This window comes from Psittacula echo (genome assembly GCF_963264785.1).
Source record: "Psittacula echo genome assembly, chromosome: 22".
NCBI lineage: Eukaryota > Metazoa > Chordata > Aves > Psittaciformes > Psittacidae > Psittacula > Psittacula echo.
Window position 1 is genome coordinate 6,168,460 of NC_137758.1, and position 60,157 is coordinate 6,228,616.

A 60,157-nucleotide genomic window follows, 5' to 3' on the forward strand; every position below is an offset into this window, starting at 1 on the left:
AAGCCCATCACAGCCACAACCAACTGCTGATTGAAAATGCATTTAACTGCAGTTAGGTGCTGAAGCCCATATCTGGGGGCTGGGTAAGGCTGAGACTCCTCAGTCCTCATTTCTTCCAAGCTTTTCATGTCAGGGGTGGCTTTGGAGACCTCTTGCTCCATCCATCAGCCCTTTACTCCTGCAAGCCTTTCCTATACATTTTAGGGCTTTCCCATGCTTTTTAGGGGGTTAACACCCTGTGCATGGTCACCACTTGTCACTGAGCTGCGGGAACGAACACCCATGTCCCCATGGGGCTGGGGTAAGTGGGGCTTGGGGGGCACTGGATGGGTCTCTTGGGGAGCACAAATGCAGCTCGGCAGAGCTGGAGGAGGTAAATGGGACCGATGGGGCTGCCGTAGGGTTTGGGAGGGTGTAAGGGCCGATGGGTGGGTGCTGTGGAGGGATGCTTGGGGGTAGAGAGCTGTCATGGGTGTGTGGATCTGGCTATGAAAGGCATTGGAGGTGCTGTGGGGTCTCAGGGGTGCTGGGGGGGGTGTCTGAAGGTGCTGATTCAGGTCTGAGGATACTGAGGACTCAGCTTTTGGAGGGGGTCTGTTGGTAATGGGGGGGTCACACAGGTGCTGGGGGGGTCTCAAGCTGATCACGGGCTCAGGTGGATGCAGGGGGGGTCTTGGGGTTCCTGGGGAGGGCTCAGGGTGGTCAGGCTGGTGCTGGGGGTTCAGGTGTGTGTGTGGGGGGGTGTCTGATGGTGTTGGGGGTTCAGGCAGGGGCTGGGAGGTGTTGAGGGTACCCATGGACTCCGGTGGTTGCTGGACCGGGTGTGTTAGGGTGCTGGGGCTCAGGTGGGTGTTGGGAGGTGTCTGTGGGTAATGGGAGGGGGTCAGGGTGGTGCTGGAGGAGTTAAGGGTGACCTTGGGCTCAGGTAAGTGCTGGGGGGTTCCCGTAGGGATACGGGGCCGGGGGTCCCCGTGTTCTGGGCTTAAACGGGAGCTGGGAATTGCAGGGGCACTCTGGGCTCCGGTAGGTCTCGGGGGGGTGTGTTAGGCCCACCGGGGAGGGGGTATCTGGATGCTGGGGGGGGTGTTCAGTGCCACCGGCGGTTGTCCCGGCTGCGGGCGCCCTGGGGGCGCTGGGCCGGGCCATGGCGGAAGCAGGAAGCGGCGGCCCGCCCCCGCGTCCCGCCTCCATCGCGGGCGGGAGGAGCCCGGAGCCGGGCGGCGGAGCGGGGAAGCCGCCGGGCGGTGCCGGGGTGAGGCCGGGGGCGGCTGAGGGGGGGGACGGGGCGGGGGTCCGGGAGGGGGGATGCCCGGAGCAGCGGGCAGGGCTGGGCCTCGGCCCCTTACTGCGCGCCCGGGCCTGGGGGGCTCCCGGGCCTCAGCGAGGCCCTCCGCAGGCTCCCAGCGGTGGGGGTGGGCGCTGGTTTTTGCTCCAGTTTATTGACTTTTAAAGCAATATAATCATCCCGGCTGGAGCTGCCGCTTGAGAGAAGCCAGGGTGTTCTCGGGCCGGTCTCTTTCCGCAGGGTTTGAGGCTGGGACCTGAACCCCCGAGCAGGGCTGAGGGAGGCCGCGCAAGCGGTGCTAAAGCAGGGACTGGATTGTATTTGTATCGCTGTTTCAGGTTCAGCAGCAAGGCGAGCACCTTTACGTTCTAACGACTTCTTCGACAGCGCTTCTCTCTAAATATTCAGCTTTCCAAAGCCTGGCTCTGAACACCGACCACACACCGGGGCCAAGAGCTGGGCCCTTGGGTGGAAACCCTTCAGGCTGAGAGCTGCTGCTGCCTGTGTGCGTGGAGAGCTGCTTATTCCTCCCAGGGTGGTGGAGTCCATAAAGAAATAGAATAGCAGATGGGTGCCCTAGTTTAAACGGCCTGGCTCTGAGGGGCTGCTGTTTGCAAGGAATAAGGCTCGCTCAGTATGTGTGTGTGATGGTGAAGAGGGTACAGTAGTCTGTTGTTATTATTTTGTCGGCTGTATTGTGGCGATAGGAAGGGAAATAATAGGTTATTATTTGGTTTTTAAGGCCTCATCTGTTCTCAAAACAATGTGGGAGCGTAATGCTTGGTTTCCTAGCTGAAGACGTGGGTTACTTTTGAGTTTGGCAAGGGGCTGTGTTGGGTTTTTAGCGTCTGTGACTTGCAGGGCTTGAATACAAAGGTGTTGCTCAGGGTTGAATACAAATGTAGAGGTGGGAGAACTGGGATGTATCTCAGCATTTCATCACTGTAGGATGTTTCTGCTGTTTAGAAAGGGGGAAGTCACCGTGATTGGCACCATTTCTGTATGGGATGATTGTTTTAAGAGCAGGCAGACCTTGCATGCCTGGAAGCTTGTGAAATCTGCTGGAATTCCACACGGGAGAGCTTCACAGGCGAAAGCTTTGGCACACGGCAGCCAGAGGAAGCTAGATAACCCCTCAGACCAGTTAGCACACCACTTGCAGTGTCAAGGCAACTAGAGTAATGGCAAAAGCTGGGGGGAAGAAGATGTTTAATATCCTGCAGATGTGCTGGCCCCTGCTTGTTGTGTGAATCACGGCATTACATGAACGAAGGAGAAAAGTCTGTTTTACAGAGTCAAGTGCATGCCAGGTGCTTTACAGACAAGAAGAAAAGGTCCCTGCCTCGGAGAACTTAGGATCGAACCTGCTTTGGGGCAGCTTTGGTAGCCCATGGGGCTGCGCAGGTGGGAAGATCTGGGACAAATATTTGTGTGGAACGCAAGGAATGTCGGTAGCTCATTAACCTGGCAAAGCAGTGCAGCGTGTTCTCCTTGCCTGCTTGGGGTTAGGTTTTAATTTGGCATTTTACTCTTCTGGCCTTTCTAAGGCTGTGGCTAGAAATCTGGCACTAATGTTAATATAACATCTGATGCGAACGGCTTGAGTTGGGTGCTCAGGCAGCTGCTGGCCGAACAAATGGGTTATTTTTCAGGCACATAATTTTTCTCATCTGATTCACCATGGGATCATATAAACAAATGTGCAGGAGCAGAACAGGGAGTTGATCCTGGTGGGGGGGAAGAGCCGTTGCTGAAGCTGTTGAAAAGTGGGTTTGATTTTTAGTGATAGTACCTAGCATCTGTTTCGCAGAGAAAAAGGTATTAAAAATGCCATTGTTTGAGTTCTGTATGACTATTGAGTATTGAGTTCATGTAGGAGCCCATGGTTTAGGGGGGAAGCTGGCCTCCAGTTCTTTAAAGGCAAATAATATTTCAAGTTTGGTTGCCAAACAAAAGAATCTCAGTTCTTGATATGTATACATACATACATTTGTGGCTGGTTTGTGCTGTGGGAGCAGTCAGAGCGAGTTACAGCAGAGCAAATTGAAGTTTAGGTAGCACGTTATGCAGCACTTGTCAGCTTGTTCTCAAGTGAGCCAAATGGATCTGTGCTTTTGAAACGCTGTGCTGTGAGGTGTGTGCAGAGCAGACCCATGTAGATAGTTATACAGTTCCCATGGTGCAGTAACAGGCTTCGCTGAGCAAGTTGGTGAATTGGGTGAAAATGCACAATGTGTTAATGAGCTGGCTCCTGGTGTGAGGTAGTATTTAGAGTAAAAGGGGAACAGGGGCCTGATTTCCATTTTCAGCAGTGAGCTGGGTGTATGAGTCATGTATATCATCAGATCTAAGGAAGAAGTTGTTCCCTGTGAGGGTGCTGAGGCGCTGGCACAGGGTGCCCAGAGAAGCTGTGGCTGCCCCATCCCTGGCAGTGTTCAAGGCCAGGTTGGACACGGGCTTGGAGCAAGCTGCTCCAGTGGAAGGTGTCCCTGCCCGTGGCAGTGGGTTGGAACTGGATGAACTTAAGGTTCCTTCATCCCGAACCAGTCTGGGATTCTATGCTGCTTGTGTTTTTTACATGCTGGTCCTCAGCCTGAGCTTTGAGGGCAATGCCTTGCTAAACTCTGCTCCCCAGAAAGTTTCTGTTGTCTCAGTTTGATCAGGTTCAGGTTTTCCCAGCTCAGAAACAAGAGGCAAAACAAGACCTCACAGATGCTCCTTTCCCCAGCAGTGTTTTTCCAAGGCAAAATATCTCTCTAACAATGGGATTCTCACGTTGGCAGCTATTAGCTTGTCCAGCAGTTTCTTTGCATCTTTTCTTCAGCCCATCTGCTGCTCTTGGTGCCACGAGGCTCTGCCTTTGTGGCAGATGAGGAAGGGAGTGGTAGAGAAACACATTTGTTTTTTTGGCATCTTAATATTGATTGCTCATAGATGTGTTCTTACAAGCTTCATGGTGGGAAATAACTTGCTGTCAAATGAAGTTTTGTCTCTGTCTTGGGTTCACAATGCAATTCCTGCTGCATTTCTGCATGTGAACGTCCTGCAGGCAAACTCAGAGGAACCCAAGAGCTTTCGCTGCCTGCAAAGCATGCTGCTATCATGTTACGGTTACTCAATAATCAGTTGGCTTGGACATAAGGTTGCAAAAATGGAGACAAATTTTAAATTGTTGAACTTTGCCCCATACATATTGTTTATTTTCCTGTCCTGGTCCTATTGCTGACAGAGGATTTAATGAAAACAAATCTGTGTCAAACTAAGCGACTAACATTGCGCTGCAGGAGAGCTTAGCTTGGCTGCTGTGTGTGACGATCAGCTTTGTATTGCTGGCTTTTGTACTTGGTGAGCAATCACTTTATAGGATGGATTCATTTGGAATAGATGAATAACTGCAGTTTCATTCATTTCTGGGAAGCTTTGTTCATTTACATAAGCTGCGAATCTCAGGCAGTTCTCCTCTTGTCAGGAAATTTCATGGCTTCTTTAGGTCCCTAGGAGATACAGGACCAGCAGAGATTGTTGGGACTGCAGCTAAATGGTGTGCGTTTAGCTGTGAAGAGGTTTTGCCTTCCTCTTGCTTAGGCATTGGGATGTTCCTGTGATTTCTCTGCACATGCTGATGCTGAGCTGTGCAGCTGGAGTGTGTTTGCTGTTAACGTACTGGATCTCTCCCCAGGGATTTTTTCATCGGAGGCCATGGAGCTTTTGTCCAACGAGCTCAGCATTTATGACAAGCTCTCAGAGACGATTGATCTAGTGAGGCAGACTGGCCACCAGTGTGGGATGTCAGAAAAAGCCATTGAGAAATTCATCAGGCAGCTCTTGGAAAGGAATGAACCCCAAAGGGGACCTCCGCGGTATCCTGTCTTAGTGGCTCTCTACAAGGTAAGATGGAGAGGGACTCTTCATTAGAGACCATAGAGATAGGACAAGGGGTGATGGGTTTAAACTGAAAAAGGGGAAGTTCAGGTTAGATACAGGGCAGCTCTTCCCTGTGAGGGTGCTGAGGCACTGGCACAGGGTGCCCAGAGAAGTGGTAAATGCTCCATTCCTGGCAGTGTTCAAGGCCAGGTTGGACAGAGCCTTGGGTGACATGGTCTAGTGTGAGGTGCCCATGGCAGGGGGGTTGGAACTCGATGATCTTAAAGTCCTTTCCTACTTAAACCATTCTATGATTCCATGTCTTTTGTGCATGCACGGACCATTTGAGGGCTGGAGTTCCCCTTTTGCACCTGAGACTTTCACTTCCCATTGCATTTTCTTGATGAATTTTCTTAAGTTCTTAATTTGAAAAGCTGCAAGGTGTAGCTTCCTGCATCCCTTGAGCTGGTTTGAAAACAGAAGGCAGCTGACTGAGCTTTGAAATTGCTCATGTGTGCTGAAAATTTAACATGTCAACACCTTCCTCTCCTGAAATTATTAAAGAATGAGACTTGCATTGATCCTTCAGGCAAAGATTCCCACTATCAGCACCCTCAGAGGAAGTGTGAGGAAGGAAGGAAGGAAATTCAGGGTTGAATAATGAAGAGATACAGATTCTGTTTCTGAGCCTATCACAAGCTTCTACCTGTCTTTATTCTCCTTCTAGCCTATAAAATAAGCCTGTTGCCATGATGCTCAATGCTAGAAAAATGTTTTGAGACCCTTAACTAAAGGATGCTGTGAAAAGCTCTGCAAAGTGGGTGAAAGGATGCTGCTGTTGGCTAGGTTTGAGCTGTTTGCTGCAAGGATGACAACCTTCCCACTGGTGTAATATCCAGTAATATTTTAGTGTTGCCTTTAAATCCACTCAATGGTTTCTAGTAAAAAAAAAATCAAGCTTTCTTCCTCACATCTTATAGAAGGCTGTAAAATAAGGCAGGAAACTGATAATTTGAACTTTCAGCTTCTGCTCTTGTTTTTGTTGTAGGTTCACTTTGACTTTGGCTGGTTGGGGGGGAGAAATGTGTCGTGTCATCTCTTTAAGGCTTATTTGGGATTCTGATATGGAGGAGGGAGTGGTGCCAACTCTGCCAAAGTGGTTTGAGGCTTGACGAATGTTTGCACAAAGCCTTGAAAACCTTGTGCAAGAGGGGTGGCAGCAGTGCAAAGAGGGGTAGCAGTAGTGCCAGCTTTGATTTGAGCAGGTTGGAGGAATGGGAACTGTTTGTAGATAATCCTCATTGCTCTGGTTCTGGATTACTTACAGTGCTAAAATCCATGAACACAGTTGTGTAGCTGGAGTTTGAAGGCTGCTTAGTTTTGTCCTTGGACAGCCCTGTCAATAAAACCAGAGTGTACATAAATAGCACTGCAGTTGAACGAGGAGCCGCAGCAAAAACTGGAGTGTTCATCTTATGGTGCACAACCACAACCCTTTGATAGCAGCCAGAGGTGTGTCCTGTTCTGAAGACGCATCAGCTGGCTGCACTGTGATTAATTCTGTGCCTGTTTTCTCTCTTAGGGCCTGCTCACCCTGGGACTGGTGTTGCTGACTGTTTATTTTGTGATCCAGCCATACAGCCCGCTGCCACCTGAAGCTCCGCTCTCCAGAGCCCATGCCTGGGGCTCCCTCATCGGTCACATCCGGCTGCTCTCTCTGCCTATTGCCAAGAAGTACATGCTTGAGAGTAAGGAAATGATTTCTCTGCTCTAACATAAGCCTCACAAGAAATACCAAGTGAAATATCAGCCATGCAAATCATTTGAGTGTCTCTCTGAGCACCAAATAACAAATGTGTTACTGGCATGGCACCATGGTTTTCTCTCTTCCTACCACTGTACTTAAAAATAGCAATCTGAATTCTAGCTAGGGCTCTTTTCCTTCCATTCACTGGGGTATATTTGATCTCTATCTTCATAATTTTGTTCTTGCACATTCTCTTTTCCCTGCTTTTTTTTACCTCAGGGTTTTTTCTTCCACAAGAGTTCCCCTTCCTCTGCAATTCTGAGAATCTGAGATAGTTATGCTGGGTAAATGTCACCGCTTCTATTTCTTTTTCTAAGTAAGCAAACAAGACCAGTTTATCAACCAGATCTTGATAGCTGTGGGCAAAGGGCAGAAACCTCAGCATGTGACCTGGGTTTAAGGAAAAGTAGTTTTTGCCAAGTGGAGTATTGAGAAAGGACTGTGGACTTGAGAGCCAGTGTTTATAGCAGTTAATGTAGGATTAAGGGTAATGCGTGTGTGTGAGGAAGGGAGATAAGCAGCTCCCTATTGAGGTGGACCCATCATGGGACAGGAACATAATAGATTTTTCTAGACTGGTGTAATAGAAATGGAAAAGTTTGAGTATTTCTTGTTCTCAGTTAATCATTTACACTGACTTAGGCTGGCAAAGGGGTGTGAGCATGGGCTCAGCCTCTCTGATAAAACACAAAGACTGTCAGTAATGATAAAGCTGTGAATTATTTTGGGCAGAGATGTGGCACAATGTTGATCATCTGTCAGCTCCCTGTAAAAACAAGCTCCTGTTTCCATGCCGTCCATGGGTTTATATTTAGCTTGGGCAGCTCATTGTGTTAGAGTTGTCTGGGCTGGCTCTGACCTTCCTGCTGGAGCTAAAAAGGGCTCCCTGAAGTGCTGACGCTGTTCTGTGCTTTCTCTTGTGTCTCCCTCTCTTCCTCTGACATGTGAGATTGCTGTTGATTTGGGTTGTAGGGGTGGGACGGGGTATCCCCCATTGTTCCTTTCCTTCCTTATACACTGGGATCTCTCACAGGGAGGAAGAAACAAAGGCAAGGAGATGGCTGATAGCCACTTGATGTTACCAGCCTGCTTATTTACTCCATGTCAGCATTGACACAAGTGAACACCCCTCCACTTCTCTATGGGGAAGCAAAGCAATGGGCACTTTAATGCTTGTATTTGTTCAATGAAGTTTTGTGGAGAAAGCTGAGAGGTTCTTCCTTCGGATGCTGCAGGGCCCCCTTGGATGGGGAGAGCCCAGGGAGGTTCCTTGGGACAGCAGGATGGATGGAGAGGAAGGATGCAAGGTTGTTTAAATGTATATAAAATCCCTCATGCCTCCATGAGTCCTGGAACTCTTCTGAAGTGATGAGCAAGAGAGTGGGCAGCAAGCCAGCCCTGGGGAAAGGAGGGGACAGGGCAGTTCCCACTCTGTTTTTCCGACAGTATTAGGTTGTAGTGGAAAACACGTGTCCCAGTTAACAGATTTGCTTGGGTTGGCTGGGGTGACTTTGATCCTGCCTCAGCAAAAGGAACTGGGCTAGTCCCTGGCTATTGGAATGGGAGAGTGCAGCACCCAGCCTGACCTTGGCTGGTTCCTGTGGGAATCCCTCATGTGCCGGCTTCTTGCAGGCAGCTGCGGCCAGCAGGGCTGTCCCAGTGTCTGGCTGTCCCAACAGCTCTGGTGTCAGCTTCACAGCTTGCATCTGGTAGGGATCTGGAAGAAGGAGCTTCATGTCATGTGGCTGAGTGGTCTCCCAAGCTCTCTTTCAGCCCTGCCTTGTACATGATGAAATATTTTGCCCTTAATTTTGGCTTTTTCTGCTGAAGGAACGGGGTAAAGTTACATCTTGCCATCCTGTTAATGTGAGCATAAGGCTGGGAAGGTATCAGGGGCTGAACCAGACCTCAATGGTCACAATCACAGGCAGGGATCACCAGACAACCCTTCCTTCATGGGAATCTCCAGAAGCAGAAGTAGACACTGGAGAGCCTGTTAGCCCCTTAACTACAGAGGATCCAGCCTTGTTAGAAAGCATGGGCACAGTCTTCAGCCTCAACTGGGTCCCAGAAACAAAGGTGTCAAAGAGGACAGGTTCTTCTGTACAGGAGAAGGCACTGTGCAAGAGACTGAGCAGCAGAGAAAACTGCTAAGAAAGGACTCGCTGTACAGACTCCTCTTCCTTTCTCTATGTAGATCCTGGTAGATGAAGATTTTGAGGGGGCTGAGGATGAAACTTGGAGCTTTCTGTGCTTGGGCACCAGTTCAAATTCAGCTTGAGCTGTTCTTGTTGAAAGCCACCTGGTAGCAGTTTGGAGGCTGCCTTGGCCCACCGGCAGTGCTGGCAGACATCCCTGGCCACTCAGTTCGGTGTGGACAGAGCCCAGCCATAGGGAGTGTGGGCACATGGGTGGTCCAGTTCACTTCCTTCAAGTGCCTGAGCAGGCAGGGGCAGTGGCCTGGGGCTGTGCTGTCCCTCTTGAGCCTGCTCAGGCTTGGAGCAGCTTTCCTGTCTCCAGGTTTGCAGGATGGAGCCGGTTCCCCTGGTAGGTGTGGGCTGAGCAGCCAGGTTTGTGTTGCAGAACAAGGGGAGCTTGGATACCTGGTTTCCTCCAGGAGGCAAAGCTCCATGTTAGAGTGGTGGTGAGGCTTTGGGAGGAGCAGGGGTGCAGGATACTGCTCCCCTCTCCCTCCAGCTCAGGGTGATCTGCCTTCACTCTCACCTTCACCCTCATCCCTTCCACCCCAAGAGCTGTGCTGTGGATGACAAGGGCTGTCTGTCTGTCGTTGGCTGTGGGTGGATCTTTGAGCGGCTGAGGTGAGAGTGCTTTGTGGATACTGCTCCTCTTGTGTTAAGTTTGTAGGATTAGGTCCAAAGTAAATTTCCTTTTTGCCTGTCTCTTTGCTCTGTTGTTTGCTGCTTTCTCCCCCGGATCAATTCCCATGTTAAATCTGATGTTCCTGCCCTTTGTTTCTTCAAAGCTGACTCTTGGACCCTTGGGTTTGGAGTTTGTGCCTCTCTTTCAGCTGTTTTCCCAGGACTAGGAATCGAGGTCCCTTTGGCTGAGGAAGAGTTTTTGTGGATAACTGGTTTGCATTTGCTCTTCCTGAGCTTGTATTTGCACAGAGCTTGTGAGAGCCCCACTGCTGGGTCCCACTGCCTGCTTCGCGCTGGGGAAGCACCTCTCGCCACTGCAGCATGCGGGGTGAGCTGGGTGGATCAGTGCTTCACATACACCCAGGGACATGAGGGGTTTGCAGATCTCAGGGCTTTACTTGCTGTAAGGAACAATGGATTTTGGGTGGGCATGTGAGTTAACTCAAGGCTTTTTAGTGCTGATGGAAAGAGAAAGTAGGCCTATGTAAGCTGGAATCTTTGCTCTGACACAGGCTGACAAATCATAGAATGATTAGGGTTGGAATGGAAAGGATTGTTAAGATTGGTGATCCTGCCCCTCTGCTCTGCTCTCGTGAGACCCTACTTACAGTACTGTGTGCACTTCTGGTGTCCCAACATAAGAAAGACATGGAGCTGTTGGAGCAAGTCCGGAGGAGGCCACAAGGATGCTCAGGGGCTGGAGCACCTCCTGTATGGAGCCAGGCTGAGAACATTGGGGCTGTTCAGCCCGGAGAAGAGAAGCTGCATGGGGACCTCAAAGCAGCTTCCAGTGTCTGAAGGGGGCTCCAAGGATGCTGGAGAGGGACTCTTCGTCAGGGACTGTAGTGACAGGACAAGGGGTGATGGGTTCAAACTGAAACAGGGGAAGTTCAGGTTAGATCTAAGGAAGAAGTTCTTTACTGGGAGGGTGGTGAGGCCCTGGAACGGGCTGCCCAAAGAAGTGATAAATGCTTCATCCATGGCAGTGCTCAAGGCCAGCTTGGACAGAGCTTTGAGTGATACAGTCTAGTGTGAGCCGTCCCTGCCCATGGCATTCCCTCTGTGTTTCAGTTCTCAGGTTCAAAGTAGGGGTACAACTACTTCCCTCTCCCCTGCAAGCATTGGGAAGAAATATGATGAGGTCCCAAAGTCTGTAGTAATCAAAGCCAAATGAAAAGGAATTTTCTCTCTTTAGTAACAGACATTTTAAAACCACACCGGTGGTCACTCTGTTCTCCAGAGGTTATTCCCTTCACAGCTTTGTGACATGCTTATAGGTTTCTCAGTCTATAAATCTGAATTTTGGTGTCAGCTGGTTGATGACTGTTCCCTGCCAGCCACACAGAGCAGTGACATTATGAGCAGACCCTGAAGTTGCTCTTACATTAACCTGTGTGTCTGCCTGTGGTAAGTTCACTCCATGCAGCTCAGCAGAGCAGGTCATGGGTGGTGAACAGGCTTTCGTCCAACAACGTTACAGTCTCCACGTGTATTGATAGAGGGGTTTGTAATGACCTTGAAGAAAATCCAGCTTTGCTTCTAATAATGAGCCCTGGTCCTGACCATGTACACCGCACTGTTCAAAATCAACTGGATCAGTAGCTGCTCAGCACACCTCAAATCAGACACAAGCACACAGTGTTGTGCAAGTTCCCCCCCAGCTTGGAGAAGATTCCTTGTACTAAATACCCCTTTTTGCCTAGACCAGTAGGGCTAAAACCGTATTTATGGGGTTTATACATCATCTATTTTGGAGAAAGGAGCTGTGGAGGAGCAGTGTTGAAGCAGCACCTTGTGAATGGTCTGTGACTGTCACATCAGGAGGCCTGGTGGGTGTGAGAGCTGTTTGTTGGGGACAGGTCACAGGAGGCTGGGTTACAGGGAGAGGACAGCAGCCTCTGCCTCTTGGCTGGCCACCTTCAGTTCAGCTGTAGGCTTGCCTTGGCCCCTGGCCAGGTCCTGTCTCCTTTCTGATCTTAACCCCTTGCAGGCAGCCACGTTTCTCTCTGCTTCTCACGCTCCTCCCCTCTTACTGCAGCCCTGCAGTGTTTATCCTTGGTGCAGCTCTGTGCAGAAAGGGAGCAGGCAGTGTGCCTGCCTTCCCCAAGGGTGGACTTTCTGCTGCTTGAGCCCAGCGAGACCTGAGCCCCCAGGTATTCAGCCACGCTTTCCCTGTGGGTTTTGCAGCCCATGCTGCATCTGAGCTGCTGGGTTCAGTGGTGCATGAGCCCAAGGAACACAGGCCTGCCTGAACAAAAGAGTTGCACAACAAGGCGGCTTGGGAGGTAAACCAGGATCTGATTTCTAGCTGCTTGCTACCTTCAGCAAACTTTCTCCCCTTGCTGACAAAGGATCTTACTGTTTGTTTCTTCTTAAGCAAAGTCAAGCTGGTTTGCTCTTGTGTTTGTGCATGTTCTCATGCACCCGCTCCAGTGACTGGAGCATTTTGAGGTGGATGTGAGCATTGGATGTGAGTGTGATGTAGGCTCAGTACTGCACAGGACTTGCTCCCGTTGCCACACAGCTGCCAGTTTATCTGGTTTTTTATGAGTGTCTAAATAACCCTTTTATAATACAACCTGAGAGAGACCAACAAACATGTGTTGGCTCATCCAAAGGGGAAAAACCAGGCTGACTTTGCAGGGCAGGATGGTGCCAAGCTGGTTCCATATACTGCTTTGGCCTCTGTTCAACCAGTGGACTGTTTATTTAGATTTGCTGACAGTAAACTAACTGCAAATCATTGTGGTAATGTGGAACATGAAAAACTCTTCATTTTGCTTCTCTATTTTGATGCTCTCAGAATTTCTTGGTTCCTCATTTATGGAGCAGGTGGGTTTGTTCTCCTGGAAAGAGAGCGTGCTATCCGTGGCCTGTTGCAGAGGCATTCAGCAGCCCAGCAGAGCCCTCTCTGCACTAGTGACACAGACACATCCGGGCTGAAGCCATCGTCACGTCACGCAAGTGGCAGCAAGTGGGAGGGATTTGTTTCAGCAGTGTGCTGTTCCCCTGAGCCACATTTCTCATGCAGACGCTGCCAGCACAGCACAAGCTGGCTTCCAGGGCAGTAACCAGAAGTGCAGGCTGGAGTGGACTTTGGAGACTTTCCTAACAGCTTGGTCCCTGCCCTCTAGATTGGTAGGTGCAGATTTCTCCTGGAAATAATGCTCTTTCACCCCAGACGACTGCGTTCCTCTTGGGCTGGGCCAGGCAGACTTGATTTCACAATATTTCGTTGGATCAAAATCACTTTTGTGCTTTGCTAGAAGTTGACTAATCCTCCTTTGGTTGTTTGAGCAGCCGTTACCCATTAGTGCAATGAATGAGCAGCTCTTAGAGCTGTTGACTTTTTACCCAGAACAAAGGTTTCTTGGTGCGTTTATTTGTAGCTGTTATTTTGTTGCTGGCTGTTCCTAAAAATGCAGTGAACCAAGCTGGGAGATGCTTTCTTCTGGCATAAATGTATTAAATATACTCAGAGCTAAAAAGAAGTTCAATATGAGAAAGAAGCGAGAAACTTGTGCTGAACAGGGACCATCTTTGTAGTGTATATTTAAAACCCCCACTGTGATGCATTCCTTAATCAGGACTTCCACACTGTAGTTAATAATCGTTCCTTATGATTCCTGTCTGGCTTGCTCAGGAACCCATCGATGAGCCTTTGACATGACATTTTAAAAGATTGAATTAGTTTTTAGCCTAGTGAAAGATTTCAGCAAAATGGAGCTTGGAAAACATTGGTTTTGCAACAAAGTGCTCCAAATGTCTCCTGAACTGTGCCACACAGTAACTACAGCGCTTCATTTCTGTCTGCGTAAAGTGAGAATGACGAGATCTTCCCACATTATAGATTGTGATCATGAATTCGTGTCTAAATTGCTTTATCTTTCCATAAAATCTGGGAAAGGGGGCATGGTGATAAGCATATAGTGTATCCTGCTGCAATGGCATAGGACAACGAGTAACAAGCTGTTTACTTAAGGAGTATAGTATCTGTAAGTGTAGAGTGGTCCCAGGATGGCAAGTGGCTACTTGTATCTCAGTAGCTGGTACAACCTGGCCTTGCATAGTCTGGCTGTCAAAGCAGTAACAATGGGTTATGGGCTGCAGTTTCACTTCAAGGTTAAGGGCTAGACCTTGCAAATTCCTGTCCTTAAAAGAATGGAAAACAGCACTGTAAAATTCAGCATCTGGAAGGTAGATCTGTCCAGCTGGAGGGAGAGCTGTGGCCCTTCTGTGCTGACATCAGAGCATCTTGTGGGTCCTTCATCACAAGCTGGTTTGTGTTGGAAGGGACCTTAAAACTCATCCAGTTCCAATCCCTGCCACGGGCAGGGACCCCTTCCACTGGGGCAGCTTGCTCCAAGCCCCTGTGTCCAACCTGGCCTTGAACACTGCCAGGGATGGGGCAGCCACAGCTTCTCTGGGCACCCTGGGCCAGTGCCTCAGCACTCTCACAGGGAAGAGCTTCTGCCTAAGAGCTCATCTCAGTCTCCCCTCTGGCAAGTTAAAGCCATTCCCCTTGGCCTGTCCCTACAGGCCCTTGTCCCAAGCCCCTCTCCAGGTTTCCTGCAGCCCCTTTAGGCACTGGAGCTGCTCTCAGGTCTCCCCTTCAGGAGCCTTCTCTTGTCCAGGCTGCCCCAGCCCAGCTCTCTCAGCCTGGCTCCAGAGCAGAGCTGCTCCAGCCCTTGCAGCACCTGCATGGCTTCCTCTGGACTCACTCCAAGAGCTCCATATCCCTCTTATGTTGGGGGCTTTTCTTATGCTGGTGGTAGAGTCTTGCCAGGGTGCAGTTCAGAGAGAGAATCCCCTCCCTTGACCTGCTGGTCACACTTTTGATGCAGCCCAGGATACTGGGACTCTTACAGGTGGGACTGAATGTCTCCTAAAAAGCGTTACCCTCTGTAAGCATAAGAACCAGCTTGTGATTGGGCTTTCACTATGAAAATAAATAGAAGAGGTTGGTATCCCATGGACTGTCAGATTTGCATCCCTGAAGCATCCCTTTGGACAAGGGGAAAGTATGGTTATAGACAGCAGAGGGTAGGCTGAGGTCTTAACCCCTTCCTTTGAAGTGTTTCTTCAGATCTACCTTGAAAAATCCCCTGGCTTTTACAGATGTGCAGCTGTGGGGTGATATTGTAAAAGTGGAGATCAGCATCTTCTCACTGCTGAATCTAGCACATAGTAACGAGGTTGTGGCTGTCAGTGTGGCACCATAAATGAGTTGCTGAGTCCACCCCTATCCTGAGCTTACCTTTGAATTGGCCACTGTAGAGTTGGTCATGCTTTGTGAGAGCCCTGAGGTTTTCCTGCTGTACTACCTTGATTACAAGTATTTTTCTACTTCTTGATGGTACAATGGGTTCTGTGAGGGACAGTCCAGAAGTGTTGTGGGTGTTAATGGAACAGCCAGGCTTGCACAATGGACCTGTAAGAGCGGACAAAGAAATGTCTTGTGAATACCCAGTGTGCAATCCAGTCTTTCTTAAGAGCCCTGACTTCCCTGGGCTTGCTGAAGTTGGATACTCCTAAGCACTGGTCCCTAGTGATGTATAAGGTGGGAACTGGAGAATAGCTTTGTCCTAGGAAAGAGGAATTGGGCATTTGGAACCAAATTTTGCAGGTTGTGGAACTACTTAATGCATTAGGCAGCCCTCTGGGAAGCTTTCTTCTAGTTATCATGGGTGATGGTAGCGACAACAACAGGTCAGGATGGAACTGGGGGACTGTGAAGTTCTAGGGAAGTGTCCCTTCGCCTGGAGCAGACGCTCCTCTCAGACATGGCTGTCACTTGCCTTCTTCCTCAGGCTTCCTGCTTCTTCAGCCTTGCAGTCCTGAGTGCTGGGAGCAAACCAGCTCTGTGGGCAGCCAGCAGCTGCCTCAGCACCTGCAGTTCTACGTGCAGGACACTGATTTCAACACTTCATTAGGGTCAGGAGCAGCCCTTGGCTCTGTGTATCCTGCAGGAGTGAAGGGTTCCCCTTCAAAGCAAAGGCTTTGAACCTGCTGCAGAGGCAGACTGATATTTCACCCTCTGTATGGTCCCTGAAGAGACCAGAGCAGCCTCAGATCTACATGGGCAAGTTTCCATGGGGTTTATTGCTTTGCTGCAATGGGCAGAAACAGGGCCAGATCTTCTCAGTAACCTCTTAGCTTCCAATCTGATCGTCCACACCCAGCATCTCTGGGGTTGTGCTCACACACCCCTCTCGTTCTGGGGACAGCCAAAAACTTGGGAAATCCTCTGTGAAAATGGCCAAGAAGGGAGGAGTGTTCCATTAAAACTGATGGTAAGTTGAGAATTATTATTTTTCTGCATAGTGGGAAGTATAGTCATAAACTTCTAGCATGAATCATAGATGTGTGCTAAGGAATACTGTTATCTCTTCATCTGTGTTGTGTTAGCAGCTGGAAGTCCCCAGCACTGCCTCTGCTAGGAGCTCTCCTGACACAGGGGAGAAGACGGCTCTTCTGGAGAGATAATAAAGCATAAAAGCAACTATTAGGTAGGTCTGACTGATGGGGAATTGAGGTTCCCCTCAAAAGGGGTGAGAAAGCACAAGCAGGGAGGAGAGGTGAGTTGGGACTGGCCTGCACTTGTGTTGCGTGATGGATAATTGTATGTGTCAATCCTACAGCTGCTTTCCTGCACTCAGCTCCATAGGGATGGTTGCACACACCCAGCACTTCGGTGGTTGAGTGTGAGTGGATGGGCCCGTGGTGTGACGCTTGCACTGGGATGCAGAATGCATCTTTTCAGTCTCCAAGCAGACTGTGTGTGCCGACAGACAGCGCTCGGCTTAACCCGGAACAATCCCCCAGGGTGTCTGGGCAGGGTGATAATGTAGAAGGAATGCAGGGAGGGTAATGGAGAGAGAATCAGCATCCTCACTGCACTCCTGCTGTGGTCCTCAGTGTGTAGCTGAGTGCCCTCTCGTCTCCCCAGTCTCTTCTCCCCAGTCTCTTCTCCCTCTCAGCATGGGCAGGGCAGGCGCTTCTCGCTGCCTGTACTTGTTATGCCAGTCACACACATGCTGGTGCACAGACTAACACCCTCAGCAATCAATCTAAAAGATTAATTACCAACAAAAAAAAGAGATCCCACAACCCCACTTGCAGCATTTGAAATGCGTCTCAACTGTGTTCTGCTTGGGTTATTCATGGGGCAAAGAAATCACCTCCTGAATCAAGCAATTGAGAATGCAAATATCCCAGCCTGGCTCAAAAGAGGAATCAAGCTCTGTACTGTCAAGCTGATTTGCATCCCCTTATGTGGGGTCCTGCTCTGAGCCCAGGGAGAAAATTTAGGGACAACTGTGCTTAACGCTCTGGGATGAGGTTTCTTAAGTGTTGCCCAGAGAGAAATTATAGTATTGCTGCTCCCGGTGTAACAGACCATAAGATAAGTTTTCTTGTTCTCTTCATGGCAACTGCCCTTCCTCTGGTGAGATCTTTCAGCCTTTTGTTTCCTGTCCCTGACCAGCTGTTTTTTGTGAGTTGAGTTGTTTTGTTGTTGTAAAATTGAAGCTTTTTACAGGCAGGGGAACAAAGATGTTCTTTTTTCTCTTGTGAGCAGGGAGGGAAAGTAGGTTGGAGCAGGTTCTCATGGGAGTGGGACTTCTGCTTCCAATAAGGATTTTACAGTTTCTTTTGCCTTTTTACCCTATTCCCTGAAAGCAATGTAGACGTGTCTTCCAGAAAGATTAGGAATTACATCCTGATCCCTTTCAGTCCATATCCCAGCAGTGGGGTGGGAAATGCAGCATTTGGGAGTAGATTGGAAATAGAAAGAAAAAAGCAAAATGAATCCCAATCTGCTCCTTGTTGTTATGTCCCAATGAACCTAAATCCTCTGTAATGTTCCTTGTTGTCTGTTGCGGATGTCAGAGGGAGAAGTAAAACAAAAGGTTGCCTGTTAAGTGCTGTTCATCAGTTATGACCCATGCACAGAAGCATGAGCATGGCTGGAAACCACGATGGCGGTAACAGGCTGTGTAGGGTCTTTTTCCCTCTAAAACCATTGTGCATCCTCATTTCTCCAACTTCATTTTTCAGACAGGCTTCACTGTCTTTTCCTTCCCCCCTTTTCCATCCACTCTGTTTCTGAGTGGGTGGCCTGCAGTGATGGCCAGGAGACATGAGCTGGTTTGTCATGAGCTGTTTTGACATGTGCTGGCACCATACAGGATGGATGGGCCTGTTTCGAGGACAGATCTTTGGATGTTCCGTGTGAGATATGTCCCAGGCCTTGGGCTTTTCCTGACCCACCCTGACAATCCCACTTGGGTGGATTTGCTGTCACTGCCTGAGTTAAACCTAGAATCATAGAATCGCAGAATGGTTTGGGTTGGAAGGGACCTTAAGATTGTGCAGTGCCAACTCCCTCCTATGGGCAGGACCACCTCACATCTCCCCATTGATTTAAGGCTGCAGAACCAGGGCTGTCACTGTCATGAAATTAGAGCCACAACCTTTTAGTGTGGCAGCTGCTCCTAGGGATCCTTTAACATAGAAATACATGGGGAATTTAGCATCATCAGCTCTTGTCCTGTTGGTTTGGTGCTGCAACATGTGGCTTCTGTTAATGGTTGTTTACTAGTTTGTGCTGGGAGGGCTGTTAGGTTGGAGGAGGGAGGGAGGATAGAGGCATCAAGTCATGGTTTCACATAAAAACTGGCTATTTGAAGATGTAACATGAATTATAGGCCTGTTCAGCCCGTTGTGGTGTAACAATGATTTCTCGGATTGAAAATTGATATAGCTGTGGTTCAGGGGTTTCTCATGGTGGGACTTTTCTCCCCATTTCATCTTCAAGTCAATGTGAATGGAAAGAGCAGCAGCATGTCCTGGTGAGATCCTGCATTCCATGGTATCTTTTGCACATCAGAGACTGGGCAAGCTTTGCCCAGGACAGGGAAGTTAACACAGAAGTAAAGGGGGGTGATTTCAGGGTTCATGGCACCAGTGCTAACCCTGTCAGAGTTACTCTTTTCAACCAGGATCTTTAATTTTGTCTTCTGAATGTCTCCTTGATCACACGTGTGGATTCCTCTTGTGCCTGTGGACTTGTTTCATTTGAATGGCACTATGTGTGGTGGTTGCCACTCTTCTGTTGATAATGAAGGGGTAGCTTAGCCTGTATGTACAGAGAAGTGGCATTTCCATAAAGCTTCTCCCAACCCTGAGCCATATCTCCAGCATCTTCAACCTGTGCTGGAAACATGCTGTGATGAGTTCCCTGCCTGGGGAAACTTGCTCTTTTTGAGTAACTTACGGCCATTAGAAGCTGTAAGAAATCTCAATATTTCGTGTTAGGGATGAGTTTATCATGAAGTCTCTCCATTTCATTTTTGGTCTTATTAACCACGTTTCTCTTGTTTCATTCCCAGAATGCCAGGACTGGTGGGCAGCAGGTTGCAGGCAGAACACTTCTACGCTTCCTGCAAACTGCACAGTCTGTTCTGCTGTGAAAAGCCTTCAGATAGTGACAGACTTTGGAGAACTATCCGAAAAGCTCCAGAGGCCTGAGCCTTTTCTAATCAAGGTAATGCAGGGCTTTGTAAGGCTGGATGATTAGTCCAAACTCACCAACCGAAGACCCCTGGCCAGGATTTTCAACTACAAACTGCTGATTGAGGTAGAACATGTAGCTAAGACAACATTTAGCCCCAGTCGAAAGATGTTAGGGGTGAGGAGCTCTCTGCATCCTTAGCAAGTTGTTCCTCTGACTAATTACTGTGGTTGGAAACAGCAGTCTAGATGGCCGTCCCTCTTAGATGTTCTTTGGCAGGATGGAAATGGGAGCAGGGGGGAACATCAGGTGCACAGCTTTTATCTTTGGTTTGTGTCATTTAAGACAGGGCAGCATCTCTCCTATGAAGAAATCAAACATTTTCAGTCTCAGGATCCAAAACTGGCGGAGGTTATAATAGAAGAAAACTCAGCTGAATTGTGGAGCTGCCCATTTTTCTTTCCCTGGTGAGTTAAAAACAAAACGTGATAGATGATACACATCCTTTCTGTGGAGGTGTCCAACCTCTTTGCCTTGGTTGGACTTGATGATGTTAAAGGTCTTTTCCAGCGTAGTTTATTCTGTGATTCTATATGAACAACCAGGAGCTTGTGACCTGCGCTTTGACTTTCACACTGAGTAGGGGAACAGCAGTGGGTCATGGGCTCTGCTTGCTGGCACTGATGTAACCCAAGGAGAAGGCTTTACACTAAAAATGGAGTGTTGTAGCTGGGACTTCACGTATTGTTCCCTTTGCAAGGCAAAAATATCCCAGTAACTGCTCGGTCTTGTTCTTCAGGCCATACTTTAATCATCTGGGCTGTGGTCTGATCACCTGAGGCAACCGGTTTACATCTCTAATCCCCTCTGTCTGCTCGGTGGAAATCCTCCACCATTAGTGTTGGCTGAGAAGGGATACCATGACTTCTGCAAAACACTAAGAAGTGGCAGAAAGCAATTTGTGTTTGGTCCCATGCAGGAAAAATGGCCAACCCTAATCCTGAGCTGCTGTTAACTAAAAGCTTTTTGCTGGAGCCTTTAGTGTGGCTCTAAGCCATGTGAACAGTTCAGAGCTCTTTAAGATTACAGAGCAACCCAGCAACGTCTTTTCATGTGGAGAAAGGTTGAGGAGAACGTGGGGAGGTGCCTCCTGATGTGGAGCAGGAGCTCCACAGGAGCCAGCAGCAGCTCCTGGCATGTTCGTATGAGCAGAGGAGCATGGTTCAAGCAGACCTGGAGAAGGGCATGGTGGAGCCTGTGCTTTAGATGGAATCTTCTTGCTGCACTTCTTGTCGGCAGCACTGGTAGACAGATGATCAGGGTACAGGAGTGTTAATCATGTCACTAGACTGAGATGTAAAAATAACAATCCCCACCCTGCCTTTTCCAGTTACACTTCCTGGCCTAGAGAATAGACTTATATTCCCCCTCCTTGCCATGTGGTTTCAGTTATGGTTGTGTCCAGTACCACCTCTATATCTTTGTAATTAACGGATACAATTGACGACTCAGATCGTTTTAAGGGAAGAAAGCGGGAAGTTAACTTTAGGCATCCATCGTGATCTTTGTTACCTGTTTACATGGTCCTGCTACAGAAGGAGATAAGAAGGAGCACAGGTTTAGAAGCTGGGAAGTCAAATTTGCTCCTAGCTCCTGGGGCTGGGCTGCTGTGCTGTTTATCAAGCAGGAATATTTGTGAAGAAGTAGAAAATACTCTTTTAAACACAAGCATTTTCATTGCATGAAATTTCTTTAATATGGGTTGTTTTGTTTAGGAACAAATCTGTGAATAAAACTCGGATTCTTCAGGAATTTTTCCCTGCTTCCTCTTTGCTGTCCTTCCCCAAGACAGTGTCCCTGGAGAGCTGCTTCCTCATCCGCCATCCAGATTTGGGGAATAAGGTGAGAAGAAATTCATCCCAGAGACATTATCTCCTGACTGTTAGTTGTCCTCCAGAAACTCCAAGTCTCTGGGGGATTTGCAGGATGGTTTCAGCTGATGCAATCCTGGCAAGAAGGGTTTAGGGGTTAGAGTTCTGTCCATCCCTGTGTAATGTGGCATCTCAAGGTTGCTGTGCCACCCAGAAGCTGTCTGGCTTTGTGCAGGTGGTACACCAGGCCCATCTCCCTCAGCAGTTAGAGATGCCCAAGTGGTGTCCCAGCTCTTTTCACTTTCTGGGTGAGGAAGGGGGTAGTCTTTTGTGCACAGTTAGGCAGAATTCATTGAAGAGTTGCATTGTAGGAGCTGTTTGGGGCAGTGAGTTTCCCCTCTTCTGAGATACCTGCCATCGAGGTGTTTCACTGAAGATAGTGACACTTCAGGCTTCCAGCCTGATCTCCTCCTGCTTTCTTGTGGGTTTTGTGGTGCAGAGAGCCTGTATTGCCTTGGGCAGAGATGGGAGGAGGAATCTTGCATGCAGCTGAGCTCAGGTAGGACCTACTGGTAACTGGGAGGAGCAGCAAAGCTGTGGTTTGTGTTGTGTCACCTTGGTGCAGGGCAGAGACTTGCCCCTTTTTTGGTCAGACAGAGCCAAGGGAAGCTGGCAAAGCTGATGAAATGTTCTCCTCTCATCCTAGAGCTACAGTCTGCACAGCCTCTTTGCTGTTGGGAGTGGACAGCTCACCCTGACTGTCATACCTCTGGACAAGTGCAGAGGACACTGTGAGATGTTCAAGGTGGAGCTGGAAGCTGGAGATTTGGGTGAGTACTGGGGTTATAGTATGCAGGGTCTGGAAGATCCCTTGATGTCAGGAGACTGCTTCCAGCTGGGTCTTTCCTGTGTGACACCTGAGAAGGTGGTGTGTTCCATTACCACCTCCAAACTGGTGTGTGCCTGCTTGTCCCAGTACAGAGATCATCCTGGACTGGGATACATGTGATGTTCAGTGTGAAAAGTGAGCAGGGTGGGCTGCATGAGACACGATGCTCTGGTGGGTATCACAAACCCAGTGTGTCACCAAGGGCAGTGTCTTTTCAAAGAGCTTCTGCATACCTGCATCACCTGATGAGAAGTGGAGCAGTCATTAAGAATGGATTCATCTAATACAGCCTCTTCATTGCCTCTCCCAAAGGTTATGCCAGTGCAGATTACTGGATGATGAGCTTCATGGCCAAAGGGACAGAGCCAGCAGTGATTTGTGATGGAGCTGCTAGCTAAGGACATGGGTGGGAGAACAGAGCTGTTTCCAGGACAAGAAGACTTTCAGCTTTGAAGCCAAGGCAAGACAATAGAGCTGGGCAGGCAGCTTTGCTACCCTGCATGTTTACAATGTTTAAAAAGGACTGTTTTCCTGACCCTTGAGATAATTCTTTGCCTTTCCCCAAATGTATTTTGGGAGAAGCTCAAGCTATTTATGACCTTCCCTGTCCCGTCAGGTAAGCCCTGGGTTTGCAGCAAAGGGATTTCTCAGGATGAGATTCACTTTGTGTCCTTTGTGGACTATGGCACTTCTGAAACTTCCTGGGGGGTTTGGGAGTGGAGGGGGTGTGTAACACTTGTGTGTACATTCCTCCTGAGGAGGAAGCTTTGAGCCTGTCTTGTCAGACCAGCTCTATAAAGGGAATGAATTGATGTGTTCCAACTTCACCCCATCTCCATCACATGTGCAGCTGTGTGCCTCAGTGGTGTGCCCCATAAAGCCCATCTCTGCTCCATGCTCCAGGGGTGAGATGACCCTTGCAGCCTAAGGGCAGAGACCCTCAGCATCGTTCTTGTACCAAAGTAATCTGTTCAGGCCTCTTCTTCTTGTGATCCCTCTCTTGCGGTTCTCTGTCAGCAGGTTATGAGTAAGTCAAATTGTAACTGTGCTTTTTCTTTCCCCACCTCCTTTCCTACAAACATACCAAGGCAAGTTTTGTGCTGGTGGTGCTGAGGGCCTCGTAATTCTGGATGGAGATGGGGCTGGGGGCAGAGCAGCTCTGTACAAGTTCCATCTCCTGATTCTGCACTTCAGACACCAGGGCTGCTCCACTGTTTCCTCCTTGCTTTGGGAGGCGCTGCCTGTGTCCCCAGCCCAGGGTACCTACAGGAGCACCTGAAAACTTCCTTGTCCCTGGCATTTTTTTGCATCGCCTCCATCCAGACCTGGAACTCTGTCTTCAGAGTGAACGTTGGTTTTTCCTGAGTCCTTTCCAAGCTTCCTTCACTTGCTTCCTGTTGCTCGAGCACTGCTCAGCAATGCCCTGAGAGAGGCTCAGTTTCAGTGTTTGCAGGCTGTGGATGCTGAGGGCTCTTCCAAGTCTGATCCTTTGGGTCTTATCCTGTTGTGGAAGATCATTTACAGATGTGTCAGGGCTGAACTCACAGGCCAGGGCTGGGGTTCAGGACATATTCTCACACTTGTTAATATGGAATTGGGAGGGGTTTTGTTTGAAAGCGAGTTAACTCTGTTCTCAGGAGCAAGAACCTTTTCCTCTATAAATACTTCAGGTACATGTGAAATGACAGATTGGAAAACTGTCTGCCCAGCCTTTGTTTTTGAGTGAGACCAGGAGAATGGGAGCAAACACTGTGCTGATCCTAGTAAACTCTGACAAAAGCTGCCAAGTGGGATGACCACGTCTGGCTCCTGCACAAGGATAAGGCAGAGGACAGTTCCTGCTCCAAAGAATTTAGTCTGAGGCCTTGACACTACAAACATTTCTATGCATAACCCTTGGTTTTCTCCTGTAAACAAATGAGAACAGCCCCAGGACTTGTGTCAGTCTGGGTGCAGGGCCCTCAACACTGCACCAACACACAGCAGGTCTGGTAGAACCAAAGGGGAAGAGTGTGACTGAGTCAGGACAGGAAAGGACTAATCTAATTTGTGACAAAATATTAAAGGGAATTGGATTAATAAGACTGCCATCAGTATAATTAATGCCTGGGGGGGGTGGGTTCCACTTGTGACACTACATGCAATCTTGTACATGCCAAGACACACACCCCCCTCCTCCTCTCCCTCCTCTTAAAGCCTGGGTCTTAGTTAATGGAAATCTGGGGGTTTGGTGATGGCAGACTTAGGGCCTCGTTAGTGACTGTTGCTATTTACACTCTGGCAGCTTCTCAAGTCAAATTCAAAGGCTGATGAGGTGACTTCACCTCTCACTGGGGTTGTACCTGAGCCGTTTGGTTAGAGATGTGTATGGGGAAAACCTGCTGGGCCTATGATAGTGGAAGCTATGGGTGCTTTGGTGGTGCTGCCACTTCCAAGTGTCCTTGAATGTAACTTGTAAAAGCTGCAGAGACAATTCTCAAAGTGTCTGTGAAATGCCTGTGTTTTGTGAGTCCCTCTTAAGCCATTGTGGCTGTCTGGATCCTTTGGGAAGAAGCAGAGAAAACGGATCTGTTGGTGCTTGTTGTTTAGACTGGGGGGAAAGGGGAGGGCTCCAGGGCAGGTTTATGGCTATTTAGCAAAAGTGCTCTCAAGTATTGCTTCTCCCCTCCTCAGAGTTGCAGCTGGTTGGACAGAAGATGGTGAATCTGGCCTGTTTGCAGATCAGCTTTCCAAGTGCACTTTATGGTCTCTGCATAAGTTTCCAGCTCTGTGTCTAGGCGATACATTGCATATGTCCCAGCCGTGCTCCCTTTGGAGTTTACATCATTTGTTTTCAAACTTCCAGTATATTTTCTCTTCCTCTTCCAAAAGCTGTAAGGAATTAGCTGCTAAACTGAAACAGGAGGGCAGTTCTTCTGCTGATAAAGAGCCGACCTTGGCCCTGACCACTGCTGAGCCCCAGTCTGTAGCACAGCTTCTAGAGCAGCTCCTGTCTTTAGCTGCCAGAGGAGCAGCGCCGGCAAGGAGCTGAGATGGAAAACTCAGATGTGAAGCCAAAGTGGCAAGGCTGGGGTGGCCAGAAGGAGGTTTTGACCCCTTGGCCATCCAAGCAAGCAAGTCTTGGTTGTCTTCCTCACCCAGGGCTCCAGCTTCCCTTTGCAAGGGCTACAGGAAGGAGGCTGTGGCTTCCCTAGAGAGCCTGGCAGCTCCCAGTGAGCTGCTGAGGCTGAGCTGAGGGAGATGTGGCTGTTTCCTCAGCTACTGAGGCATGGATCAGATGAATCTCTGAGGGTGTGTGTCCCACGTGCTCTCCCTCAGCTCCAGCCTCCCTTTGGCACTTGTGTGCATCCAAGTGTCCGTGCTGGTTCGAACAATCCCCGCTCCCCACCCTGGCCAGCTCAGGGGGGTGCCAATCAATGCATGCAACTTAGCTATTTAAAACGTATTTGTGTGCTTCAGAGCTCTTTGTCCATGAGCTGGGACATGGGCTCTGCTCACTCAGAGGCTGCAAAGCTGCTCTGGAATCACAGAGATCGGTACTACCCGAGAGCCTGGTGGGCAGAGGTGAGGGGGGATCATCCCTCTTCTTGTCAGGGTACAAAGACAGGCTGTCACTCAGCAGCAGGGCTGAGGCTCATGGCTTAAAGCTGTCTCCATAAGCAGGGGTCATTGCCCGTTGCTCTCAGCCAGTCCTGAACTCAGGGTAGCTGAAAGGAGGAGAAAGGAGGGGTGTTACTTCCTTCAGCACCAGGGAATCAGCATCCCCTGTGGGAGCCAGGCTGCCAGCTCCTCTTGATTCTCTTTATTCTCCCCTTTAGTTTTCCCCTCCCCACTGGCATTGCACACACCAGTTCCCCCAGGGCAGCTTTCCAGGTCCCAGCCTCAAACTCCCTGTGCAGTGCCCTGGAGAATGGGTTTCCTGGGAGCCCTGTTGCTTCTCCCAGTCCGCGCTCTGGCAGAGGCTGGTTCTACTGGACTGGATCAGAGCCCCCTGCTGTGATGGCTACGCTCCAGCAGGTCCCACACGCAGCATGGGACACCCTGAGCACGAGGAGGTGCGGAGCAGAGCACCTCATCACTGGAGAGGAGCTCTGTGAGCAGCACCATCCCAGGCAGGGGATGCTCCTGCCTTTAGACCCATGTTCACATTGGAAATGCTGCTCCAGGAGGGAATTTTGCAGATCCCAGGCTCTGTGATCAGAGTTCAGCCCCGTGGCTCCCAGGACACCTGGATACGTTGTGTATTGAGGCCATTGTGGTGGGGGCACAACGAGCTTTGGCTTCCCACAGACCAAACTGTCACCTCTTGCTAAACTTCCTAGGTAGAACTCTGCTTTTCCTCTTCAGGAAGCTCCTTCTTGCACAGAGTTTACTGTCCTGCTGAGTTAAACACGGGAGATGCTGGACTTCCCCTTTGCTCTGGAGATTCAAGCACATGGCAAGTGATTACTTTTGGTGTTATCTCTTTGTCCTCAAAGAGAGGAGCCGTGTTAGAAGGGCTCGGGGGTGCTGGGAAGTCGAGCTGGACATGCATGAAGACTGTTTTGATGCTGAGTGCTATAAATTCAGTGGTGGATTAAAAGAGAAAAGGATGTAAACATGCACTTAATGCAGAATTTTATGGATGGTCCTAATTTAATATATTGCAACCTTTGTAAATACTTGGGAAAAGCCTGTAAAGTGTGTAAATAAATGAGATTTGTATGGAAGAAGAATAAAAACAGTTTTTACTTTTTGCTATTAAATCCAAGTGTTCATGCAGCTTTTCCCCTTTCCTGATTTATTTCCATGTTGCATGTCAGTTATTGGAGGGTATTTCACTGTTTTAGGGCACTTTTTCTGGGTGGAAGTGTCATTTTAAGTGAAAAGTTGGAACATTTCCATTTGGAAATGTCCAAAGGAACACTTTGGGGAATGTTTTGTCAGGTTTGGGCTGGTTCCCAAAGTTGGTGCCACAGCTCTGCTGGTCCTTCCTTTCTTCCTGTAACAATTTGTGTCCTCCCTTCACAATCCATAGAATCCCAGACTGGTTTGTGTTGGAAGGGACCTTAAAGCTCCTCCAGTTCCAACCCCTGCCACGGGCAGGGACCCCTTCCACTGGAGCAGCTTGCTCCAAGCCCCTGTGTCCAACCTGGCCTTGAACACTGCCAGGGATGGGGCAGCCACAGCTTCTCTGGGCACCCTGGGCCAGCGCCTCAGCACCCTCACAGGGAAGAGCTTCTGCCTAAGAGCTCATCTCAGTCTCCCCTCTGGCAGGTTAAAGCCATTCCCCTTGGCCTGTCCCTACAGGCCCTTGTCCCAAGCCCCTCTCCAGGTTTCCTGCAGCCCCTTTAGGCACTGGAGCTGCTCTCAGGTCTCCCCTTCAGGAGCCTTCTCTTGTCCAGGCTGCCCCAGCCCAGCTCTCTCAGCCTGGCTCCAGAGCAGAGCTGCTCCAGCCCTCGCAGCATCTCCATGGCCTCCTCTGCCCTCGCTCCAGCAGCTCCACGTCCCTCTTGTGCTGCTGCCCCAGAGCTGGATCAGGGCTGCAGGGGGGGTCTCCCCAGAGCGTAGCAGAGGGACAGGATTCCCTCCCTGCCCTGTGCTCACGCTCTGGGAATCAGCCCAGGATACAGGGAATCCTACAGGTGGGATTGAATGACTCTTAAAAAGCTCTGCTCTATGTCAAAGGGCAGAGATTCCCTTCCTTGTGAGAAAGGATCAGCGCTGGTTGTAACTCCTGCTGGTCAGCTCACCATGGTCTGACTTACAAGAACGAAGCAGTTTGCAAAGCCCCCAGTGCACGTACTGATCTCTGCAGACGTGATGCAGAGATTGAAGGCCACACTACCGTGTAGTAGCCCTGGCACTACAGCATCCTGACTAAGGCTCACAGGAGATAGCGTGGCAACAAGGATTAAGGGAAACAGGGCACATGGTGCTTGTAGGGAAAACAGCCCGGAAGGAATCACAACCAGGGCATGTGGCTCATGGGGCAAGGTCAAGAGCAGCTGCAGGCAAAGGGGGAGCAGAGCCATTCCCCAACTGCCCAACCTGCCCCGATGGCTCCTGCTGGAGCCAGCATCTGCAGCATGGAGGCTGAGAGCACAAGGTCCCCACCCTGGGGCTGACAGCTCGGGTCCAGCGGCATTAGGTAAGTGCGAGAGGAATGCGGCTCTCCTCCTGCTCACTCAAGGAGCAGCCCCTGCACCCCGGTGCCAGCAGCCTCGGCACAGGCAGGAGCTGTGACAGGCACCAAACGGGTGTGCAAGGCCTGGCTCGAGGCAGGAAGGCTCCAGGAAGGCTCTGCTCCAGGCTGAGGAGCAGCAAAGGCTGGGTTGCCACTGGCTCATGTCTTGAAGGTCTCCAGTGTGGTTCCTCTGGTGTCTGACAGGGCTCAGGCGTTGTCTTGGGAGTAGCAGCGGGATCTTTCTCTCCTCTACTTGCCTGTTTTTATGTGCTCTGGAGGAGGTTCATCATCAACCCCCTCAGGTATGGCTGAAATGAGGAGCGTGAGCACAGGTCATGGAGGGAATCCTGCCCCTCTGCTACGCTCTGGGGAGACCCCCCCTGCAGCCCTGATCCAGCTCTGGGGCAGCAGCACAAGAGGGACGTGGAGCTGCTGGAGCGAGGGCAGAGGAGGCCATGGAGATGCTGCGAGGGCTGGAGCAGCTCTGCTCTGGAGCCAGGCTGAGAGAGCTGGGCTGGGGCAGCCTGGAGAAGAGAAGGCTCCTGAAGGGGAGACCTGAGAGCAGCTCCAGTGCCTAAAGGGGCTGCAGGAAAACTGGAGAGGGGCTTGGGACAAGGGCCTGTAGGGACAGGCCAAGGGGAATGGCTTGAACCTGCCCGAGGGGAGACTGAGATGAGCTCTCAGGTACAAGCTGGGAGTTGAAGGCCTGTTGAGATGTCAGCCCAGACCCTGCTCGCCGGAACCATTGGACTGTCAAGGCCATGGTAGACCCTGGAGCCAAGGAAGGCAAGCAATGGGGTAGGAGATCTGTGGTAAGAGGTGACCGGTGTGGTCCAAACCAGGAGAGGTGGTGAAGCCTCGCCGGGGGAGCGGAGGCGAGGGGGGGCAGAGCCGGCAGCTTGTGCCCAATGTGGCTGCGCTGCCCCGCTCGGAGCCGCGCTCCCAGAGCAGCTCCTGGAGCGGAGCCGGCGGTTGCACAAGCGCAGATGGGGGGGAAGAGGCTGCTGGGGCTCTGCCAGAGCCGCTCCATGGCCCCGGCGCTGGTGCTGAGCCCCGCGATGTCCGCCTGCGGCAGGAGCGCGGCAGAGTCAATGTCTGTGATTGCGGCCAGCCCTGAGCGCAGCTGCGGGCTCTCAAATCCCTGCTTCCGGGGCAGTTTCAGCTCTAGATCCTGTTCTTCCTCTCCTGCTCATCCTTCTGATGGCACAGGGAGGGGGCATCAACCCCCTGTGGATCCCCCCTTCCCAGCAGGCTGCGGGAGCCCCGGAGGGGCCGTTCCTCGCTGCTTTTCCCCCCTCACAGACACGGGGCTGGCTGAGGTGGGCTCTGACTCCTGCCTGGGGAGTTTCCACCCTCCAAACCATTCCCAGCAGTTGCATCCTGTTGCCTTCGTTCACAGACACAGCTGCACTCCAGGGCCAGGGGAGGACCCTTCTATAAAGCAGGGCTTTGCCGGCTCCTTGGGGCTTCTTAGTGTAGTTTAGGAGGGAAGGGGCAGGAGGTGGAAGAGGATCTGTCACCAGGGGCTGCGGGGATGGCTGAGGCTTGGATGCAAAGTGCCCATCCCAGGGTTAGGCTGCAGGCGCAGGGTCTCTCTTGGGGAGCGGACCCTGTGCACTCGCTGGCACGGGCCGTGCTGCTGCTCCTCCATCAAGGCCGATACGTGAGCTGGGTGTGTTCCCGTGGTTCCCAACTCTGCTCTCATAAAGAAATCCATTTCCTCCCCAGTCTTCAAGCTGTTGGGTGTTCCTTGCTTTTGGGAGGTGCTTTAAAGCTGACTGCCAGAGCCGTGGGCTTGCGAAGAGCAGAAGCTGGCTGCGTGATGCTGAGCTCAGGTCTTCCTCCTGTTGTTCTGTTGCTCGCTGTGCTGGAGCTGAGCTCTGATGCTGGAGCATCGCTGAGCAATGAGGAAAAGAAGATTATCTTGGATGGGCATAATAAATATCGCTCCCAGGTGTCTCCTCCTGCCATGGACATGCTGAAGATGGTAAGTGGCTTTTAGTGCAGGGGAATGTCAGAGGAGGTTTGCGTAGTGCAAGCTTTGGTCTTAATGCTTGTAGGGATTGGGGTTTCCTTTAGGGGAGGCAGAGCAATTCTTGTGTAGGGTTACAACCAAGTGTCAATGCCTCTAAAGAGATCAGTTTCTGTTGACCTGTTGAGACGTTTATGATCATTTCTAGAAGTTCCCAAGTGTGATCTGGGTGCCCTGATGCTCTGTGCGAGTGCGATGCAGCTCCCTCTGTGAGTGCCTGCGGGAGGTTGGTGTGATGGGGAGGATGGAGGAGGATGTCCTGCTGTGCGGGCATCACCTGCTGCCTTTCATTGGCTTTTATCTATAGGAGGGAGCATCAACTTCAAGCGTTACAACCAGCTCAGTCAGCTGTTTGGGCTTTCCATCCTGCTCCGAACCCTTGCCATGACTTGCGCGTGGCTCTCGGAGGTGAGGGATCCCTCGTCTGCTTGGGAAACTGAGTCAGGTGCCCACCACCGCGGGTGGCTGCAGCGGGAGCAAACCCGAGCTCTCAAGCTGGTGCTTTTTGTCTTATTCAGCCCCTGGATGTGATCAGCGTTTGGCTGCCGTGTTCTACAGCACGTGAGGGGTTTGTCACTGTTTGCAGAGCAGTGAGAGGAGGAGGGTGGCTGTTGGTCACACAGAGCTGTCCCCGCGTGCCTGCCGCAGACCCCCCAGCAGTTGTCCAGGCTGAGTTAAACCTTTGTGGGCTGGTAAATGGGAGCTTACTGAGCAAACGAAGCAAAAAGCTATGTGCAGGTACAGGAGGTCTGACGAGTGGCTTCAGACTCAAAGGGGACAGAGCCTGAACAGACAGACACAGACATTCACAGACACCCACCAGAGCAAGAAGTCTCAGAGTCTAAGGGCTTTGGAGCCTGAGGTAAAGAACCTCTGCAGGTCCTTAAGTCAGCAGCAGCTCTGAACCAGGGACTGCTGCTCCTGGCTGAAGCTGTCATTGAGGATCGAGTGTTTTGCGATGCTCCTTTCCCCTCTTCTTGCTTTGCTCCTGCTTAAACACAGCGAACCCGCTCACAGCCTGGAGCCGCGGGTTTGGTTTGTGAGCACAGCACACGTGGAGCTCGCAGCAGCCCTGGCACCTCCTTGGCAGAGCTTTCCCAGGACAGCTCCCTCCTCGCTTTCCTCAGGCTCCCTTTGCCTCCGAGCTCCCGCTGCCGCGGCACCGCGCCCGGCTGAGCTCACCCACGGCTTCCATGTGGACGCTGCACCGGGGGCTGCGGAAATGGTAATGGGGGGTCCGGAGCCTGAAGCCGATCTTGTTCTGAACGAGGCAAACCCTGCAGGGGGGAGTCCCTGTTCACAGCCCCAGCTCCGTGCCAGGGGCGTGCGCTCCCGAACCGGGTTTCAGCCGCCGCTCTCAGTCTGGCTTGTGGCCATGGTAGGAGCTCAGTCACCATCCGTGCCCCTTACAGATACCTTGGTGCTTCCCTCCCCTCTAATCCCGAAGTGCTGTTGCTCAGGGGCTCATCCACATCCCCTCGACACCCTGACGGTGACGTGCCCTGCACCAGGGCCATGCCCTGTTCTCTCTTGGACATATCCCTGGCTCTGACTGGGAAGGTCCCCTTTAGGATCCCCTGTTTGCTGGGCTGCCTTCCCAGCAGAGCTGCTGTCTCCATCAAATGGTGTAAGGACGGTCCAAACAGCTGCGGCTTAGGATTCCCTGTGTGCATCCCTGGGAGAAAACCTCTCCTCCTCCTCCTCCTGCACATCCATGTGGCCGGTGTGCTCAGCTGGCGAGGGGGCTGCAGCGCTCCGAGGGGCTCCTGGCAGTGTTCAGCCATCCACATCTCTGATCCAAGCAGACAGATGATGTTTCCCAGGAGCGTGAGCTCGCAGGCTCTGTGCTGTGCCCTGCTCCCCTCCCATCCCCGCTCTGGTCAAAGAGGGGTGGCCCCAGGTTCCCCTCCTGCATGACCCGGGGTGAGTTTCCTCCTTTGTGCCATCCAGTGTCATGGTTCCTCTGTGCTAAGTTGAGGATGCTCCATGATGATGCTGATGTTAGAAGCTGGTGCAGGGCCTGGAGCACAGTGTGATGGGGAAGGGCTGAGGGACCTGAGGGGTTCAGTCTGGAGAAGAGAAGGCTCAGGAGGGACCTGATGGCTCCCTACAAGTGCCTGACAGCAGGATGGAGCCAGGAGGGGCTGGGCTCTGCTCCCAAGGAACAAGGGATGGGACAAGAGGAACCGGCCTCAAGCTGCACCAGGGCAGGTTTAGATGGAGCTGAGGAACAATTCCTGCCCCAGAGGGTGCTCAGGCATTGGAACAGGCTGCCCAGGGCAGGGCTGGAGTCACCGTCCCTGCAAGTGTTCACACCCCGTGGAGACGAGGCCTCAGTGCCATGGGTTAGGGGTGGCCTTGGCAGTGCTGGGGTAGGGGTTGGACTGGATGAGCTGAAAGGGCTTTTCCATGCTGATTCATTCCATGATTCCCTATGCTCTGGGCAAGGTTGTGACAGTCCTGCTGATGCACTGACCTCGTGCTTGACCCATAAGCTAACGTTTGGATGGTGCTGGCACTTACTGTGGAGCTCCTGAGGACTACGCCGGGTTGGGATTTGACTCGTTCTCATGAACAGGGAAGTTGGGGTCCTTGGTGCGTGTCCCTGTTCATGCTGAGAACCCGCGTCCCTCTCTGCACGCTGACACCGAGCTCCTTTCAGAGCTGGGACGCGGAGCTGGAGGCCTTTGCTCAAGCCTATGCAGAGAAGTGCATCTGGGACCACAACAAGGAGAGGGGCCGCCGGGGGGAAAACCTCTTCGCTATGGCCCCAACCCTGGACCTGGAATTCGCTGTGGAAGACTGGAACGGGGAGGAGAAATACTACAACTTGTCAGCTTCCACGTGTGTCTCCGGGCAGATGTGTGGCCACTACACCCAGGTACCAGGCTGCAGCGGGGAGGGATGGGGCTGTTGGGCTCCCAAAGTCCTTGGAAAGGGATGGGGAACCAGGGAGGAATCACAGTGGTACAGAGGAACCTGGGCATGGTCCATGACCAGCCTTTCAGAGAAGACCTGGGTTTAAACAAGCTCTGCAGCCCTTTTTGGGCTACACAGACCTGGGCACCAACTGGTCTTGGGCAGAGATACGAGGTTTCAGCATTGGGTGGCAGCAAGGAGGAGCAGAGATGGTGGTGCTAAGTACAAGTATGGATGTAGAGAGGGTTCCAGGACCAAAGTAGAGATGGTGATGCTCTACCTGTCTAGAAAATACAGCAGGAAAGCTGTGGCACTTGGATATACAACCTGCAGCCCCAGGTTGGTCCAGACAAGGGTAAGAGAGAGAATCCTGAATGTTAAAGTAATGTGGGGATGTGGGATCTGGGGCACACACTAGAGGATGAGGAGGACATTGGTGCAGTGACAGAGCAATGCCAGGGGACAGGTCACCAACAGGGCATCATTTTAAACTGAAACGGGAAGTTCAGGTTGGATCTAAGGCAGAAGCTCTTCCCTGTGAGGGTGCTGAGGCGCTGGCCCAGGGTGCCCAGAGAAGCTGTGGCTGCCCCATCCCTGGCAGTGTTCAAGGCCAGGTTGGACACAGGGGCTTGGAGCAAGCTGCTCCAGTGGAAGGGGTCCCTGCCCGTGGCAGGGGTTGGAGCTGGAGGAGCTTTAAGGTCCCTTCAACCCAAACCAGTCCATGTTTCCATGATTCTATCTGCCTCTCCCCAGCCACCTCACCTTCAGCCCTGTCTCTGCCTCAGGTGGTCTGGGCCAGCACACACCAGATCGGCTGCGGAGCAAAGTTCTGTGAGAAGATCGATGGGATCGAAACTGAGGGCATGCACCTGCTCGTCTGCAACTATTACCCTCCGTAAGTCCCACACCTCCCGTGGCTGCTGCGTCTCGATGGGGCTTCTGAGCTGGAAATGTCCTTCCTGCAGCCCTTCCAGCAGGGCAGGGTTTGGCCTTGCTCAGGAGCAAAGGCAAAGCGATTCCCAGGAAGGTCTCTGTTATCTTGGGTTGGTCACAAAGGCAGGAAGGGTTTTCTGGTGATCCCTGCCCGTGACTGCGACTGCTGAGGTCTGGTTCAGCTCCTGGCACAGACCTGGGGGGGACTTTTACCCCAAAGAGCTCCCCAGGGCTGATGTCGCTGTAGCTGAGGCTCAAACAGCAGCTCCCTGCTCTGTGCCTTGCTCTTCCCTGCCAGCAGCAGAGGTCACCTTGGCTGGAGAAGCCCATTTGCACCATCAGAAATGGTTGGACACGGGAGGAGAGGTGGGTGCCTGCTTGCAGAGCCCTGGGACCAGCCTTGGGGACCACTTGCTTGGAGCTGATGATACCAACAAGAGCAGTTGGTCCCTGAAGGCCTTTAGGGGTCTTGAGCAGAAGGGAGACAAAATCACGTCTCCAAATGCCCATCTCCTGCTCTGTTCTAGGGGCGGTGAAGGATCTGCTCCATGGAGCTGTCCCCGTGGCTTTAGCAGCCTTGGTGCAAAGCTGTTGAGCAAACAGCACTGACAGTGTGGCAGGAGACCAAGAGCTGGCTTTCACATTAGTCCTGAGCTTTGCCTTGGCTGGGATATTCCACTTGGACCAGACCCCCCCTCTGGGATGGGTGTTTCCCCCTCTCCTCACACTTCTTTTTCCTGGCATCTTCTGCTTCCAGGGGTAATATGAAAGGCCGAAAGCCCTACAAGGAAGGACCCTCATGCTCACAGTGCCCCGAGGGCAGAGTCTGCGTCAACTCCTTGTGTGGTAGGTGAAGAGAAGCGGCATGTGTGGGACTGGGACCCCTGGGTTGTGGGGTTCAAGCTCGGAACACTCCTGGAGCTATTGGGAAGCCCTGGACCAGCAGTTCCAGGGCTGGACCATGAGACATGAGGTGTGATGGCAGCCTCTCGATGAGGAGGATCGGGCGAGGACTTGGAGCCCCCGTAGGCAGCAATCTTTGCCTCGTGAGGATGCCCCTTGAGGAGCAGGAAGCGGTGTGAGGGGGATGAGATGTCTCCAGCTTGGGAGCCCAGAGGCGGGACAGCCCCATTAACCAGAGAGGGGCCGGCTGCCGCTTCATCCCCGCTGGTTTCTGCTCCCTGTTCAGTGCAGGGCTCTGTTGAGGGCAGGTAACAGCAGCCCTAACCCCAGCACTTTCCATCTCTTACCAGAACCCACTGTAGAAGAGACCACTCCAGCCCCTGCGACAACAAAGGCAAGCCCCTCCACCCCAACCTCAGCCAGGCCAAAACCCACAGCCACAGCCAAACCAGCACCCACAACACCAGTACCCACTACAGCCACAGCCAAACCAGCACCCACAACACCAGTACCCACTACAGCCACAGCCAAACCAGCACCCACAACACCAGTGCCCACTACAGCCACAGCCAAACCAGCACCCACAACACCAGTACCCACTACAGCCACAGCCAAACCAGCACCCACAACACCAGTGCCCACTACAGCCACAGCCAAACCAGCACCCACAACACCAGTACCCACTACAGCCACAGCCAAACCAGCACCCACAACACCAGTACCCACTACACCCACAGCCAAACCAGCACCCACAACACCAGTGCCCACTACAGCCACAGCCAAACCAGCACCCACAACACCAGTACCCACTACAGCCACAGCCAAACCAGCACCCACAACACCAGTGCCCACTACAGCCACAGCCAAACCAGCACCCACAACACCAGTACCCACTACAGCCACAGCCAAACCAGCACCCACAACACCAGTACCCACTACACCCACAGCCAAACCAGCACCCACAACACCAGTGCCCACTACAGCCACAGCCAAACCAGCACCCACAACACCAGTGCCCACTACAGCCACAGCCAAACCAGCACCCACAACACCAGTACCCACTACAGCCACAGCCAAACCAGCACCCACAACACCAGTACCCACTACACCCACAGCCAAACCAGCACCCACAACACCAGTACCCACTACAGCCACAGCCAAACCAGCACCCATAACACCAGTACCCACTACAGCCACAGCCAAACCAGCACCCATAACACCAGTACCCTCTACAACCACAGCCAAACCAGCACCCACAACACCAGCACCAACCACAGCCAAACCAGCACCCATAACACCAGTACCCACTACAACCACAGCCAAACCAGCACCCACAACACCAGTGCCCATCACAGCCAAACCAGCACCAACCACAGCCAAACCAGCACCCACAACACCAGCACCAACCACAGCCAAACCAGCACCAACCACAGCCAAACCAGCACCAACCACAGCCAAACCAGCACCCATAACACCAGTACCCACTACAACCACAGCCAAACCAGCACCCACAACACCAGTGCCCATCACAGCCAAACCAGCACCAACCACAGCCAAACCAGCACCCACAACACCAGCACCAACCACAGCCAAACCAGCACCAACCACAGCCAAACCAACACCAACCACAGCCAAGCCAGCACCCACAACACCAGCACCAACCACAGCCAAACCAGCACCAATCACAGCCAAGCCTGCACCCACAACGCCAGTGTCCACCACAGCCAAACCAGCACCCATAACACCAGCACCCCCTACAACCACAGCCAAACCAGCACCCACAACACCATCACCCACCACAGCCAAACCAGCACTCACAACACCATCACCCACCACAGCCAAACCAGCACTCACAACACCAGCACCCACCACAGCCAAACCAGCACTCACAACACCAGTGTCCACCAGAGCCAAACCAGAGCCCACTACAGGCACAGCCAAACCAGCACCCACAACACTGGTGCCCACCACAGCCAAGTCAAGACCCACAACCACACTTGCAATCACAACTACGTTCCCAACCACAGCCCAGCCAAGCCCCGCACCACTAACACACATCACAACAGCCAAGCCAAAACCAGCCACCACACTCCCAATGCCAACCCCAGAAAAGCCAAAACCCGTGACACCAGCAACCACCACAGCCATGGCCATGCCAAAGCACACCATACCAGCACCCACCACCACTACTACTAAGCCAAAGGCCACCATGCTAACAACCACCACACCAAAACCCACCACAGCTATGACCAAGCCAGCACTCACCACAACCACCACTACAGCCAAGCCAGCACCCACCACGTCAACACCTACCACCACTACAGCCAAGTCAGCACCCATCACATCAACACCTACCACCACTACAGCCAAGCCAGCACCCACCACATCAACACCTACCACCACTACAGCCAAGTCAGCACCCATCACATCAACACCTACCACTACTACTGCCAAGCCAACACCTGCTGCTACAACATCAGCAAAGCCCAAACTCACCACCACACCACCAGCTTCTACCACAACAGCAAAGATGCAACCAAAACCTACCACAACTACAAAGCCAGAATGCACTGAAACAGAAAGACCCACTCCTACTGAGGCAACTGGGCTATCTCTTTCCTTGGAGCCCACATCAGACTTGGATTATGAAGTATCTCCAGAAGCAGAGGTAGACACTAGAGAGCCTGTTAGCCCCCTAACTACAGAGGCTCCGGCCTTGTTAGAAAGCATGGGCACAGTCTTCAGCCCCAAACCAGTCCCAGAAACAAATCCAGGTCTCAAAGAGGATGGGAAGGAGAAATCAGCCTTTTCCAGCCCACCTCCATTCCTCAGCCAAATAGCTCCAGAGATCAAGTTAGGTTTCAACAAAGCTGAGCTCATAACCCCCTCAAAGCCAGTGGTCTTCAGCCCTGAAGAGCCCACCTTCTTGCGCTTAACTGCATCTTCCAAAGACCAAAAAGGGCAGAGCCCTGCTTTCCAGAACTCCCTCTCAGGTAAGGTAATGGTGGAGTCTGTCCTGGCATGGACCTTCAGACGTTCAGTGATCCCCAGGCAGCATGGAGAACGCTTGGGAGGAACCAGTATCGCACTGGTCCTCTGGATCCTCCTCTTGTGTGTGGCACCAACTCTTCCTCACTCTTTCCTCTAACACTGAAAGGAGCTGGTTGGATGTCTCCTTCATGCAGCACGATTTTGTCTACAGCCTGCTCCCCACTAACCCACCAACCGCATCACTGGATGGCTGCGCTGCTGCCTCGCACCTCGCGGTGCCTTGGTGCACGTCACCTGCATGAGGGGGAGTTCCTTATTCTGTCCGCATCTTCCTCTCTAACTCCTCATTTTCTCCTCTCCCGTCAGCAGGAGCCCTGGACACCGAAGAGCTGGAAACAAACTCGGACCAGGCAAGTGTGGATCAGCCCACGGCTGGAGCCCCCAGTGCCTGCATGGGGCTTTCGCTCTTCCTCCTACCTAGTGTCATCCTGGTGGGCCTTCTGCTTTGAATGGTCTTTCAGCTGTCCCTGCACCAGTCACCAAGGCTTTCTTCAGCACTGGTTGTTCCACAACCCTGGTAGGCTTGGGAGACGCCACGGACAATACAGGTTGACCCGCTCTCTTCTTATGCTGCCTTATCTGCTCCAGCCCCAGTGAGCCAAGGGCAGCTGGCAGTCCCATAGGAACCTGGTCCCCTTCCTGAAGAGACCCAAGGGCAGGAGGGTGTCTGCCATAGTGCTGGTGACCTTGGATGCTTCTCCTTTCCTCTCAGCCAGCCTGGACTTCCAGTCCATTTCCGAATGGAATGCGATGAGCTCTCCCACCTCCCGTGTGGCTGGCCGGCCCTGCCGCACCGTGTCCCCAGGGAAAGCAGAATGACTTGGAAACCCAAGTGGCACTGAGACATGGGCATTGGTGTTTGTCTGTAGATGAGACATGGTGGCTGGGTTTGTCAGGATATGTTTCCAGCAAAAGCACTCTTTGCTCCTTCTGATGCGTCTGTCTCAGTTTTGGAGAAGTTTCATCTCTTCCCTTCTTGTGCAAAAAGAGTGGCTTCTTTATTCTGCAGGAGAGGATTTCTATTTCCTTCCTGGTTCAGGTACAGCTATGGCCAGGCCAGTGCTACCCAAATGTTCTCCTTTCTCCTCCTCACACCTCTGCAGCTTTTGCCTCCTTCCTCTCTTCTGATCTCTGCTGCACGCACCCATTCCACAGTCATGGAATCATAGAATCCCAGACTGGTTTGGATTGGAAGGGACCTTAAAGCTCCTCCAGCTCCAACCCCTGCCACAGCCAGGGACACCTTCCACTGGAGCAGCTTGCTCCAAGCCCCTGTGTCCAACCTGGCCTTGAACACTGCCAGGGATGGGGCAGCCACAGCTTCTCTGGGCACCCTGGGCCAGCGCCTCAGCACCCTCACAGGGAAGAGCTTCTGCCTAAGAGCTCATCTCAGTCTCCCCTCGGGCAGGTTAAAGCCATTCCCCTTGGCCTGTCCCTACAGGCCCTTGTCCAAAGCCCCTCTCCAGCTTTCCTGTAGCCCCTTTGGGCACTGGAGCTGCTCCTTCTCTTCTAGTTCAGTGCCATGACCATTATACGCATGTGCCTGCACCTCTGTGCACGCACACAAGACAAACCTTCAGCACTAAAGAGTTGTTGCTGGCTCCTCATAGAGCTTTCTTCTGCATGGCTTCCTTCTGTGCGTAACTTAAGTGTATTTGAATTTAGATACAGATCCTGGTTGACATATAACTTGTGTGTGATGGAACTGGGTCCAGGAGAAATAAGTCAGCATGTGTGCTGGTGAAAACTGGAGCTCAAGAGAGCCAAGGGGATGATGCTAGAGGTTACCAGTGGTTCCAGGACTTGCTGCAGGAACACTTTCATTGTCTGGGACACTGTTTTAGCCCCCCCCATGTCTCTGTTCCCTTCACCTGAGGGTTCCCAGTGAGTGTTAAATGTGTGACAAGCTTTGCAGAGTGGTGGGAAGGGAATAGGAGACCCAGTCCCTTCTCTGGTCGCTGCATCCTTTGATTTCTTAAACAGATGAGTAGAGAATGACCTGAAGGCCAATATTTGTGTCCTCCCCTCCAATGCTGTGTCCTGTGCATTGCCAGAGCACGCACTGAATAAACCCTGTGGTGAAAGGCTGTGAAGTGTCTTGCTGGGGGATCTGGAGGCCAGGGACCTGCTTATTCTATCACTGAAACACTCTCAATTGTGAGCTTGGGCAGAATCACTCCTGGGGTGCTGCAGGGGTTTGGGTTTGGCGTTGTGAAAGCACCCAGGAACCAGTTTTTGCAAGGGTGCAACTTCATGTTTTGAAGCCTGTGTAAAAGCAGCAGGAGGAGGAGGTTGGGGATGCTGCAGGGAATGTTCCCCGAGCGCCCAGCTGAGGGCAAAGCAAAAGCTGTGTCCCACAGGAATTTTGGGGCAAGAAAAGCAAAAGGAAGAGAGCTCAGAGTTAAAAAACGGGAATCCAAACTGGGGCTGGTGCGCTGCTGGTTCTCTGTTTTCCCAGCCTCTCCCAGCCCAGAACACACAGTTTTTCATCTTTGCAGCAAGGACAGAAGTTAAATGCAAGTGTGTGTCCCCGGTTTCCCTGTTCCTGCAGCACTTTCACTGCAGAACATCCCCCAGCTTCGAGCAGCACACGGGGAAAGGGCCCTGTAAGACTTCAGCTCACCGCCCAGGAGCGATGCTGGCACCAGGCCTTTGCTTTTGGCTTTTCCTCATCCTTTCCCCCTGGCTTTCCCTGGCCAGGCTGCCCTGCAGCTCCTCACTTCCCCTCTCCATGAAGCCCTGCTGCAGGAGCCCAGCAGCACCAGCTTCCTTGCAGGAAACCAGCTGCCTCCAGGGTTTTGCCCGGTCACGCTCGGTGCCAGCCCTGCGGAATGGGGCCCGGCAGATGGCAGTGGGAGGGACACCGCTGAGAACTGGGTAGCTCCAACTCGCAACACAGAACCCTTCGGTGCTTCATTGCATCCCAAGCACCAGATGTAGTTAAGAATCAGATGAGAAGGAGCCTCCTGCCCAGGTAGTGGGGCTGCTCTCGATGCAGGCTGAGCTCCTGCTGTTGAGCTGCTTTCTGGGATAAAGATCCAGCCTTGGGTTAAGGATGGATGAGAGAAACAGAGCCTGAGCAGCTGGTGTTTGCCTGATGTACAGGGTGAGGGTTCAGGCAGGGATGGAGCATTACAGGACCACAGCTGGTGAAGGAGAGCATAGCACAAACTCCCTCTAAACAACAAAAGGAGCAGAAAAGCGTATCTCCTCCCAGCAAAGTCTGGGCATTTGGTCAACACCTGATCTTCTGCCAGTGCTGGATCCCCCACCCTGCTGAGAGCCATCGTGGGGCTGGGAGCAGCAGCACTGCTGTGTCAGCACAACTCCATCGACAGAATGGCAGGATTTCAACGTTGCACCATGATTGTGGGGCTAGGGAGCTTTGTGAGCACTGTTACGGTTTGGTTTCCATGAGGGTCCGATTTCTGGAGACACGCACTTGTGCAAGGACCTATTTATAGAGTCCCTTGTAACAGAAAATCCAGCCCCAGAAAGGAAATTCCCCTTTCCTCTTCCCCCTGCACACCGCAGCGGGGCTGAACCCTGACAGCACAGGCATTTGGGGGGCTTTGGTTTAACCCTAAATTAAGGGGGGTTAGGGAAGGACGGAAGATGACTGTGTGGCAAGGGCAGGGTATGGTGTGATGCACAGGGGAGGACACAAAACATGCAAGAGAGACTCCTGTAGCATTCTCACTCCATTTTTTGGGGTTGGCATGAAGGATGTTCTGGTATTGGCGTGACCAAATGGAAAACTCCTTGGGGAAGGAGCCAATACCATAGCAAAGATGCTGCCAGATTCTGGCAGTCTCATGGCACATATGATGGGAGGAAGAGAAGGTGTTAACCATCAGCTGTGGCCATTTGGGTTGACAGCAGGGGATTTATGGTATTTATAAGGCCTGGCTGCTGCATCAACTCCACCTGCTTGGTTCTCCCCACACCTGGGCCCTACTTCCCAGCAGGGAGAGGGATGTGCCTGGTGCGGGTTGAACAGGAGGAGGTTGCTTGACTTTGGATGCTGATGCTTCCCCTGAATATGGTGTTTTGGAAGGGTTGGGGAAGCACATGCCCCATCCTGAGGGGTTTCAGCTGGGGCTGTGATGCTGGTTGCCAAATTCCCTTGGAGTATCTGGGTTAAAAACCCTCTTGTACCTTCTTTTTGCTAGAAGAAGGCATATACCCCTGCTTGCCATTGTGGCTAGGGATGGCATTACTGCCCCACCGAGCTGCGCTGTGGGATCCTGGCCAGTGAGTCTGGCTGTCCCAAATATCCACAGTTATAAGCCTGCTGAGCCTCCTCCTGGGCAAAGGCTGCCCTTTCCCATACACCAGGAAGCATTAGAGACAGTAAATATTGCCTTGGCTGGTTTCTGAGCTCTAGCTGTGGCTTAGTGGAGACAAGATGATGAGTTGGTGGAGCCTGAAGTCCCCGTGTTTTCCTGTTGCTGGTATCTCTTATGAGCATGCTTACAGCAAGGACTACCTCAGGCAGAGGGAAGCCCAGCCTGCAGCCCTTGAGCTGATTGGAGATGAGGAAGAAGATTAGGGCTTCGCAACAGGATTTGGGTTGGCCCAGGAAAGCACCTACCGACAGCCAAAAATGAATGGTCTTAGCTGCTTGACCAACCCAATCTGCTCCACATCCTTATCATGTCCCAGCTGTGACTTCCCTTCCATGCTCAGGATCTTGATCAAACAGGGAATCTGGTCAGTGACACAGTCAGGAGCCCTGGCCACCCCTCTAGAGGTCCCAGTTCACCAACCAAGCTCCCTTCAAGGCAGTCAAAAGATGCTGTTTTAAAGAAGTCAAACCAAGTGCATTTTCAGAAGAGAATCTCTCCAGTAATATTTTATTCATGGCTTCCAGCTTGCGCAGTTTCATCACTCGAGATCCCCTGCATTAGCATCAATGCAATGGAGGGGACAGAACTGATTTCACTTGAGACACACAGGATTGGCTCTTACAGAATCATAGAATGCTTTGGGTCGGAAGGGACCTTAAAACTCATCCAGTTCCAACCCCTGCCACGGGCAGGGACCCCTTCCACTGGAGCAGCTTGCTCCAAGCCCCTGTGTCCAACCTGGCCTTGAACACTGCCAGGGATGGGGCAGCCACAGCTTCTCTGGGCACCCTGGGCCAGCGCCTCAGCACCCTCACAGGGAAGAGCTTCTTTATATCGAACCTGAACTTCCCCTGTTTGAGTTTAAACCCGTTCCCCCTTGTTAAACATGAGTGGATGTGCCCTGTTCCCATGCTTCTGATGCTATTTTGGTCCCTTCCAAGCAATTTGTGGGTGGGAGCCCTGCCCGTTAGCAAGCAGCTAGAGGATAATAATGCATCTGAGAGGACCAAGCTGTAGTTTTGCACAGCACGTCGCCAGGACTGCTGAAGAGCCAGATTTATGGAGCGAGGGCTGCATTCCTTCACCACTAGACACTGCGGCATCCCCACCCACCAGCTGCTGCCCAGCCTGAGCAAGTCCTGTTCCAGCCTCTCCATAGCTACACCCTAACCCCGGAAGCAGAGGAGCCTTAACCAAGCTGTTTCATTTCTGGGGAGCCCCATGGCCCAAGCAGTCAGGTCTGGGTCTCCCTGTGTGTTAGCTCAGGGTGAAATTGGAGGGCTCCAGTTTCTTTTTGCAGGTCTCTTCCTCCCACTTCATCTGAGAAGGTGGCCTCTGCTTACCTTCGCTCCCCGATGTCTCGGATCTCACCCGTCGCCATGGCAGTGCGATGGCAGTGATAACAGCCTGAGATGTCCTTCAGTCTTGAAGAACTGATGCAGCCCTGATCGTGTTACAGCTCGATCCTACTTGCTCTTGCATATAGCAGAGGGATAGTCCCATCTGCTCCTAAGAAAGAGAAGAAATAACAGTTCCCTGCCCCCGGTCAAGTGCCAGGCTGGAGCAGGCTGTCTTCTCATATCTGTTGGCATATGACAGTACTACCTGCCTGGGAGAACCCAAAAGGATTAGGACTAGCTCCCTTTGGCTTACATCTCTTCTTTACCTGTCTCCCATCTAGGACAGGGTGTTAGTCTGAATCAGTGGCTTATCCTATGTAAGTACACAGGAGCCCTAATCTCCTCGCCAGGGTTTGTGTATTAGCGAGTTAGGTTGATATGGATTGTCAAACCAGAAACAATCACCCTCTTGCTCTATACCATGAGAGAGATGGGAACTTGTCCAAAACAGAATGCGCTTCCTGAGTGGGACCAACCAGCCAAATTGGATCAGCTCCCAAGGCTTTGAGTCTACAGGATAAGCACGCTCTTGGATCTACTTTTTAACCTAGGCTTCAGAATTGGGTGCTCAGATCTATCCCCTTTGTACCAAAGCATCCTCTCCTCTTCACACTTGAGGATAGACCAGAAAAGAACAGCACACTTAAACCATTTACAGCTTGAGCCCATCTCCTTCAAAACCGATCAGAACTGAACACCAGAAGCTGATGTACCAGCTCAATTCATTGTTTCCCTTGCGCCCATGAAACAGATTGGTTTTGTGCAGGAGGGTGGCTCCATACTCATGGCTGAGGCATGGAGCAGTCCCTGGAAGAATGCAATCCTGGATGCTGTAAGAGAAGAGCCACCGAGTTGTTCAACAATGCTGTGCTGTGTTTTGGGACCCTCAGTGGAAAGAAGTGATGCCTCAGGAGCAATGTGGCTGAGCCAGTCCTCCAGTGGTTTTGCTGCTCTTTAAGGAAGGCAATAGACTGTATAGTTATCACCTGAAATGGGATAAAATCCCTCCCACCAAACTATACAACCTACTACCTCACCTCCACAGAGCAGTACAGAGGTCTTGGCTGATGCACGCCGTATCACTGTTTTTGCATTACTTGCACCACCTGCCTCCATGCTTGGTGTAGATGATGAGAACTGAAGACCTGACTGTCTCCTTAGGAAAGACAGTAGATTGTATAGTTAGCTCAAAGGGAGGACCGGACTCCACAACTATTCAATCTACTACCTCAGCCTCAAGGACAGCTTGGGACCATGGCAGTCTGAGGCAGGGAGATGATCCTTATGCAGGTGCTGGCTACTCTGCAGCTCCTGTGAAGAGAAATGTGAAAATTCAACAGCCTTCATGATATTAGGGAAAGGAGTCTCATACCCCACCTGTCCTGGAGCTCCCTTTCCTTCTTGAAACCTCCTTCAGTCCGCTTGGGCTATCCTTAATCCTTGGCAATCACAAACTTCATGCACCCAAGGGCTTACGGAAGCGGCAGCCCTCCCCTTTGAACCCAGGGCCATACATGCAGATAGCAGAGCTTTCCTGGAACTGCAATAATGCCAAGTAACATACAGCCAGGCTGATCTCACCTCTTGAACATACACCATATCTAGAACAAACCTGCCAGCCCAGATAAGAGAATCCATCCATTTAGCTGCTATGCACTCCAGGGAATGGGGCAGATTAGAAATAACTGACTACAAGGAAGCTTTTAGGCTGCAGATGTAATGGTATCGAGCACATCAAGGCAGATCTCATTTCCTAAACAAATGAGTGCAACATGCAGGCTTGGTGTCCATTTAATGCTATAGCACAGCCAGGCAGTATTAGCATGGATCTGAGACAGACTGGCTAACCCCCAAGACCTTGGCTCACCTTCTGAGACTTTCTCATTCTCTGTACACCCAAATCCAGAAGCAAGGTATTAAGCTGGGAGCTTAAAAAGGTTCTTTTGATATGAGAAATCATTCCCTTGGAGATGAAAAGCCATAATGAGAAGGGAGCCACACATAGCACATTAAGCGGGCTGCGTGTGCAGCACAATGGAGCCCCAGAGGAGGACTTCCCACAGGAGCTCAGCAGGAGGTGTCCCCAGGCTCCCTGAGCATCTGCTGAGTGCTGTGGTGGGACAGGCAGGCGCTAAGGCAGAAGTCCCCAAGGAGACGGAGGCTGCCTGATGCTTTGTGCTTCCCCAGCTAACAGGCAACAGCCCGAATAAGTGAGATTCCCCAAGGTTTGGTGAGCTATGGTAGCTGAGATCCTCGAGGTGAGAGCTCAGGATGGCCGGGGGTAGGAGGACATCTGTGCAGCAAGGTTTGGAAAGTGCCCCTGTTCCTTTGCAGAGCTCTCTGAAGTCCTTCTCTCTGGTGTTCAACACGGTCCAGGTAATTCTCTTAATCTCCTTTGACAAACCCAGCCTTCACAAGGGGTGACCCACTGTGCCAGGCCATCTGGCCCAGGCCTCTCCTACTGTGACAGGGTATAAACAGCATCAGAAAATCAATGCTGCAGGACTGATTCCTACAGCATTTAGGTACTCAGCCCATCCACAGCACCAAGTACCTTGCATCCCAAACAGCCTTCTGATGGGAAGTATTACTCTTGCTATTTTACTGGCATAAAAAATGATGCACAGAGGCTGTACATCCATCTGTAGCACATACAACAGCAAGGTTAGACAGCCTAAAGGTCCATCCAGTGTGTCATAGACCACTCTGCCTCATCAGGGACAGAAGAACGAGTTTAGACTGAAGTGTTTCAGCTTTCCAAGAATTAAGCTAGTGTCACAGGCATGAACCAGAAGGGACCGTGGTGGCAAGAAAGCCCATGATTGCTGCCATGCCAGAGGACTGGGGATGTGGATGGTCTGGGTGATCACATTGGGTGATGCAGAAAATCGTCATCTCCAAAGAGACTTGTGGCACCTGACCTGGAGGAACAATTTCTCCTGATTGCCAGTCTGGTGGCTTATATTATTTTAACCATATAAGCAAGACGTATAGGCCAGGCATCTAAAAGGTCACTCTTGCTACCATTGCAGAGAAGAGGTGTTTGGGCCAATCTCAAACTGTGGGTGGGAAATTACATTAAATAACTCCTAGTTCCCATAGATCTAATTATACGTGGAGAGGCAAAAAAAAAATCCCTTCTGACTTCAATCAGTAATCCTGAAAACAGGAGGTTTAATTATAATAATGTCTTAATGAGTATAGGTTTTGGGAATACGCAGCTGCTGACTTTGCAATATTGATCTTGCCAGGATCCTTGAAGAATGGAGTCAAAGAGGAGGATTTAGGAATACTACACCTGGCAATGATCCCTATGACCATCCTCGCCTTAGCTTCGCTGTCACTCTGGTTTGTGCTAGGTGCTGTACCAATTGCAATGACAGCAAGCCCTCATGGTTTGAGGTCTAAACTATCAAGACACAAGATGGGGAAAGAAGGAGAAGCAGAGAGGTGACCAAATCTGTCTAAGATCATAAAGAAAGCCCATGGTAAAGCTGACAGTGGAACCCGCCTTGGGAAGCCCTGCTCCAGTCTCTGGCCATACTGCCAGGGCAATGGTTTGCCTAGGCCAGCCTCAGCCAGGTTAGGACAGGTTGATGTCCATGTCCCCCAGCTGCCTTTGACGGAGAGGTTAAAAATGATGTTCTGTTTTAATATCTGCAGGAGAATCATAGATGCTGGGAGAGACATCCTCACACCCATTCTGGATAACAGCTCAATGATAAAACCCTGCTGGGGTTTCACAAAGACACATTATGAATTAGTCATATATCCGTGCAACCATCAGATTTGTGCAAACTCCATCTCTACAGAGATTCTCTGCACAAATCCCATGGCAATCACCAAGGAGAGCTGCATTCCAGCTCTGCCCTGCTTTCCAGACACAAAGCCTTCCCTTCTAGCCTATCTCTGCTGAAGCATTGGGTTTACAAGCGCCTGAATGTGATGCAGCTATTGAAAATGCTGGGTAGAACAGCCAAGAGGGGCTGTAGGAGGCAGAAGCCTACACCCCAAAGCTTCTCGCTGCCTTCTAAGTTATTTAAGCCCAGGTTTTGGAGATCTCTGGATACTTGACTGCTAAGAACTGGATGGTTTTGAAAGCCACCGTTTTCTGGGTAGCCCCTAAGGCAGTGGCACTGCCGTTTGCCCCTTCCAGATTCACCCGAATCCTTCAAACTTCACCAAATGTGATTTTTGTGAAAAAACTGAAGTCTGCGAGGAGCCCCAGGGAGGTCCCTGTGCTCAGTGTGCCACAGCACAGTCCTAATGCACAGAGCCTCTTAGAGGGGTGAGGCACATTGGCAGGTAAAGGATGAAGGTGTTTCTTCCCAGCAAGATCCTCCAGGCTGGCAGAAAAGCCATTTCCAGTCCAGGTTTCGGACCCATTTTGGGGGGGAAAAGGTGATGTACAGCTGTCCTTCAGTTAGCAGGGTGGCTCGGGATGACAGCCCATCAACCCAAGTGATGTCCCCCAGAGTTCAAAGCATCTCCAGACCAGAGATGCCCGAGCATGGCCAAGTCTCTGCCTTTAAAACAAGGCTGCCTCGGAGAGGAGCTGGAAAGGCTCCGGAGCTTGGAGGAGCTGATCTGGTTTATTAAGGAGCACTGAATGAAATGGAGGAGGAGGGGGAGGAGGCAACCATAAAACAACAGTCACTCCTTTAAAAAGCAGACACTGCTTTCAGCCTTTGTATAGCTGCGGCCCCGCGCGTCGGTGCCAAAACGTGCTGGGGACAGGCAGGGCTTCCCAGCAGGAAACCAGGGCCCTGAGCCTCCGGGAGGTTTTCCAGCCTCATGGAGCATGGGAGGACTGGGGCAGAACCAGCCCCGGCCAAGGCGAAGCCTGCGTGGGCACAAAATGGCTGACTGTCGGCCATTTTGTTTCCTCAGCTTAGCCTGTAGGGAGGCCGGCGGTGACTTCCCGTCCTCCCCTCGCCGCATCGCCGGAGTGGGTAAATTCAAAGCAAACAGCCCCAAAAACCCACCCCAAACGAAACAAACCCAAAGTAAGTGAAACCAAAAAGGAGCGGGGAAGGTTCCCAACAGCTTCCCCAGTGCTGCCGCTGTGTGCGGCTACAAGGAGCACCGTTCAGAGCCGCGCGGCTGCGGGCTGGCAGCGAGAAATGAGCGCACAGAAAACGCAGCAAACCACCCCAAAAACCCATCCTGAACACACCCTGTGCCACTGGAACGGCAACAAATGACATCTGCCAACCTGGCCACGGGCACAAACCGCTTTTAACTTCTCACAGGCCGTGCGGACTGGTGGGAAAGCATCCTGGGGTCGATATGGAAATATCACAATTCGAAAGAGTTATCCATAGGGAAAGGGAAATAGAAGCCAAAATGTTTAAAGTTCATTCCTGCAATAGCCTCTTGTCTCTCGGCAATGCTTTTCCTCCGTGCTGTTTTCATGATGTAGGTAGTATTTCGTATCAACGTTATCATAGCATTGACTATAAAACAATTAGCAAGTATCTTAATAAATAGCCACTCATCTGTTTGGGGTTGTCTTGAGTCCTCTCAGATGTTTATAAACACCTGGATCGTCATTAATGAATCTGGTATTATCATGTATAATACAGGTGTCGGTAACCTGCTTGTTATGTGACTTATCTTTTATTAACCCTTCATAAATCCATTATTAAAGGTGGCCACAAAGGCAGCAGCTGTTTTTCTAAACGTTCATGTATTTTCCTTGTAAATTAGCATAGAATTTACTCTCCCGAAGGAAAAAAATTCCGAGAATTTTTGTCATAAAACGGGTGCTACTGCTATTTCATAGTGCAATCTTTCTAAAATACTAAAAAAAACCCAAAAATACTAAAAATCAAGACATGTAAGAGAAAAAATTATCTTCCTGCTTCACTTGTACCTGCTCCATCCTCAATTTTGTACGTTAAAAACAGACAGAAAGAAGATCTTTTCCTGTAACACTCTATAAAACTCTTCCACGAATACTGTTTCCTGCTCGATGCTCAGCTCCGAAGTTGCTCACAAAAGGTGTATTTCACGTCCATCGCTACCGCAGCTTTGGACCCAAACACTAGGATTTGCTATGCGAACCGCCCGCCCAGCGCTCACACATGCAGCCCTGGCTCCGGGACCACCGCCGCCCATGCAATCCTCCCCATTGTCAAGCTAAAGCAGATACGGAGGCAAATACCTTTCTGTGCAAGGAAAGCGATTTCACCTCTTTCTGCTCCCAGCTCCTCTCCGAAAGCGTCTGCTCCGCTCCCGACGGCTGGGCAGCCCCGCAAGGGGAGGCAGGACGAGCGCTCCAACACCGGTGCCTGAGCAGAGCCCGATCCCACCCATGCCACTGGACTGAGATCCAACCGGCTGTGAACGAAGGGACGTGGCCGCTGACTCCGAGACATCCAGGCTACCGCAGGGAACGCAGATTCACTTCGAAAAAACCAAAAAACAGATCACTTTTATTTGGCACATTTTGTGGTGGATTCGCCACGTTTCTGCGCAAAACTGTATGGTAACGGCACCAAGTTCCCTTAAACTTTTCAAGGCATGTTACTGTTGATGGCGTCTCTGTCGTGTATCACACCTTAACGTGTGCAGGATACACAGGCTGGTGCAGTAAACAGCTTGTGAACACAGTACAGCTCCATCCCCGTGAGAAAAGCAAGGGCGTAAAAAAAAGCCAAGAACAGCTCTTTCTTTTAACATTTAAATTAAGATTTTGTATTCCTGAGAGGAAAACTTTCGAGGCAAGAAGGCAATAAACAAAAGAGAAATCCCTACAGAGAACCAAGCAAATCCTCCGGATCACATCAGTTAAATCCAGGTCGGTGGAAAGGTCGGGTATCAGAGTCACCAACAGCAAGAGGACACACAACAGGTTAAAACGCTACCGTCCGGCAATGACCAGCTCTAATCATACCAAGCCGATGTGTAAAGCCATCCGCCCGTCCAAAAGCAAATGAGACAACAGTGTTCTCTGGTACTTTATAAACACAGAAGAAAAGAGGGCTGTTTTATTGAATATAGCGAACAAACCTTTCCGTCCGGCTATACCATGCAGCCCTGCGACTCTGCATGCACCGAGTAGCCGTTACGCTGCTAGTACAAAAGCTCAGTTTGGCAATTCCAGGCATTTTCAGTGTTCAACATACGCCAAAACTACCCACTCTCTGCCTCTGACTTTGGTCTCGTTCCAAAAGGTCCTTTTTTTCCTCTCTCTCTCTTTTTTTTTCCCCTCTCTCACTACAGCCGGTGCCACGTAGAGACGGGAGAGTTGGGCTCCAAAAAAGAGCCAAGTCCCAGCGTCCTGGCTTCCCCCTTTCCAGACGGAAAACAAAATGGCCATGCAGCAGCCATTTTGTTTGCTGCGGGATGGGAGGGAGAAGGGAAGGGAGGGGAGGCGCAGGCCAGGCGGGAGCGTGTGGGAAGGACGAGGGGGGGAGAAGGGAGGGAGAGGGGAGGGCGTCGATTCGGCAGGAACCCAAAAGCTCCGCAGCGATGCCCGGGCGCATCCTCCCTTCCTCCCGCCGTCCGGCCCCGCGGCAGGACCCATGCGGAGGGATGGACACGGGGCCGGGTTCGCCAGCGCTCCCAGGCCGGTTGAGCTCGATCTGTCCGGCCTGATGGGGGTACGGCTCCTTCCCCAGGCCCGGCTGGCACCTCCCTGCTGCCCGCTGGCACTGGCGGGTGCCTGCACAACAGGGCTGGGGCTCTGTGAGAGCTCCCGATGGGAGCCAGGCAGGAGAGCGGAAACCAACCCGGGAACGTCAAACTCCTGAACTTCCCTGGGCAGGAAACGGTGTAAATAACACCCGCGGGGAGGGGGAGAGGAACCCGGAGCAGGCGAGGAGGCCTTGGGGACAGCGGCTTGGCAGCAGCGTGGCCTCGGCAACCCGGATCCCTCCGGCACCTGCGGTGAGGAGGGAGGAGTGATCGAGGTTTCCTCACTTGCTCCCTTCCGGACAAGCCTGTGTCAGAAACGGAGCCACATGGCCGAGGCCTGTGCAGGGCCTGGGCTGCCCTGCAGCGATGCCTCTGCACTGCCAAGCACACCCGGGGACGGCGCAGGCAGCGGAAGGCCGGGCAGCAATGAGGATGGGGCTGAGCCGCGCTGCAGGCAGCTCTCGCCAGCCCGCGAAGCGCCTCGTGGGCTCCATGACTTTCATCTTCCACAAACCAACACCACAGCTGACCCCTGCGGCCCATGGCTGTAGGGATCCGGGAAGCACCACTCGTCCCTCTCCTCCCTAAAGCACAGGGCTGAGCTCTGAGCTGGCAGCCTTCCTGAAGAAGCCAGCAAGTTGCACCCTTCACTTTCAGGTTAAGTCCCTCCAAGTCCTGGCCAAAACCAGTTTTATAGAGCAAGGCAAGCACCTTGTGACCTTGCGTGAGAGTACCCAGCACAGGAAGACCCTTAGGAGCACACAGATCAAACACATCCTGGGCTTTCTGCTTCTGTAGAAGAGACAAGCAATGTAAATCAGGACTATTCCCAGGATTTAGGATGGGCAAGGGTTCCCAGCCTCAAGCCCTATCCCCTAAGGATGTAGGGAACTGGAAATGCCAAAACCTCGCACAGTTTTGAAGCCGTTACAGATCTTGTAGGAAAACCCTATGAGGAAGGTTGTTAATTGGACAAGGCACTTTGTGGCATATTCATGTGGGATAAATTTAAGCACTGGAGGTTGGACCTGCTAAGCTTTATCTAGTTAGATGTGAAGGCAGTTTCTCTGCAAAGTAATTCAGAGCAGAAACTTAATGCCAACAGCTTGGGTTACCCTGTGAGGAAACCTAAACTCTGAAGCTGTTTTTAATAACCATTATTGCCCACCAACTTTCGGCAAAGTAACCTAAGATCTCCAGGTGAGAAATGTCACGGATTTATTGCTCCATAATGTGCTGTGATTGATTAGTCTTATCCAGATGGCCCTGAAATCAAGCGTCACCTCTAGCAAACTCTATCAATGCCCGTCCTGACTTCTCACAGGGGCTTGGTGGGGAGCCGTATGATCTTGGAGGTAGGTCTGTGCACTTCATACTAACCTTGCAGTGTGGGAATTTGGGAGTTATTTGAAAGCTCCAAATCTGGTTTATTTTAATCGGATTTGGGAAGGCAAGGCTCACTTGAAAACTTTGCACTGAAAGGATATTGCATGTTCTTGTGCAATGCTCTTCCAGGAAAAACAGCAAGGCAGCTTTGCAGAATAAAGACCAAAGGACTCTAGAGATGCTTACAGCAATAGATCAAGAAATGGCCACATGCAGCATGTTAGCTTGAAACTAGGAATAAGAAACAGTTGCTGCTCTGAATATTCTCTTCTAGAAAAGCCCTGACAAACTGAGGAACTTTATTTTTATCCTTATTCTAAGTGAAAACTTGTTACGAACAAGGCAGGACAAGAGGCATTTGTAAGACAGGGTGTTTTGCCTCTCCCTGTAACAGGGTCCCTAGATCTGCTAGGCAGCTCCTTCCTGGTGGGTCCTGAGATGGAGCAGCAGGGGTTAGGGACATACATGGGGCTGAAGATATTAACAGCACACCCAAAATTGCAGACAGCCCCTCAGCACAAAATGCCTGTTCAATATATCTTAGTCAAATGGAGGTGTGCATGGGGTGAAAGATGGGAATAAGAATAAGCAAGAGGGTGTGTGTGCCTGGGAGGCTTATTAGCATGGAGGAGGAGGTACCTGACCACATAAAGAAGGGGAAGGAGATTGTGAATGCCCAGGTTTTGTGGACCAAGGTTCCTGAGAGAGCTGAGATGGTTTGTGCTGGGAGAGGGAGGTGTGAATATGATCAAAATGCTGGGGCTTTACAAAGGACAAGGGAGGAGTTGCTGAGCAGGGGGATATTTTTGTAGCCTCCATTCTGGGCTTAGTAAACTGGGGGTAACTTAATATGTGGTCATGAAAGGAGTCCCTTCCACAGGGCAGGCCGCTTGGTCTTGGTGCTCTCTGCTTTCAGACGCTGCTGCTGTGGCCTCACCAGAGGTCTCATTCAAGGCACACTCCCAACTTGCTGTTCCAGCCTCCAGTATTGTGAAGGGCAAAACCCATCTGAAAGCCACAAGCAAAGGCCTGGTGAGGTACATGGGTCCATGCTTAAGCCCCAGAGACACATTTGTCTTCCTCGGAGACAAACCGTCGAATGCAAGAGTTGGTTCTCATTCTTCTACACACATATATTTGCTGCCAAGGGTTGCCATTTGATAGGAGGTAGAACAAAGCACTCTGTCTGACTTCAGATCAGAGCTGGATGAGAAGAACAAGACTCCCATACCTGTTGGTGATCAGGACTCACAAAAAAGGGTCTGTGATGCTGTCATGAGTCTTGCAAACTGAAGAGCTCTATCCTTGTGCTTTAGCTCTGGTTTTTCCTACCACATTGCAAAGCTGTGGAAATCAGCTGCTCATCATCATGTGTTTGGGGTGGTGGACATCAGAGCTTCCCCTCTGGCTGTTTGCTGGAGTCTCTTCAGGTCTCACTCTTCCCATCTGTTCACATCCCAGTAAGCCCATACAAACACAGCCCCACTGTCACCTCTCACATGACCTCCCCGCACTGACCATTTTGCTTCTGGTTCGTGAAATTTAGAGTGGGTGAAACTGTAAGAAGCAAAGGGGGGTTATTCATTTGCCGATGAGAAAAAACTTTCCTTGTGAAGGAGGATAAATGGCCTTAGCTTTTTTCCCTTAGTTGGTGCGAGCATGTGGGTGAATTGAATTGCTTTTTCTGGGTACTTGGATGGATTCTTCTCCAGGTTTGTTCAGTGGTACCATTCTCGCTGTGCCTGAGCACTCTCTTGGGAGTCTTTTGGACTCCTCTATTCCTGTCTCAGGGGAGCTATGTACATAAGGCAGCAGCAGCAACAACAAAGACACTTGGGAAGGAAAAAAACCAGACTTAAACAGCTGCATTGCTGAACTCCTGCATCCAGTCTTAGTGAGGCACATTGCCTCTGTTTCCTCCTTTGGGAGACAGTCCCTACAAGGGATGCTGAGAAGGTTAATTAGTTAATACACTAATTAACCGAGTGTGCTTTGAACAAAGGAATTGCTTTAGGCACTAGATCTCATGAAGGGCTAAGTCTAATACTGGTTTTAACAAGGTTTGGCTTCCACTTCTTATCAGCTGGGATAGCTTGCCCTCAGCCAGAGAGAAAAGACTTGAACTTATATGCATTATTCATACTGTTGCCACAACATATCTGAAGCACAAATGGCCAGAGTCCATTCAAGCTCTTTCCTGCCTGCTTCTTCCACCGAGGATGAAGATGAAACTGGCTTTCTTCTCACAAACACAGCTCTGGGGCTCCAGGCCAAGGAAACAGAGAAATCCAAGCTAAGGCTCTGACAGCATTGCTAGTCAATGCCCAGCAGTCTGGTTGTGACCCATATCCCACCTTACTCTGGAGGACTGCGCACACCCAAGGCAGCTTCTCCTCAATCTTCCAGAAGATGGATGGAAATAGAGAGTACTCTGCCTGCTGAAGTGAGAAGCGCTTCACTTTCCACATCATTGGGACCCATCCCAAACTGGATTTGAAGCTGCAGCTGCAACAAACCCTGCAAGCCAAACTGTTTTAGACTTTGGCCAGTCCTGAGCTCATCCAAAGACACATGTCAACGGAAGCACCTGAACAGTGAAGCCAAACCCCATAGTGGAGGCTGTAACCTAGTTCTGAAAGGTTCCAATGAAGATGCAACCACTGGAGCCGATGAAGGTTGTTTGCCTTACTCAGGCATGAATACAGCAATCCACCTAGACCCTGCACTTCATCAGGGTGCCAAAAGATACCCTTCAAGAGTGAGACTGTCCCCATGGGCTGGGTGGCAGAGAAATTGTGACAGTTTTGATTGCTCAGGGAACTGAGGTTGAGTTTGGTTTCCAAATGTGAAACTAAATTCTCCTTCCACATGAGCTCTCCAAGCTCTGAGACTGAGGGTTTAGCTGGGTTCCTCCCCAGCTGGAAAAGAAAACTCAAGGCATTGTCACTGCTATTTCTTCTGTGTCACAGTTATACAATGCAAAGGCCTAATCTACAGAGGCTGAAAATCATAACCAGGGAGACAAGAACCTCCAGCCTCTGCATCCCTCTGTGTGGTCTGCTCTGAGGTGTGTGTCGTATTAGACTCCTCAAGGCTGCATTTTCAGAGCTGCATTTTCAGAACTGAACTGCTGCTGAAAGCAGGCCCCTAGAATAAGCAAGATTAGCAAATGTTCCCACCTGCAGCAGTTGTGACGATGACACCAGCAGGCAGACTTCCACCACCCTTTTGGCTGAGCCCCTCTGGAACTGTGGACGTATTTCCTACAGGAAGAGCTCTTCACAGAACTCCTTTTCCAACACAGAAACTATACGGATTCCTGATTGCAGCCAAGCTTGACCACAGACACCATCATCCAGATCCATCTCTCTTCCCTCTTTGTTGAGCAGAAATGCCTTGGAGAAACAGTACCAGCACTGCTAATTAACGGTGTGTTGGCTTTGACCCATCCTCAACTGCCATTTCCTAAAACCAGGATTTTTCTGCTTGTTTATCTTCCCTGGCCTTGTTTGCACACAGCCACCACCCAAAAACCTCTCTCTGTCCAGGGAGGGGGATTTATCACTTCTGTTTCAGCAGCAGCAGAGCGCAGAACAATGTAGGGCCTATGCAAACAAGTACTGCTCTTTTGCTTTTCATTTATTCCTTAGTGGCAAATCAGTGCATTCCAAACCAAATAAAAATCACCAGATTTAGGATCCAAAGAGCAGTCCCAAGCAATATAATAGGGGCTGAAGACAGGTTGCATTTAGAAGTTAAGCAACAAGTAGCCCTTGAAAGCAAATGAAATGTTTAATCTGTGCTGCATACCTCACATTGTTTCTGGCTGGTAATGATGTTTTGCATTCTGCAAATGGCAGAAGCTCAGGTGCCTGGATCACCTAACACCACGCACAGGAGAGAGCTGGGCTGAGCACGTAAACTGCTCTGGGTAGGAACCATCTTTATCTTCCATGTGTGGATAGCACTTAGTACAATGGATCCCTCAAGACATTCCAATGACCAAAGGTGACACAAGTAAGAGCTAATAGAAGCGCAGGCTGACACAGTCTACAGGAGTCCATAGGGCACCAGGACTGGGAATTACAACCCTCTGACTTTGTCACCAGGCTTGACCTTTCAGAAGACCCATGCAAGCTTGAGCCACTGCATAATGAGAAAGCACAATCCATACATCAGCTCCTCCTTCGACTTCATTTCAGCCCAAGCCCCCATGTTGGCCTGGCATTTGCAAGCAAATGCAGGGCTGCCACATGCCTTTGGCATAGTTGGACAAGGCTGCCGAGGAAAAGCAGGTGGAATGAATCCTCAGGACCCTGCACCTAACGACTTTAACCAGTGTCCCTGCAGACCAGGGCTGAAAGCCCAGTCCTATCCATGACCACGTGGGGACTGCATAGCGACTTCACAACCCTGCTAGCCAAACACAATCCACCTTTACCTGCTTGCAGTAAAGCAGAGCCCAGGGGAACAGGCAGTGTCTGTAGAGCTGAGCTTATCGGTGTGTTATAAAGATCACTTTGAACTTGTGTTCAAAGCCCTTTGGAGCAGACGCCCACCCTCCCTCCCTCCAAAGAGGAGGCTTTTCCTGGGCTTGGTCCTGCTGCTTGCAGCAGTCACAGCCGGTCTGTTGGTCTCCTGGGGCTGCTTCTGGCCTGAGCCCCACAGGGAGAGGGAGCAGACGCCGGCTCAGAGCAAGCCTTGCTCTGAGCCTGCCAGGAGAGACCATGGCAGACACGGATAAAGCAGTGCCCGGGAGGCATCTGCCTGCAACGGGGCGTGCGCTGTCGCTGCGCGAGGATGAACAGATGGGTTGATTACACAGGGAGAAATGGACACTAATCGCATCCAGATTCACCAGCTGCAGGATTTCCTCCTGAGCCCTAAAGTACAGGAAGCCCTTACCTGCTTCGTTATCCTGTCTCTGTTCATTAGCCCCTTCCCCCGCCCTGGGAACCACATCTCTTCTAATCCCCTGGGCAGGGGAGGGCCCTGGCTGCAAAGCTGAGATCCAGATGGGAGCTCCCACAGTGCTGAGGCATGGCTGGATCCTGCCCCAAGCCAGGGGCCTATCCAGGCTGTCAGCTCCAGCACAGCCAGGCTCCACCGGCTCAAGTTTCCCTGCTCTGGGAGCTCATTGCTGGACTTTTCTCTTGCCGCTGCCTCTCTGAACAGCCGGGAAGATTTCAGGGCTAACAAGAGGAAGTTGGGCAGCACAGGCTGCGATGGGGCTCGACGCATCGTGTGTCTCCACGTCTCTGCTGAGATGCAGCCGCTTCTGGGGTGGAGAGCAGTGTGTGTGGATCAGCACAGGGCTGATGGAGCTTTAGCAGATTTAAACCAGCAGAGGTGATCCCCCAGCACGTCTCAGGACCACTGACCAAACTAAACTGGGAGGTGATGTTGGTGGAGACCTTGGCTGTGTTCTTAGTCCTGGGAGACTGAAACATGCTGAGCGGTTGGGTTTCATCGCCTCCTGTGCAGTGCCAGCTTGGAGAAAGGAGCAAACCCCTCTTTAGACCCCTTTATCCGTGTCCTTCTGCATCCATCCCAGCTGCAGTGATGTGCAGAGGGATGATCCCCAGCAGCTTCCCCGTGGAGTTCCTCAGCTCCCAGGGTCTTAGCCTAATCTTTCTTCCACTAACAGGAGCCTTGGGAGATTTCGGAACTTCAAGCTATTGATCACAATGGTATCGGCACCCGCCCTGACTTCTGGTGGATGCTTCACATGAGTACTACAGCCTGCTTGACAAATGTTATAACCCAAGCCATTGCTCCAAGATGAGCTTTTTGGGACCCCTTCTCCTTGTGTCTCCTTCATTGCTAACCTCTAGGGCAAGCCCATCAGCCTGCCTCCATCCTGCTGCCTGCTCCCAAGCCATCCCAAGCTGCCCCTCTGACCTCCATTCCCCTTGGCAGAGCCAGTGCCCAGCACTGAGCAAGCAAAGACTGAAGGAGAGGAGAACTGCTCCCTGAATTCCTGATGTTACCTCCAGAATGTTCCTGCCAGCTGAAGCTGATTCAGGTCCCCAGGCCTGGCACTAAAACATCAGCATGGGCCATCCCAGTTCAAACCTGACCCTGAGCATCCCGACTGAAGTCGACCACGTCATGGCTGCCCCACAGAGCCCTCAAGCTGGGAGGAGGAGGAGGAGGAGGAAGCACAACGCTTGTCATGGTCTTGCAGGTGAGGAGAAACCTGCATGGGCCAGGGCTGCCCTGGGATGTGCAGCCATCTCCCTTGGGCTGTTCCTTCGTCCCCAAGCCCAGCAGGACAGTGACACTGAGGTGCTGGCAGCAGCCACAGGACAGAAGAGCACTGGTGGCAACGAGCAGGAGCGGTGCTTGCAAAGCCAGCACCCCACAGCCTGGCTGTGGACCTCCCAAAGCCACAGAGTGTTACACACAGGGTGATATTTGGTTGTCATCACCACAATAATAGAACACCTATCTCTTGGACTGCACAGACCTCACTTTATGCAGCATGGTGGTTGTGCCCTTTGCTGAGATACTTCCTCTCTTACATTTTCCATGGCCAGCACTACCCCAGCATGCCAACCCCAGCGTGCATCAGCCCTGTGCATCTCCTGGGCTTTCCAACAGCACAGCTCAGTGCCCATGAGCAGCCCCACAGTAACAAACCAGCCACCTCGCTCCGTCCTCCCAGACCTCACCTTTCCCAGCAGCCAAGTAACATCAAAGATAAACAGTAGCTATGGGCAGCTCCACAGTAACAAACCGGTGCTACAGGAGAAAGTGGAGAGAAATTAGGGATGGAAGAGAGAGAAGAAAAGCAGGAAGGAAACCAAACTGTATTGATTCTTCTGGGGACCAGCTGTGGGGTGATACGGAAGGAGAATCAGATCTGGGTACCTCTGGATACTGTCCCCCATGGTGCATGAAGCCACTGGCATCAGCTCTCCTTTGGATGTGTTTCTACATGGATCCTGTTAAACCTCTGCCCCCAAATCCATTGGAACAATTAGTGGAAAGGCTGAGGACGGAGCCCACAAAGGCCTAATTCAGTCTCCCTGCCTTTTACCCCCTCTTCGCCCACCAGAAGTGGTCAGTGGAGTGATAAAGCTGATTACAGGCATGGTGCAGCATGGGGGAAGCTGGTGCCTGGCCTGTGGACACACAGAGCCCAGTGTTTACTGCACCTGAAATCAGCAGCTTTCACCAGGGCACGTTTTGCTCAGAGGTTGGTTTCTGTTTGTTACCTAAAATAAATGGGAAAAGGAAATAAGAAATCCCAGTCCAAACCCTGC

General features: G+C 51.4%; 1 protein-coding gene across 2 annotated transcripts; it reads left to right on the top strand.

The window, feature by feature from the left end:
• Window positions 1-1,202: 1,202 nt before the first annotated feature.
• Window positions 1,203-34,087, top strand: LOC308229177 (bombesin receptor-activated protein C6orf89 homolog). 2 transcript variants are annotated; one of them, XM_080633037.1, is made up of 9 exons: window positions 1,203-1,252; window positions 4,965-5,173; window positions 6,732-6,897; window positions 19,228-19,382; window positions 19,695-19,816; window positions 21,125-21,251; window positions 21,927-22,050; window positions 32,970-33,188; window positions 34,012-34,087. In XM_080633037.1, the coding sequence occupies exons 2-9, from the start codon at window positions 4,985-4,987 to the stop codon at window positions 34,059-34,061; spliced, it is 1,152 nt and encodes a 383-aa protein (XP_080489163.1). In that variant the 5' UTR covers window positions 1,203-1,252; window positions 4,965-4,984; the 3' UTR covers window positions 34,062-34,087. The 2 variants fall into 2 exon arrangements, with proteins under 2 accessions (XP_080489163.1, XP_080489164.1); XM_080633038.1 differs by lacking the exons at window positions 32,970-33,188; window positions 34,012-34,087 and adding an exon at window positions 22,422-26,863.
• The last annotated feature ends 26,070 nt before the right edge of the window (window positions 34,088-60,157 follow it).

Coding starts and splice junctions, on each gene's coding strand:
- LOC308229177 (XM_080633037.1), top strand. CDS start 4,985: ATGGAGCTTTTGTCCAACGAGCTCAGCATTTATGACAAGCTCTCAGAG. Junction 19,817..21,124: donor TGCCCATTTTTCTTTCCCTG/GTGAGTTAAAAA, acceptor TGTTTTGTTTAG/GAACAAATCTGTGAATAAAA. Junction 33,189..34,011: donor TGTGTGGCCACTACACCCAG/GTACCAGGCTGC, acceptor TCTCTGCCTCAG/GTGGTCTGGGCCAGCACACA.